Raw genomic sequence first — 72,089 nt, forward strand, 5'->3', positions numbered from 1 at the left:
TATTTTCCTTCCTTCCTAACCCCCATCTTTAAAGGAAAATATGAAAAACAAAACTGTTATAAAAATATGCACAGCTAAGCAAAAAAAAAATTCCTACATTGTCCATCTCCAAAAACATATGTCTCATTCTGCATCTTCAATCAATCACCTCTCTGGCAGAGGTAGGGAGCACAGATCACCATCAGTCTTCCAGAATCTTAGTTGATAATTGTCTTGATCTTCAGATCTTCCACAGGCATTTGTATTTATGATGTTGCTGTTACAGTATAAATTATTCCTGCTCATTTTATTCTGCATCAGTTCATAAAAGTCTTCCCAGGTTTCTCAGGACCTATCCCTCTTGTCATTTCTGACAGCACAATGGTATTCCATTACATTCAACTACCATAACTTATTCAGTAATTCCCCAATTGATGAGCACCACCTACAACCAGTTAATGCAACAGTGATAAAAGCCTTTATAACGGGGACTCCCCAACTGCAAGTACAAATCAAAATAATAATAACTTCTTATCTCTCATACTAGATGGCAAATTGCTTGAAAGCAGGGAGTTTGTCCTATTTACCTTTGTAGTCCTTCATCTCTCTAGAGCGTAACAGATTAACTTGCATATTGTCATTGTGGTTTGTCCTTCATTTTCCAAGAGGACCAATGACATCACGTCTTGAATTAGATTTAAGTAAGGCAGAGCTGCACAAAGTTGACAGCATCACTCTCTTCCAGAGTCCTCCTATGAATCTTCCATAGAGGGCAATATGCTGATCTGTCAACATTTCATGGGCAACTGTCACATTTGAGTTTTATCATTGACAAAAGATCAAGAGCTCTGAGAATCAAATGGGGGGGGGGGGTGTTCACCCTGCCCCTTACTATCTAGCTGCATAAAAATACCTAAAAATATTTCTGGAATGGATAAGTATCTCACTGTAGAGACATCCTAATAAATGTCTGCTTCTCTTGATTTTAGACCCAAAGAGAAAGCCAATTCACCTTGGTGACAAATTCACATGAAGCACATTCTCTGCTCTGTTGCTTTCTTTATTCAATTTCAATCCTCAAGCATATACTAAAAACCTGCTACGTACCATACACTTTGCTAGGATCTGGAGATACAGAATAAAAAGTTAAACAGTCCTGCCCTCACGGAGCTTACATATTACTGGGGAAAACAACACAAACCTGAATAAGTAATAATAATAATGTTATTATTATATAGCATTTTGGGGGTTTACAAAGCACTTTAGAGGTATCTCATTTGATTCTCACAACAACCCTGTAAGGTTGGTGCTATTATTTTCAACATTTTACAGCTGAAGAAACTGAGGTAGACAAAGGTTCAGTGATCTTCCCAGGGTCAAACAGCTAGTAAATGTCTGAGGCTGAATTCAAACAGTATGTGTACACACACACACACACACACACACATACACACATTATATATAATTTATATATGTATACATATACACATGTATTAAGATACATACATATATTTAAATGAAAGGAAGGGAGAGAGGAGGAAAGGAAGGAAAGAAGGGAAGAGGGAGAAAGGAAGAAAGGGAGAGAGTGAGGATGGAAGGAAGGAAGGAAGAAAAGAAGGAAGGAAGGAAGGAAGTTAGAATGGAAGGAAGATAGAGACTTTTTGGAGAAGAAGATGCAAGACCATTTGTAGAAGGTAGCACTCGAAATGAGTTGAAAGGAGGTAAGGGTTCCAAGAGCCAGAGACAAGAAGGGAGAGCACTCTAGGCATGGCAGAGTCTGTGCCAAGGCCCACAGACAGAAGATGGAACATCACAGAAAGAAAACAGTAAGTTAGCCAGTTTAGTTGTAGCAGAATTTGTAAGGGAAACTGATGTAAAGTCAGTTTGAAAACACCAGGTTGTAAAGAGATTATTAAGGACTCTAAATGCCAAAAGAAGAGTGTACTTAATTCTGCAAGCAACATGCAGCCAGTGAGGCTTCCTGAGCGGAGGATGGACATGGTCTGACCTGCGCTTTAGGAGTATCAATTTGTAAGCTGGATGGACAATGGACTGGAGAAAGGCTGTTGACAATGTCTAAATATTACAGTGAATAACCCTGCAGCGATGCCTAGGAGAAATGATCACATCATCATCTTTAAGTCCACCAACACTGGATTTACGTCATAAATTTCCCTCAACAAACTTAAGTTCACAAGCATTTCTTACCTTGCATTGTCAAGTAATTCAGCAAGGGCTCCAAAAAGGAAGCTGTGAGTTGTGCTGATGGAATACAAAGAAGGTAAATGATAAAACAGCCAGGACATGATGAGAAAGGGTCATAACCCTTGTGGACACACATGAAAAATAGCAAAGAAGCAATTCATCCAGGCCCACACAGCTAACCTATTAAAAAATTATTCTGGAGACAGGTTTTTCTGAGTTGTACTGGTTCTGAAGTAGACACCCTACATTAAGAGTCCCAGGATAAGAATAGATTAGCAAAATGATTCGGTCAGCTCTTTGTAAAACAGAGACATTGTGGGGGAAGGGACAGAGTGGCTATCATACATAGTCCTTAAAGTTTGCAAAATGCTTTATAAACACTCTATAATGTGTCTAGTGAGTTGTTTATTAAAATTTGATTTAAAACAGGCTAGTTTCTGAAGAAGACTAAGGATTAAAGGCCCACAAGCACATTTCTGTATAGCCAAGAGGTACCATCTGCTGCTACAGCAAATGAAAGGGGGTGCTCCTGTTTGCCCTGATAAGCTATACTTATCCTGGAATCCTTACAACTTCTGAGGCAGAAAAAAAGGGAAAAAAACCTGCTTTTAAAATATCTCCTTAAATCACTGTCTGGGGTCACTCTCTTGATGATGCCCACTACTGTAGAAGCTACATAGAGAAAATATTCCCAATTTTAGAATTTTAGAATCTTTAATCAGCTCTGTATAGGTGAACTCTGAGTACTGACAGTCCTGTATTTGCCTTTTTTCATTTACTGGTCCAGGCATTTCAATCAAGAGCCAGAAATCAGCGTTAAGGAAAGGTTTTCAATGTAATTTTCTCATGCCTATTAGGCAGAGGTGGTTAGAAGCTAGAGGGGCTCATTTAAATAATCATCGGCTCATTTGTACAGCTGAAAAGATTACCTACAACACCGCAGAGATTCCAAATTGTATCAGCTCATAGGAAATTATGCATGTAACTTAAAATTCACTTTAAAGCATATGCTTATACTAGCTTTTAAGTGTATCTCATAGATGGGGGTGGAAAGGCCCCTAAGGTAAAGGCAGCTTTAAGATCTTTGTTAAAAGTAACTACTAAAGTTAATAATAATAATTTTGGGCCAGACCTGTGATTTTATTGGCAAAGGGAACTATTGGATGTGGAAACTCCCTTCCCCAGTGCAGATCAGCATCTCTTTTGCAATTTACAGCCTTAAAGAGCTGGCTTCGGCACTGAGATGTTCAGTGATCTACTCATAATCACAAAGCCATCATACATATGAAGAGGAAAGTAAAGAGTTTCCTGACTTCAATACCACTCGTTTATCCATCATACCACACTGGCTTATAATTAGTAACAATAATAATAATAATAATACCACTTCACATTTATATAAGCACCTGCAAGTTTAATAGAGGTTTCTCACTTTTAGCAAACCTGATCTGTGAAAATCCAGATTTAAGCTAAAATAGGATCACTTGCTTTACAAAAATAGTAACAGCTAATATTTATCCATGGCTTTAAAGGTCAGAGGAGAACTTTACATATGGGGGAAGGGGGATGTAAACAGCACCGACAGCTCAGTTGACTTACTTGGGGTTGCTTCCTTTATCTCAAAGCTCAAGAGTCCTTCAGAGCTGAGGCTCAGCTGGCTGAATAACAGGGATAATAACAGCACCTATGTCCCAAGGTTGTTGTGAGGCTCGAATGAAATGATTATAAAGTGCTTAGCACAGTACCTGATACATAGTGTTATGTGAATGTTAGTTATCATTACTATTATTGTTGTTATTGTTGTTGCCAAGACATCTGGACACTTTCCCTGGCGGAACCAGCACTTAGAACAAGGCCTGGCACATATTAGGTGCTTAATAAATGTTGATTGATTGATTGGAATTCCAAGAGGGTTGCTTTCAAACCCGTATTTCAGCAGTGTGATGGGATTCTCAAATAAGAAGAAGTACCCAAATACTACTGCATAGGCTAGATGATATTATTATCCTCATTTTGCCAATAAGGAAATTGAGGTTCAGAGAAATCCTAAAGTGGGATCTGAACCTATACCATTCTGATTCCAGGACCAGCATTCTGTCCATTACACCATGACTTCTCCAAGCAATGAGCTCTTCCGGTAATTTAAAATAAAATTCAAATTTAATTCAAATTAAAAGATAAATGTTTCGGTAATATTAAAAGATAAAAGGTTTTGGCCAACATTTTGGAAGCCTATTGATTGTGTAAGCTGGGGTGTACTATTACTACGAATGAAATGATCATGGCAAAATAATGCTGGAGTTTCCCTACTGATATATGCCTCCATTAAAAATTTACTTTAGGTAGAAAAGAAGAAGTGAATTTACATCTGATTTTTTTCCTGAGGCTGTTGTCATTTTAATTTACTCAGTTATCAAACCATTGATTGAAAGCAGGGGGAAAAAGCAGAATAAAAGCATTAGCAGCCAGAATTAAGCAGAGAAAGACTATTATCTAGTCCCATTTTCTCTGCTTACTATCTCTATTAAAAAAATCCCCAACAAAAGCAATGTTACTATTCTCCAACTATGTAGTACATCACATACACTTGGGATTTTAAAAAAACCCAACATATATCTTCATCATCAGCTATCCCTAAGGCCAAGGGCCCTCAACCAATATAATGTCATTTAGGGCAGCTAGGTGGCACAGTGAGTAGAGTGCTGGGCCCAGAGTTAGGAAAACCTGAATTCAAATCCAATTTCAGATATTTACTAGCTGTGTGACCCTGGACAAGTCACTTTACTTCTGCCTCAGTTTCCTCATCTGTAAAATAAGGATAATGGCTCTGGACCCCAATTTCACCTCTAAAATGAGGGGGTCTCCAAGGTACCCCAAAATCTAGTAGAAAAAGGCCTCAGTCTGTGGGGGTTTATCAGCACCCTAAGGAGAGACGCAGGAAACCCCGGGGGAAACTGGGGTGGGGGGGATGGGGTGAGGGGTTCTGCACACGCCAGGTAACACCTGGCGTGGGGATGGGGGCTTGCTGACCTAAACTAGTCTTAAAAATAATTAAATGACTAGGAGAAGGGCGGTTACTTGAGGGAGGGCCCCCACTGGGCCGTTCCCAGCTCAGAAAACCAGGAGTTTTGGGGTGAGGATTGGGCGGTGGGGGTCAGGGGGTGAGAGGGTTATTCGCGTGAAAACCCCAGATTCTTCCAGGGAAGGCGGCCCCGCCCCTCCCCCAGCGCCCCTCCCCAGCGCCCCTCCCCCAGCGCCCCGACCGGCAGCTCACCTGTTGGTCTGGATGTAGTCCAGGTGGATCTGCCCCCGCTGCAGCGCCGCGTACCTCTCCCCCATGCTCGCGGAGCCTCGGCCCGGAGCGCGGGCTCGCAGTGGGGACTGGGCTGGGCTGGGCAGGGCCTAGGGGGCTGGGCGAGGTGGGGTGGGGTGAGGAGGAGGCCGGGGAAGCCCTCACTCTCACACCCCCTGGCGCCCGGGAGGGGGACTGCAGCACTCCCTCCCCCTCCACGCCTACTCACCCACCTACCCCTTGCCCACCTCTGTGTGAAAGCCTTCCTGCGGCCGGGGCCTTTTCCCGTGGGGCGGGACCTTGGCCTGGATGACTATTTGCCACCTTACTTGCTTGCTTAAAACAATCCCCATCCACTGCCCAAGCTTCTTCCCTCCATCCTGGGTTGCATCAAACGGTAGCGATCAAGAATGAAAAACATGGCGCGAGGAACGTGGTGGGGTGGGGTCGGGGGCTGGGGGGTAGAGAGTTTTATGTATTAGGATTGGGACCCAGATGTCCCTTTGTTGTGCAGTTTGCACCACAGCTGTTTGCTCAGTTTCCTCATCTGTAAAATAGGGATAATAATAGCACCTACCTCCCAGGGTTGTTGTGAGATTGAATGAGATAATAAAGCACTTAGGGCCAGGCATATAGGAATGAGATAATAAAGCACTTAGGGCCTGGCATATAGTAATGAGATAATAATTTTAAAGAGCTTATGTGGGATACAAGTAAATGCAACAGAAATGTTAGCTGTTATTGGCTCACAAAATGACTTGGAATGCAGGACCCAGAATTCTAAGCTTGGAATGTAGGGCTCATCTTCCTTCCTAGGAATCCTGTTGCTGCATTGTTTCAGTTTTGTACAACTCTTTGTGATCCCATTTGGGATTTTCTTGGCAAAGATAGTGGAATGGAAAAAAAAAGTGGAATGGTTTGAGGAAACTGAAGCAAACAGGTTAAGTGACTTGCCCAGGGTCACACAGCGGGTAAGTATCTGAGGCTGAATTTGAACTCAGATCCTCCCACTCTATCCACCATTCCACCAAGCTGCCCCCAACCCCAGGAATCCTAGGCATCATTTTTCTCTTTTGGAGAAGATGGGAAAAGGAAGGAAGGAGGAAGGGGAAAGGAAAGGGATTTGGCAGTGGGAAGGGAATCACAACAGAAAGGAGATGCCTTCTGGGCAGCCAGCCTCATGGTCCAGACTTTCATTAGGCACTTTCAGGTCTAGGACTAGTCAGCCTGGAAAAGGGATGGATTGCAACAGCAGTCACTCCACAAGCATTGATTCTGCACTTACTGATGTGCAAGGCATTGTGTTAAGCACTGGGGATAGAAAGAAAGGCAACACCACTTGCTATTTAGCTGAGATTTTAAATGCTGGTTATAAAAATCCAAATAGGGGCTCTCTTGAATAATGAATTTGTGTGATTCATTGGGATTACACCAGGACTATGGTCTCCTCCCGCTTAGAAATAAGGAATGAAATCAACAGAACAGTTGCCCTGCTGTGAAGGAAAGGTGTACAGATTATTATTATATTCATAAGGGCCAGTAGAGGAAGAAGGTGTTTGAATGGCAACCCAAAGGAGAATGATACTGTGTTTTTGTTTGAAAATGAAATAAACATAAAAATTAAAAAGTATTTTTTCTGATTACATTTTTGTTTAATTTTCTTTATGCAACTGGATCCATTTTCCTAATTTTCCCTTCCATAGTACCATATGGGATATGACTTTTTATAGTGAGAGAGAAAAAACCTGGAAGAGGCTATTCTGGGTTTATTTCCCCCCACCTCCCCTCCTCCAACTTCCAGCTGTTAGCTCAAAGCAATTCACCATTTAAAGTGCACATGATACTATTAGCTAAGCCAAACCAGTTATATGTCATTTCTACCCCAGAGAAATAAATGTCTGTTGTATAGAAACACCCATTCTGAGTACTCAGAATAGACAGGTTGCTGGCTTTGCCTTTGGGGAGAATCATGTGCTGAGGCTGGCCAGGAAGCAGCTTGTGGAAGAGGAGGAGGTTGGGAGTTATTGCTCAAAGAAGGAACTGAGTGAAGTAACATAAAAACAGAATATGGCATGTGTGACCCTGACTATGTAATTCAACTTTCTGGGTAAAATGGGAAGGTTAGACTTTGATGATATCTGCTTTCCCTTATAGCTAGAAATCTACTAGAATCCTTTCTTCTCCTTCCAATACGCACTCATGCAATGCATACACTCTATTGATCTACATTTGCCCTTTGTGACTTCTTTTCTATACCAAATTTCACTTATTGAAAAATGTAAAGGCAAGGAGAGATGAAGTGAGATTGCCTAGGTCCCATTCTCCTTAAGATTGGGCCTTATACTCTCCTAAGAGCTGATTCTGTCTCTTGAGTATGGTCTCATGAGCTGAAGATAGCAGTCAGGCTGTGTGTGCTCTGAACCTGTCAACTCAGGTAGCCTCATAAAGTATTCAAACTGGAAGGGACATTGAGTAGATAACCAGTGGTTGGAATCTCTAATAATACAGATGTCTTATCATTTAAATAATACTTGGGTAAGCCACACTTTCATTTCTTTTCCCAGTAAACACATTTTAACTGAAAACATTCTGGACAATGATTATAAACATGAAAAATTGTTATTTTCTACCCCAAGGCAATGCTATTTCACAGCAATCATAAATAAGAAATGACATCAGAGAAGTATAATAAATAGCAAAGGCAAATGCTGTGAAATGAATAATGCTGAAATGAGGCTAATGATCTTAAATTAATAGTGTAAGAAGTCTTAATCTCAAAGTCCCCACAACCTTCTAGTTCATTCCCCTGTCTTCAGAGTAGGATGAATGTGTTTATCCTAACTGGAAAGATCTCTTGGCAATCAGACAAATCAGTGTCAAACTGTTTCTGTGTTCAGCTACTCTAGAAGTTCTTCCTTGTATCTCACCTAAATTCACTTATTGCTTTCCTCATTTATTCCACATTTATTAAGACTCTTCTAGATGCTCGATATTGCAGTAAGCAGTGAAGAAAATGCAAAAGAAGTAGAGTAGTACAGTTGATAGAGCACTGGCCCTGGAGTCAGGAGGACCTGAGTTGAAATGTGGCCTCAGACACTTGACACATACTAGCTGTGTGACCCTGGGAAGGTCACTTAACCCCATTGCCTAGCCAAAACCAAGGAAAAAAAAGTAGAATAGTAAAGCATAAATAACAGGAATCAAACAGGAAATAAAAGCAATGAGGGATTCAAAGGATGAATCACCAGCAACAGAGTAACATAATTTGTCGAAATAATCTTCCATTTCATTATTCTGACCATGTCATTTACCTGTTCAAAAATCTTTATTAGTTACCAACTGGATAAGATACAAACATACTATGCCTTTGAATTTGAAGCTATGGATATAGCACTGTAAGGGAGGGAAGGAAGGAAGGAAGGAGGAGGGAGGGAGGGAGGGAGGGAGGGAAGGAAGGAAGGAAGGAAGGAAGGAAGGAAACAGGGAGAGAGGGAGGGAGGGAGGATGGAAGGAAGGAGAGAGTGAAAGGAGAAAAAAGGAAGGAAGGAAGGAATGAAAGGATTTATTAAGTACCTATAATGGACCAGGCACTGTGGTAAGCACTTTACAAATATTATCTCACTTGATCCACACAATCCTGTTACTATTAGATGTTATTGTTGTCCCCATTTTACTGTTGAGGAAACTGAGGTTAGATGATTTGTCCAGGGTCACAGAGTTAGTAAGTGTCTGAGGCCGAATTTTAACTCAGATTATTGATTGTGCCACCTAGCTGCCTCTAAAGGACATTAGAAACCATCTATTTTAATTCTCTCATTTTACAGATAAGGAAATAGCCCCAGAGAGAAGAAAGGACAATTAAGGTCTCATGGGTAGTAGTTGTCAGACCTACTATATGAACCCCAGTCCTCTGACTCCAGCTCTCCTTCCATGGTACCATGTTGACACCAGCTTACCTTTCTAGCCATATTACAAACTATTCTCTGTTATACACTCTACATTCCAACCAAACTGTACCATTGACTGTTCCCTAAAGTCATCATGGACTGCTGTTCTGATCTATGAAAGCTATCCCCCATGTCTTGAACAGATTTTCCCTTCATCTCCACCTATTGAAATCTTTCTCGTTGTTCAAAGCCCAACTCACGCTTTATCCCTTCCCTTTCTTTTTTCCCTCCTTAACTTCTTTCCCTTCCTTCTTTCTTTCCTTCTTTCCTTCATTCCTTAGTTCTTTCCGTCCTTCTTTTCTTCCTTCTCTAGTTCTCCTATCCTCCACTCCCTTAGATGAAGTGACTTCTCTATTCCCCAAATCTCTTTACAACTGTTTGTCTGGATCTTCACATTCTAGCTTATGTTTTTCTCATTTGTCTACATGTATCTCCACTTCTAAAAGCAGACATTTGTTTAAAATGTAGGTTTTATGTTTCCAGAGGAAGGGTCTATTATTTTTCATCTCCTTCTGCTTAAGGCAATTCCTTACACACAGTAGATATGTAATAAATAGTTACTGAACAAGGTAAGATAAGATAGAGTTAGGGGGAGAAGCCTCGTGGAGAACGTGAGTCTGCATCAGATCTTGAAAGAAATGATGAAAATGAGTTTGGCCAAGTGATGGCAAGGCATCAGATGACGAAAACAAGTGTAAAGGAAGGGGGGTAGGAAGGAGGAAGATGTCAAGGCAGAATGACCTAGAGGAGGAATGATGTTGTAGATGTATAGCTAAACGCAATAAACCTTAAATACTTGGCCAGGATATGTCATTTTTTTGGTGAACATGATGACCATCTTCCTGCTAAGCTGCTGTCTTCCACCCTCAGCCTCCTACTGGACACTCCAGACTCCACCTAGGCCACATGCTCCTGATTAGTGAGAGTTCACCTTGACTACTGGTGCCCAGACTAGTCACACTAAATTCCAGCCATCTACTCTGACTCATTCCACTTCTTATTCTAGGAACTATAATCAAATTAACACTACATTTCCTGAAAAAGTCCTCTAATTGCCCTATGATTCCATTTGCTATCCCTATGACTTCTCAGATCAAAACACCACTGGCCACCACTTCCTTTTTTCTCCTATTATAAAAATGTAGGCTCCTGGAGGACAGGTCTTGCTTCTTATATTTGTGTCCCTAGCGCTTACTACAGTGCCTGGCAAATAGTAGTGATTAATAAATGCTCTTTTCCCTTGTTCACTCATTACTAACTCCATTCATTCAGATTGAAACCCTTCTATAGCTCATAACTGTGTGGAAGTGACCCTGTGTTTTTAGACTATGTTAATGGAGCACATGGAGCAAAGCCTACCAAGCTGGAAAGCCTTCAGGTATGGGCTCAGTGGGAAGCTGTATGTTTGCTAACCAAGGGCTGGCTTAACAAAATTCAGAGAGATTAATCACTCATTTGGTGACAAGTGATGGATTTTTAAGTCACAGCGACTCTCAAGGAATGAAAGCTCCCATGTAGTGGATAGAGCACTGGGTCTAGAGTTAGGAAGACTTCAAATCCTATCTCAGACTTTTGCTCCCTGTGGGACCCTGGGCTTTCACTTGGACCCTCTAAGTGCCTACCTCAGGAGATTGTGAGAATCAAATGCTAACTACCAAGTAAATCTAAACCTCACCTTGGCATTCAGGTCCTCCCTAAATTGTCCTCCATAATAATAGGTAACATTTATTTAATTCTTTAAAGTCTTCAAGGCCTTTTACTTATTGTCTGATTTGATCCTTACAACAACAATAACATCGAAACAACGGGCCAGGCACTGTGCGAAGTGCTTTATAAACATTTTCTCATTTGAGACTCACAGTAACCATGGAAGATAGGTGCTATTATTATCCTCATTATACAATTGAGGAAACTGAGGCAAACAGAGGTTAAGTGACTTGTCCAGGGTTACATAGCTAGTAAGTGCCTGAGGTAGAATTTAAATTCAGGTCTTTCTGACTCCACGCACAACACTCTATATACTCCATCACCAACTGCCTTATAATAGCCCTGTTAGATAGTTGCTGTTATTATCCTTATTTTGCAGATGAGGAAGCTAAGGCTGAAAGATATGAAGTGACTTGCCCAGGATCACACAACTAGTAAGTGTCTGAGGCTGGATTTGAACTCAGGTTCTCCTAAGCCAGGGCCAGAGCTCTATCCACTGTGTATTCTAGCTGCCACTGAGCCTAGCTCTTTTATGCCCAAGTCCAGTGCTCAATCTACTATGCCACCAGCTAGTTAATATGCAGTCATTCTCGGTTTTTGAGCAAGGCAATGTTATGATGATGAGCAGATAGACTATATCGGAAAGAAAAGAGGCAGAAGTCCGGCTTGCAATAACTCAGGCACAGACCCAGTGGCAGTAAAGATGCAGAAAAAGTGGTAACTCTAAGAAATATTAAGTAGAAAAAATTGGGAGGCTGTGATGAGTGATTGAATACAGAGCAGCAAAAGAGAGAGGAGTCAAATATGATTCCATTGCTTCAGACAGAGTCTAGAACAAGGAATAATGCCAATGAAAATAAGAGGAAATGTGCTAGTTTGAGGAGGTGAGGGAAAAGCATGGGTTAATTTTTGGAGATGTTCAGTCTTAGCTGTCAGCAGGACAGCCAAGTGATGAATATTTGGCTTGTTGTAATTTAAACAAATTTCTGGTTTTCTTGACTTCTGTGGAGATAGATAACCACTGGTTATCACTGTTGGTAACATATACCTTCATGTATTGGAAGGCAGTAGTTAAGTCATTACATTCATAAAAGCACTCAGCCGTAAGCCCTTCTGAACTCAGGAGCTGAGAAGTTCTTTATGAGAAAGTGATATGGCAGGATAAGGGGAAATGATTGGAGGCTGAGTTGGCATTGGTAAGCGAGTAGAAAAGATCCAAATTTATGGACCCAGTATCATTTTTTTCAAGCCTATGTATTGATACCTATATATTGACAATTATATATTGAGGCTATTAATAGAGGCTCTTCATAGAGATACTAATTCACCATTTCTGGGTTGAGGGCAGCTGGTAGATAGAAATACAAAACAATTTGAAGTCTCCCCAAGAAAACAAAACTAAGTTTTTCTCCACTTAGATTGTGGGCTTCTCTAACAGAAGAAAAAGAGAAAATAAGTAAGGTGATTTGCATCCCCATCTCTATTCTGCTTCCTTCAAAAAAAAACCCTCAACTTAACTCTTCTTTCATGTAATTAAACCTTATCGACTTAAAATATTTTAAGCTGAAGAGAGACCAATTTGATGCATTATTGGCACACGATGTTAACTTATAACATGGAGATAAAAGTTGATCTTTGGATCAGTCTAATAAAAAGTGTAAGGTCAAAGGCTGAAAAAAGCCTGGCACACATAAGAAAGATGTACCCTGACCTTTGTGTCCAGCAATTTCAGACATGCAACAAATCACTGATAAATCAAACACAGATGAAAGAGCTAAGCTTATCTTTTTCCTGCCCTAGCTGGAAGGAGTGATTATAAATGTTTTCTAGCCAATTCAGGTTGAGGGCCTCTAAGATGAGGTAAATTATCCCATATGTCCTCTGATAGAGAAGATCTGGTTGTTTTAAAAATCTATTGTCCCCAAAGCCTCTGAGGCAGGCTCAAAGCATGCTGCAGTGATGATACTGGTAGCTGGAAAAAAATGGAGTGAAAACAATAATTCCAAAGGACTCATGGTGAAAAATGCTATCTGCCTCCAGAGAGAGAACTGATGAACTCTCAGTGTAGATTGAAATATCTTTTTTTCACTTTGTTTTTTTTTCACAATGTGGCTTATATGGAAATGTTTTGCATGATTTCACATGTATAATAGATATCAGATTGCTTGCTTTGTCAATGGGTACGGAAACCCAAAATAAATAATAAAAAAATAAGCCCCCCAAATGGAGTGAAAAGAGCAGCAAAAATCTTTGTTTTGGGGGTTTGGACCATTTTATTTAATTTGTCAAATTCCTATTATGTGCAAGGTACTGTATTAGCACCCTTGAGATGCAAGAACAAAAAATGGAACAGTCCTTGACTTAAAGGAACCTGCATTCTTTTGGGGGGAATGCAATTCACTGTGAGGAAAGGGAGATTACAGTATTAGACTATTAGAGTAAATCAAGGTTGGTAATACAGAAATGGTTCCTAAAAAAGGATAGTTTGCTGAGTTTGGATTAGTTACTACATGTTCTTCCTGCTATAATGACGATGTATTAGCATTGAAAGTTACCTCTTAAGCCACAAAAATAGGGCTAGGCAATCATATTTCAGGGGGAGCTAGGAAGGCTCTTGAAAGAATTACTAAGTGAGAGATGGCCTGGCATCCTATATATTTCCTCTCATATTCCATTTTATTTTTCTTGAGAGAACCAGGCATCTGGAGGCATGATGTAGACTTTATATTTAAACTCTCCTTGGAAATTGGTGCTAGTTCTTCTTTTGGGGATAGGGACTGGACCTGTGATTTCACTGGTACAGGAAACTCATGTTAAGGAAATTCCCTCTAACAATATAGGTTGGCACCTTCTTTGCAACTTATAGTCTTAGAGAGTTGTCTGTTACACCAGGGTCATATAGGCAGTATGTATCACAAGTGGGTCTTCCAGATTCAAAGGTTTTGTCACTTGGTACTTCAAAGGTTCTGTAATTTCATGAGTGTAGGTGCCTCATATCTTAATTCATGGTTTCATGAGTTACTCTAGTCAGAACACTTCTTTACTGTAGTCAGGCTTATTTCTAAACAAACAACTCCTGCGGTTTTAGGCACACAATTCATCCCTCAAAGACTTTTAGGCTTGCTAAGACCCACTAGAGTTGATCCCCGTCTGGTATAACCTTTGAGAATTCAGAGTCACGTTCATCACCTCCTCACCATGACGCAGCATTGGAAAAGGAATGCTTCACCTTCTTTGGGGCAAGGAGGGCGACGATACAAATGTGATTTTTATACTCGCTTGGCTGAGAAAAAAAAAAATCATGCTTCCTCTTTAGCCCTGAAAATATAGCATTACTGAGAGATCAGCTGGAGGATATAGCACGTAAAAAGGCAGCATTATAAATGAGCAGAGCAGCCTTTACTTCAAGTTTATCCTGGTCCGTCAGGTTTATCTGGTGAGATTAATAGCAGCAGCTCCAGATTGTCTCCTCATGTCACTAATGCAGGCTCCCATAGAGCAACTTGAAGGGAAAATATGGCTCAATACATTTTTTTTCATTGACTCTATGGAAATACTTGCTTTGCTTTTGGCCTAGTGAAGACTCGGAGAACGACAGACTGTGTTAAATAGTGAGCCACTTGGGCAAAGAAGCTTTAATTCTATGTTTTGTAAAGTAGCTAGCTCAATAAGTGTGGAATATTGTCAACTGCTAATTATTCAGGTTGATGAGGGACATGATTTGGCATGGGCTACCTTAAAATCTAGTAAATCATGAGCATGTGTGAGTTAGGCACCTTATCATAGTATGTCTTGGCATTTACATTTGAACTTAGATTTTTGATGTTTGGAAATACTTAAGGAATACAACTACAAATTACTACAAATGCTGTACCGTTTTAACCAGGGGAAGTCACTATGGTTTTTGTATACTATGGTTATAACTGAAAGTCATGCATTTGGAATGCCTTTAAATAAATCAGACAAGTAGTACCAAATCTCAGCACAATGTGGCAAATTCATGTAAGACTAAGAAGAAACTGTCCATAAAAGTGATGAATTTAGAATTTCACTTCTTTTTTCTTTCCCTGCCCTTTGGTGGGTGTGTAAGCTCAGAGGGAGGGAAGTCAGGGACTAGGAGAAGCAGCAATAATTTAGGATAATTCAATTTATATACTTTTGTCTCAAGATGACAGCACTCACAGTAGAGGTACCTCCATACATCCTTTCCTTCCACTCTCAGCACCTGCACCATATTGGACCAATTTCTAAAGATCCCAAACTACCCATATCTACTAACAGTCTGTGCCTCACATACACTATTATATTAGATTAGCTTGCCTACAAATCTTTCCACTTCTATATTTTCATTCTTTCTTCAGAATAACCTTCCTCATACACAGGTCCAATCACGACCCTCCTCTGCTCAAAAATCTTTAGTGGTTTTCTATTGCCTGTTATACAATTGAATGCTTATTCTCTGATATGTTATGGTGGAAAAACACTAGATTTGGAGTCAGAGAACCCGGGTTCAAATCCCAGCTCTACTATTTACCTATGTTTAAATAATACTACAATGATAAATATTATATTGTAAGTAGTACTGCTATTGCCCATGTGACCTTAGACAAATCATTTTTCCTCTGTAAACCTCAGTTTCCTTAGCCTCAATTTTCCCAGCTACAAAAGGGGATAATAATATCACCTAATAGCAGGATATGAGAATCAAATGAGATTACCAAGCGATTAATCAATAAGTTTGTGAAGTACTTATTATGTGCCAATCACTGTGCTAAACACTGACACTCTTCCTTAAAGTTCTATGTAAATACTAGCTATTATTATGATGGTGATTTTCCAAGGCCATGGGGCAGGTAGATGGCACAGTGGATAGAATGCCAGGCCTGGGGTCAGGAAGACTCATCTTCCTTGGTTCAAATCTGGCCTCAGACACTTACTAGCTGTGTGACCCTGGCAAGTCCCTTGACTCTGTTTGTCTCAGTTTCCTCATTTGTAAAATGAGGAAATGGAGAAGGAAATGGCAAACCACTCCAGTGTCTTTGCCAAGAAAATCCCAAATGGGGTCATGAAGAGTTAGATATGACTGAAATGACTAAAGACCAACAAAATCTAAGTCCTTTCATAGTCTGATCCTCCTTTGCCAGTTGTATCTTGTATTACTTTTCCATAAACTCATACTATTCACTGTCCCCTGAGTAGGACCTGTACTTACTCTGTGCCTCACAGCCCATTTGTTTCCCATGCTGAGACTGGCTCTCTTCACTTGTAGAATTCATATGGAGTTTCTGAAGTCCAACTCAAATGCCAGCTGCCCAGTAAGTCTTTTGTGATCTACCGTGTCACTAACAGCCTTGCCTCCTCTTAATAATAATTAGCACTTATGTAGTGCTTTAGCACTTTTCTTGATGACTAGGAGAGGGTCTGGGCTGTGATTTCATAGACATGGGGAATTCCTGGTGAGGAGACTCCCTCTACGAGTGCAGATCTGCTATAGTTTGGCAACTTGGTCAGTAAGAGGTTAAATGATTACATAATCAGTACAGGTCAGAGACTTGAACTTAGACCTTTCTGACTCTGAGATCAGTTCTTTATCCTACATGCAAAACTGTGTCATAGTTCACATTTAAAAAATTTCTCACTACATTCATCAATTACTATTCTATACTGCAATTATATGCATTTTGAAATGCTTTATAAATGATCTTTTAAAAAAATGTCCCTGCCCATCAACCTGCTTCCCCCACCCCCAGGTAGAAGTCTTCTCTTGTAACAAACATCTGTAGATAAGCCAAACAAACCAAGATATGGCCACATCTTAGAATTCCTGTCTGTTTCAGTACGGCTAGTTCATCACCTCTCTACTAGAAGGTGTAAAATACGTAACATGACCATGATAATGTGATGGGAAAACAACTCTGAAGGGCTTCAGAACTTTGAATAAATTGTCAACCAATCATTATTTCAAAGGACTGAGGATGAATTAACTCGTTTTGTGTTTTACCTCCCCACCAGACTGTAAGTTCCTTCAGATTTGAGACCATATGTTATCTAAGCTTTGTATCACTTTTGGCATTTAACAGTTCTCTGAACAAAGTTGGCATTTAATAAATATTTGTCAAATGAATGAGGAGAGAGAGAGACTGATCATGATTGTTTACAAAAGGAAAAAAAAGAACATCAATGAAAAAAATTAAATATGCAGAAGACAGTGGGAGGAAGTTTAGAAAAAGACACAATCAGGGCAATGTTGGTCCTGCCAGGTTAAATTTTATATATACATATATACATATATATATATATACACATACACACACACACACACACACACACACACACACACACACACATATATATATATATATATATATATATATACAGAGAGAGAGAGAGAGAGAGAGAGAAAAGGACACAATAAGGGCAATGTTGGTCCTGCCATGTTAAATTCTATATACATTCCCAGCTCTGCTACTTACTTTTGTAAATGTGCATAAGTCACTTACATTCTCTTGCCCTCAGTTTCCTCAAATGAAAATGAGAAGCTGTAACTAGATGACCTCTGAAGACATTTCTAGCTTTAAGTCTATTATCCTATTATAAGAGACCTGAGTTTATACACTGTGATCTCATGGTGGCAGTTAGCATCTGGAGGGTCTCCTTTACAATCCCCTCTACCCTCATGTACTATAGAATCAGTTTTATCTTCAAGAAAAATCTCAAACTTCCCAAATCGACTAAAATCCAATGCCTAACTCTCAGTGCTCTTTAATGAGGATGATTCCTACATGTTGAAGATTGTTATTGTTGTTTGTCCTTCTTTCTCAACGAGGACCAATGACATCAGGAGAATCATGTCTTGATTTGTGAATGATTTGGATTTGAGTGAGGCAGAGCTATGCAAAGTCATTGAAGTCCAGTGGGAAGATAAGGTCAAGAAGCCTGGCAAAGAGCTACCACTGGAGTAGGGCACTAAGGACTTCATCTTAAACTCTGAGGTGGGCTGTCAGTTAGTGTTCCTAATCCTGTTAATAACAATGACATCTCAATCAATGACTAATCAGTATAGCCATCTGGGGAAGGGAGGGGAGGGAGAAAACAAAAGAAATGCACATGATAAATTTATCTTATATGTAAAAGGAATAGCAAGTTATATATAATATAGATTTGCAATTTCATGTGTAATCATCTTTTCATTGTTCTACTATGTTATAGAAATTCTTGTTTTATTTCATAAATTAAAAAAAAAAGCATGGGGTCCAGAGTCAAAGGACATGGGTTCCAATCCTACCTGTGATGCTATTGTATTAGAGAGAAAGGCACTTTTTTCGAGGTTCAAGAAAAAGGAAACACGAGACAGGGGCATTGAAGAAAAAACAAAAGGTATGGGAAAGGCAGGGTGATGGATAGAGAACACAGCTCCTCAAGAATTGCAGCTTATGTAGGATTTTACATTTTAGATGATTATTCAGAATGTGAAAAAAAAAACAAGACAAAAATAAGACCCTAAGATTAGTTTCAAAGGCAAAAATCAAATAGTAACCCAATTTCAAAAGGAAGACTTTGCATTTCCCAAACCATTCTGAATCCACCATCTTACACTTCAATATGGATTACTAAACTAAATGTAGTGGGAAATCTTAAAGAAATCATAATTCATCCTTCAGAATGATGTTACTGTATTTTCCCCTGCATAAATACCACTCAACAACACTATGTAAAATTATAATATTCCTTCAGCCCCAAGCATGGTAGAATGAATCTGGAGCTCTAAGTGGTTGAACTTGATAATGATAGCCTGTCAAACCTCTTGGTATCTAAATTATAACACTACTGTCTGAGGGCACTCACTTTAAAGTTAACTTTTTCACTAGTTCTTTAACAGCCTATGTAGTCAAACTTTATTATCATTATAGTATCTTCTATTTTAGGATCTCAAACAGTTTTACAAAGGAACAATCTAGGTGGTGCAGTGGATAGAGAGCTGGGCTCAGGAAAACCTAAGTTCAAATCCATCCTCAGACACTTATTAGCTATGTGACTCTGTGTGACAAGTCACTTAACCCTGTTTGCCTCAGTGTCCTCATCTGATAAAATGAGCTAGAGAAGGAAACAGCAAACCACTCCAGTATTTTTGCCAAGAAAACTACAAAGCGGCTCATGAAGAGTCAGACATGACTGAACAACAAAGACATATTGACATGTTATTTTATTCGACTACATGTGGAATGTGGTGTTTGGAACAATGACTTCTCTTGTTAAAGTAGACTTTGGATGGCCTTCCATTTTATACTTATGTAGAGGAACCCTTCTTCCTACATTTGTGGGTACTGTTATGAGACATAAGAAGTTAACCCTTGGAATTGAAGGAAAAGAGATACTGTGTCTATACTGTCTACTGGCTGAGCTGGAAAGGAATGTGCATCCAAATTACCTCTATAAGCGATCTCGTGTACTGTATAGGCCTGTGCCACACAGAAACTCAAAAAGAGGGACAAAAACTCAAAGAAAGACTATGATATCTGAGGCAAGAAGGATAGGCTTTGATGAGGGAGAGAGGATAGGAGATTTGGAAGCTGGACAATAGAAAGCAGGAAGGTGGCCCTTGGCCTCACTAGAATAGAAAAAGGCCCACGTCATCTGCATAACCCCAAAGAGGAAGAAGGATTGGCACAGCAGAGAAGCACGTAAACTATGAAGTCCAGAACTCTATCACTTACAATTTCTGTATAACACCTCATACACAAAAAGGTATGTTGAATGAGAGGATATAAGTAACTACTGCCCACTCAACACTCCAGCAGCTCTTTCTTGCCTTTAGAATAAAATTAACTTTGGCTTTTAAAGCCCTTCACCATGTGGCTCCAGCCTACCTCTCTAAACTGATCCCATGTTACTTTCTTCAAGCACTCTATGCTTGACAAATTGGCCCATTTGCTGGTCCCCTAAACAACATTCTGTCTCCTAGTTATGCCCTTGTATAGGCTACTCCACCCATTCCAGGCTCCATGGCCAGCTCTTTAGCTACTATGATGTTCTGCCTCTCTTCCCTTAAAGTATAGTGAACAGAAACCCACTTTTATTCTGGACTATGCTTTTGGTTTCTGTGCTGGTGTTCAGTCTACTAATGTGATTTGGTGAAGGAAAGAAAGAGAGAGAGAGAGAGGGAGGAAGAGAGAGAGAGAGAGGAAGGGAAAGAGAAAGAGAGGAAGGAAGAAAAGAAAAGAGAAAAAGAAAGGGAAAAAAGGAAGGAAGGAAAAAAACAAAGAAAAAAGAAGGAAGGAAGGGAGAAGAAAGGAAGAGAAAGAAAGAACAAAAGAAAGAAAGAAAGATTCTATTATGTATTGGTTCTCTCTCAATTTACCAAGACCACCTCAATCTTTCTAATTTCTATCCATTGCTTTCCATAATATGTAGAACCTATACCAAACATTGAAGTCACTCACAGCCTATTCTTCATCTTAAACTCTCGTGAAAATAAAATTCCTGTGAAAATAAAATAATTAGAAAAAGACAGGTCACAACCAATTTATTTTAGGTCTTCTCCCTAATTTAGTTTGAGATATGTTTCATTGTTCTTGAGCACAATGTCCATACTTCCTGTGGCTACATTAGACCCTGCCATGTGGAAAAAGGATAGTCTTTAATGATAATATCATTGCTTTCATGAGATACAAATCCAGATTGAAGGATAATTGTGTGAAAGAAGCATAACAATGACAACAAAGTACCCTGCATCTTTTTAAACTTAGGTTCCAAGATCTTCTGGTTGGTTATTTAATTTAAGGTCAGGAAAAATATAAGGAGAAGAGGATTGTAAAGATCCCTTCTGGGTCCATGACAATAGTATTGAACTTATTTTTCTATACACTTTAAAGTATATTTCTTTCATCATTGGCACAGTTACAAATTACCAACTTCCCTGTCAATTTAAGAGGGAGGGTACCCATAGAATACAGCACTCACACATGGCTTCAGGTATCAGGATATTGTAGTACCATTTGAATGTTCAACTATTTTCCCAGGGCTCCCACCAGCCCATTTTGGGACCCACTCCCCAGCTAAGGACCCAACTATTCTTGCTCTATGGAGGTGGTTTCTTTACACCTTTGGCTCAATGGCAATAAGCAAGTTGTTTTATGCTTCTTGGTTATCTCCCCACTGTGTCACATATAGTGCTAGTCACAAAATGAGTACTTGTTGGCAGTTATGTGTTACTAGAAAAATGACTGATGGTATAAAAGAAAATCTAATTTGAAAAAGAAACAAAATAAGGACAGACTGTTAGAAGATAGGGATTCTAGTATGGACTTTTTTGTCTGCCAGCTGTGTGACTCTGGGGAAATCACTTCTTTTGGCCTAAGTTTCTCTCCTGTAATATGAGGGAATTAGATCAGATAACGTCTAAGGTCTTTTCAATCTCTGACATTCCATGAGGAAGTCTCCAATCATGTGATCTGGAAAAAAGGTTTAGTCATTTAATTTTTCTTAATGTTACTTTTGAAATACAACATTATTTTAAAAACAAGAATGCACTCATTTTTACTCCTTATCCTGTGGCTGGTAAAGGGGAAAATATGGAGTAAGACCGAAGGTCACAAATTTTTACATATAAGTTCTTGTGTACACAAAGTAGAAGGAAGGAAGGGAGGGAGAGAGAGAGACAGACAGACAGACAGACAGACCAACAGACAGACAGACAGATAGACACAGAGACAGAGAGAGGAGAGAGAGAGAGAAACAAAAAGAAAGAAAAAAAGAAAGAGCTACCTATAATAATAGTCAGCTGTCACAAGTCCATCTAAAAGTCCAAAGGGTATAAAAGAAACAGGTCTATAACACAGCCACCTGAACTGAGGCTCTCTCTTTAGCCTCTCGGCATACAGCATTTACAGGTATGCAGTTATGCAGTGAATGATTAATAAGACTGAAGACTATCTGGTATACTCTCTACTTGTCGTGCTCAATTCAGAGAAATGCATGTGTATATATGTATGTATATGTATATGTGTGTGTGTGTGTAGATGTATGCCTGTTTGTATATATGTATGCATACATATACATACATCTACACACATATAAATGTATATTTTTCTCTCCCTATACAGGATCATGGCACATAAAATGATTCAAGTGGCCCTGTGCACAACCCTGCTCATAGGTAAGATCTGATTTCCCTCTGATTTACCAGATATTTCAGCCTTCTACCAACTTCCTTTGTCTTTTTAAAGAAGTGATCATAATCAAGCCTTGCTTCTACACCTATCCCACAGTAAGATATTGGATTTAGAGGTGGAAGGAACCTCAATCACTAACTCGTTTGTTTTGTAAATGAGAAAACTGAGGCCTAGAAAGGTGGGGTGACTTACTTAAGTTTGCATAGTGATTGATAGAACCAGGAATTGAGCCTCTGACCCCAAATTCGGCTTACTTTTTTACTGCCTGTAGAGCAAGCCTGAAGCATAGTAGTATTTCAGGTTCTAGAATTTTTGCTTTTGGGTAGAGGCAGTGTAGTACAATGATAGGGGTTATTGGCTCTGGAATCAGAAGATCTGGGTTCAGATCCTAACTCTCATTCTTACTACCCTTGTGACTTAAAGAAAGCCACAACCTCCCTGGTCCTCAGTTTCTTCTTCTGTAGCATGAGTAGGTTGTATCAGATGAACCTCCAGCTCTAGATATAGATAGATATATATATATATATGTATATATATATATATATATATATATATATATTTAATTTTGGCCATGAGTTTCATGTTGTTGTTCAGTCATTTTCGATCGTGTCTGACTATTTGTGACCCTGTTTGGGGTTTTCTTGACAAAGATCCTGGAGTGGTTTGCCATTTCCTTTTCCAGATCATTTTATAGCTGAGGAAACTGAGGAAAGAGAATTAAGTGACTTGCCCAGGGTCACACAGCTAGTAAATGTGGCTTTCGTGGTTGTTTGGTAATATCAAGTTGGTCCTTGATATTATTAATTTTGTGTCATAGCTTTCCCCAAATATCATTGGGAAGGTGATAAAAAAAAATGGTCTCATTTCTAAGGAACTTCCATATCTGGATGCTAAAATACCTCTTGGAAATTGAACTTAGCTGATTTTAGTGTTACTATCTAAAGAACTCAGAATAGTTTAGCAGCATGAATTCATTAGCCTTTACCACACCTTGTGGTGCCTAGGACAGGTGTTTTACAGATGAACCAGGGAGATACAAAAAAGCCCAAGTGGTTTGCTGCCAGAACCTAAAAGGAAGTCACTTGCTCAGCTGGGGATTGAATGAATGGATATCTTTGAAACACAGACTGTTGTCCTAATCCTTAAACCACAAGGTCATTTGCTTTTATTTACAGCCAAATCTGAAAATATTTACAAAGGTGCTTGTTGTAGCTTTGCACCAGAGTTGAATTTCCACAATGCAGCTATGAATGTTTCCAAAGAAGACACTTAATACATAGTAAATAACTACTGTAAAGTTAGTTCAGGATGCATTAAAGAAAAATATCTACTTCCTGTAGTCTGACTTGATAAAATAGCTGCTTTAGCCCTGAGCAGGTGAATATTTATTTGTGTATAAAGAGTTTCCATCAGGGGTGAGAGCACATTTGATATTCTGAAATAAACCATAGAGAAAGTGTTGGCCAGGGTATACATATACACACACAGCACATATAATTTTTCTGCAGGGTTATCAGACACCACCTCTAGAAAATGAGGCTTATTCAATTAAAGCGAGTTTCTGAGGGCTGAAATCAAGGATTGCAAATCAAACTCGGGGACTGCATTGTAACTAAGAAATGCCATGTTTTGGCTTGGCCATTGAGCCATGCAGTTTGACTTTACTACTGGTGATAAAGAATGACTGCATTGCTACAACAGCACATCTTGTCTGCATTTATCAATGAGAGCTATGGAGTCAAGTATCTCTGAGAAAAAAGAAATGATTGGTTAAATACTTCACCAGACTTTCTTAACGATCTGGGCTAAATGAACTGGGCTACCTAACCATGGTATTTACTCACTCCAGGCTCAAGCTGGTTATAGGTTCAATCAGTTTCATTAAACAAATTAGACAGGGAGGCAGCTAGGTGGTGCAGTGGATAAAGCACCAGTGAGGTGCTGAATCAGGAAAACCTGAGGTCAAATCTGGTCTCAGACACTTGATGTATACTAGCTGTGTGACCCTGGGTAAGTCACTTAACCCCAATTGCCTCGCCAAAAACAAAACAAAACAAAACAAAACAAAAAAAAACCCTCTAAAAACCTAGACAACAATAACAAAAACAATCCCTGTACTTGAATTCAATTAAAGAACAAGGATATAGACAAGGACTGGGGCACTTTGCTAATTCCTCCAACTAAGGAGGAACTAAGGTACTAAGTACTAATCCTAAAGAATAGGAAAAGGATGTCTCTAAGAGATGCACAAGGCATGTAAAAGTTAAGTTACTTGCCCAAGGTCACACAGATATTGCGTGTCAAAGGCCGAATTTGAACCCAGGTGTTCTTGACAATCTTTACAGAATTCTATCTATTGTGCCACTTTGCATTTACAAGCCAAAAAAAAAAGAGGCCTCTGAATTGCTGGTATATCTGTGAGGTCATTGCAGGAATAGGAGAGAAGGATTTTCACCATGCCTCAGAACCAGATATGTGTTCTATAGATACTACATTCTAGAGGTACCATGTTGCAATGGAAGTTACTTGCTTTACAATCAAGTCTTGATTTAAAATTTCAGCTGTATCGATAACTCTCTGTATGATCTGAGTAACCTTTGTAGGTCTCAATTTTCTCTTCAGGAAAATAAGGGGCATTGGATTAATTGACTTTGAAGATCCCTCCTAACCTAATCCTTTGAACTGATTTGATTGATATTTTTAAAACTATATAACCTAAGAATAAGAGAAAATGAGTGGGAACAGGTATTTCCATTTTTCTAAGAATATTTTTGAACCTATTTATCCATTCTTTCTTGGTGTGTTTCTGCTTACTGTAAGTAGACAAGGTAAAGAGAAAAGTTTGGTATCAGTTACTATGAAGGAGTAAAAATAGTTATATCCCCCTGATGGTACTGTTTAACAAAGCACATTTCTCCAAGGAGATCAAATGCACTAAAAAAAATAGGAGCAAAATTATCTAGTCCTACCCTGTCATTTTATACAGAAGGAAATTGAAGCCTAGAAACTTTAAGTGGCTTGCCCAAGTTAATGCATGTAAGGAAATAGTAGAACTGGGATCCAAACCAAGGCCCTCTGATTCTAAATCTAGGTCCCTTTCCAATTTAGCATAATGAAATAAAGGGGGGAAAAACTTATTTCCTGTTTTTATTGATGAGAATATAGAAGAGAGGATGGTAAAGGGATTTTCTCCAAGTAATTAAATTAATGGGAATAAAACCCAAGCCATTCTTCTGCTGTGACCAGACGTGTAACCTATTTAATTTGATTTTTCTGGACTATAGGATCAAAGGGTTGCTAGGTGGTGTAGTGGATAGAATGCTGGGCCCAGAGTCAGGAAGACTCATATTCCTGAGTTCAAATACAGCCTCAGACACTTACTAGCTGTGTGACCCTGGGCAAGTCACTCAACCCTGTTTGCCTCAGTTTCCTCATTTGTAAAACGAGCTGGAGAAGGAAATGGCAAACCATTCCAGAATCTCTGCCAAGAAAACCCCAAATGTAGGGGTCATGAAGAGTGGGACATGATGAAAAATGACTGAACATCATTATCATCTTAGAATCAAAGATTCAAAAACCAGAGTTATCAGAAACCCATATGGGAACTCCTGAAAATTTATCAGAGAATTGGTTCTCCCAAAGCCAGAGAGGCAGGTAGCCAAATTCTTCCTTAGTTCAGCTTCCAAGGCTACAATATTGCTCCCTGAAGAACTAGACTAAGAACAGAGAAGGTAAATTTGATGCTAGATATATTCATGAAGTAAGAGACAAGTGATACTTAAGCTATCTCTTTAGTGATAATGCAGATAAGAAGAGATACTATAGCAGAGTGGAAAGAACCTAAAATTTGTATTAGAGGACCTGTGTTCAAATCCCAGTTCTGCAACCTGAGTGATTTTTTTTTTTTTGAGGCAATTAGGGTTAAGTGACTTGCCCAAAGTCACACAGCTAGTAAATGTCTCAGGTTGAATTTGAACTCTTGACTCCAGGGCCGGTGCTCTATCCACTGTACCATCTAGCTACCCCATCTGGTGTGATCTGAAGAAAATCACTTTTCTGTGATGAAACATAATAGGAAGGGCCTGAGCCAGGGAATCAGCAGGGTTGTCTAGACAATTGGTTGTTAAACTCAAATAGATTTGGATTTGACAACTAATCCTTACACAAGGGTCCCTGCAGACCACATATTTACTTAGTTTTAAAATGTAATGTTATCAATATTTTATTGTATTTTTATTTTGTTAAATATTTCCTCATTATATTTTAATCTGGTTCTGGCTGTACTTGAAAGTGTGTGGGCCATGTGTTTGAAGTCTTTGGTCTAAACCATGCAATAAAATAGCCTGTCTATGGCAGTGCTGACTTTTAAAGGATAACCTTGAACATAACACATTCCATCTTAGTAGGACACTTGTAAAATCAAACAAATCAATTTCATACTTTAATGGAAACCTATAGCCCAAGATCCTACGTCAACAAAACAGATTTGGTAAGTTGTGCCTACTTGAATAATTACTCCTAGATAAATCTACCCTAAAAATTTATTAGGATTTAAGATTCATTGAGAGGCAGTTGTGATATAATGGACCTAAGAATGCTGGTTCAACATCATGGTTCTGGCACATGCTAGAAGTCATTTAACCTACTTAGCTAAGTCATTGATAGGTTGCCATCTGCCCTGGGAGAAGAGGTTTCCACACTGAGAGCTTTCTATTCTGTTGAATTATAGATCCTTCAGGTATACACATACAATTTATTAGGCAATATGTAGGAGAGAATAACCCCCCCAATAAATCCCCAGTTCAATAGTCTATCTTGGCATATACGTGTTCCATGTTCTCAAAGGCTATGCCAGGGACGTACCAGCAATGGTTGGAGACATCACAATGAGGCATTTAGTGATGGCAATCTTGGATTCTTGAAGGCCATTCCACCCATGATGGTTTCTACAGGCTGGAAAGGCTACAGTTACAGTCACAGAAGTGGACTGCATAACTGTCATCCAATGGGGATCAGTTTAGCCAAGTATGGAGAGGCTTATCCCTGGGTTGGAAAAGGAGTGATAAGTGTTTCATTGTCTTTCAGAAACACAAAAAACGTCTACTATGGTAGAAAAGAATTGGGAGTTAGACCATTCAAAAGAAAGCCCAATAGTATGAAATAGTTTATGTAAAGTTCTTTGCTAACCTTAAAATGTTATATATTAGTTATTGTTATCATCAAAATCATGGATCCTTAAATTAATAAAGTCTATAGAAAATGGAATTTTCTTCCTTCTTTCCTGACCCTTTCTTCCTTCTTTTCTTCCTTCCTTCTTTCCTTCCTTCCTTCCCTCCCTCCCTCTTTTCTTCCTTTCTTCCTTCTTTCCTTTCTTCCTTCCTTCTTTTCTTTCTTTCTTCTTTCTTTTTTTCTTTCCTTCTTTCCTTCTTCCTCTCTTTCTTTCTTTCCTTCTTTTTCTTCCTTTCCTCCCTCTCTTTCCCTCAGGGTCTGTCTCTATCTGTCTACCTGTCTCTCTCTTTCTCTGCCCTCCTCTACCAATTTTGGGTGGAAAACTTCCTTCTACTAATATAAAGTGGAAAAAGCATTAACAATTTATAATCTTAGAGAGTTGCCTAGGGCACTGAGAGATTAACGGCCTTACACAGGGTCACATAGTCAATATAGGTTTGAGGCAACACTTGAACTCTGTTCTTCCTGACTCCAAGTCTGGTTCTACAGCCACACTATTTCATAATGCTTCTCTTTTCTTTTTTACCTCCCTCCCGTACTTCATGACTTTTCTGTCTTCTGCTTCTTGTTATTTTTCTCAATATCTTTTAAGTTTCTAGCTCTAATTGATCCTAAACATTTTTCCAGGCTAAATACTTGTAACCTCATGAACATTTTCAAAATATCAACCCTACCCACACCCCTAAACCCCACTTTGCTTTGACTTCTCTGTAGTAAGAGAGTTTTCCCTTTATTATGCAGGAATATTTATATAGGAATAGTCCTTGATCACTTTTTTTCATCTTCTGATGCATTGTAAATTTATTTCTACCTTTAATTCTAACAGTTCACTTTAGTTTCTGACTGGTGCTCTCAAGAATTACATACACATATGTACATACATGCATTCATGCATGCAAACATATATATACACAATGAATGAAATTATGTTGCACACAGTTTGATTGTGAACAACATTTAAAAGCATGTTAAGTAAGAATGAACCTTTTGGACTTTATAGAAGACTTTGCATTCTAATTGGCATTGTTAGTCATGATCTTGAAAATGTTCCATCTAGATAGTGAACCTGAAGGGATGACTATTGAATCATGGAAAATATTTCCCTTCCAGACCCAAGATAAAAAATTCTATCCACCTCCAGAGTAAGAGCTGAGGTACTCTGAGTACAGATTGAAGAACACTTGTTTTACTTTATTTTTCTTGTTTTTTGTGTATATGTATTTTCTTTTGTATTATGGCTAATATTGAAATATGTTTTGCATGGCTTCCTATGCATAATCAATATCATTTTGCTTGCCTTTTCATTGGGTGGAGGGGTGGGAGAGAACTTGGAACTCAAAAATTTTTTAAATGTAAAAAAAGAAAGAAAGAAAATATTCCCTCTCATATTCATTATATTTTCTGTTAGATTAAGGAACTGCAAAGAGTTCTGCCAGCTCTCTATACCTTGAAGTAATCCCAGAGAACAATGTAGATCTGTGTTGTGAGAGGTGTGTGTGTGGGGGGGGGGGGGAATGGAAGGAGGAGGTAGAAAAAGAATGATTAAAACAAGTAAAAGTAGAATTAAACAAACTTAAGTAATGCTAACTTCTGTTTACTTTTCAAAGTAACCAATATGCTAGTACATTTGTCAATAGAGTCAAAGTCCTAAAGTTAAAAGTTCACTTACAAACTAACAGACTATTTTGTATGAAAATATGTAGCCTGCCCTCTACTTCAATTCCCTTTTTTCTATTCTGTTTTTTCTCCTTTTGTCTCCTTTTGTCTTTCTAGAATTCTTTTCTTATTGCATTTCACTTCTTCCTTTCTCTTTTCACTTCTCCTTCTCACTATTTCCCATGTTTTCTGTCCTTCTCTTGTCTTCTTTTCACTTTGCTTCTCTTCTCTCCTTTCTTCTCTTCTCTTTTTTCTCTCTTTCCCTTTTCTTTTCTTTCTGTCACCCACCCTAAGTTTCTCTCACTGTCTACATATACACAGACACCCATTCTACCATTTTGACTAAATTTATTGCTCTATTGGGTTAAATTACTTGTGTGACTTGCTTTTCATCTAAATCCAGTCAAAATGGCCAAAACAGTTATATTTCAAACATTGGGCAAACTCTACCCTTCCTTCCATAATTTTTAAGGGCAGAATCCAAGAGTTAACAGTGATAAGAAAAAGAGAAATATTCTATTCTTTTGAAATTCCTGAAGAACACATGTTCATGTGACCCTTATATCGGAGGCTCTCTGGACATAAAAGATCCACATATAACAGGAATTTATCTCTGTTCTGGCTCACCTGTGATCAGTTCAGTGGAACAGTGGACAGACAGCTGGGTCTGAAGTCAGGAAAACCCAAGTTCAACCTGGGCCTCAGACACTTACTAGTTATATCACCATAGGCTAGTCACTTAACCTCTGTCTACCTCCCTTTCCTGAACTATAAAATGGGAATAATGATAATAGCACCTGTCTTTCAGGGTCATTATAAGGATCAAATGAGATAATGTTTGTGAAGTACTTAGCACAGTGCTTGGCACATACTAGGTGCTTAATAAATGCTTTTCCCCTTCCCTTCCCCAACACTGAGCTCAGCTAGATAAGCTCAGAACCTTATTAACACCACCCAGAATGTTGTTATAAGCTTCCCTTGCAAATATATGGTGTACACGATTCAAAGATTGAATACATTTGTTTACATGTCAGAAAGGAAAAAAATGGAGCTCATTCAGAGTTCAAGACAAATCATGACATTTGCTTATGTGTGACTTTCTCTTAATTAGAAGGAAGGAAGGAAGGAAGGAAAAAAGAAAGGAGATTTTATTAGTCTACTATATGCCAAACACTTTACAATTATTATTTCATTTGAACCTCACAATAGCCCTGGGAGGTAGGTGCTGTTATTATCCCCATTTTACAGTTGAGGAATCTCAGGCAAACTTTAAGTGACTTAGTCCAGGGTCACACAGAACTCTGCATAGCCTCAGTCACCCTTAGCCACACTCTGAGTAATTTCCTCTATTTTTGACTCCTTAACGCTTGACTCTTCCTTGCATTATTTAGCTCCAAGTCTCCTATGACTCTCTGTAAAATGTAGATCTCAGAAAATAAGGGGGACATGTTCCCTGTTGCTTCTTCCTGTGAAAATTCTTCAATTGTCCCGGCCACAGTTTTCAAATAGATACCAATGTCCTCTTCTTTTGCTCTTCTGAAAGAATGTCCCAGTCAGAAACCAGTTCATAGTTGCATAATTCAAGTGTTATAGAGACAGGATTTGAATCCAGGTCTTCTGATATTAGATCTAGTTCTTTCTACTGCAGTAACCGGATCTTCTGACTTTTACTATAACACTGCTCTTGGGACCATACATGGCTTATGGTATGAGCTTTTATTTTTAAATTTCATTTCCTCATGACTCAGAAAAAGTGGAGAACACAGATTTTCAGGCATCCCTTCCAAAATGATCATGTTTCATCATTAGATTAAATCTATCACTTAATCTGGGCAACTAGGTGGCACATTGAATAGAGTGTTGGAGCTGTAAATCAGGAATACATGAGTTCAACTCTGGCCTCAGACACCTACTAGCTATGTAAACCTGGCCAAGAAACTTAACCCTGTTGGCCTCTATTAAATGAACTGGAGAAGGAAATGGCAAACCATTCCAGTATCTTTGCCAAGAAAGTCCCAAATGGGGTCACAAAGAGTCTGACATGAGTGAAATGACTGAACAAAACAAGTCACATTAACTTCCCTCTAAATAATGGAAAGATAGAATAGGGACTGAAGCTGTGATCTCATTGATGTAGGGAACTACTCCCTGTGGGGGCCTTCCTCCACTAATTTAGGTTAGCAGCTTCTCTGCAATTTATAGTCCAGACAGCTTCTAGAACACTGAAATGTTACATCTAATTAAAAAAAGTTGGAAAACCAAGGACCCAGGGTCCAACATAATTTGTCCTCTGAAACTCAAAGTCCTGATCTATTCCCTACTAACTTTCAATGTTGACCAGGAAGAAACAAAAGGGAGGAGAAATTTCTCAAGCAGAGAGAATAATAGTGTGTTCTTATGTATTATTTGAGTTTAATTCCCCATACTGCCACTGACCTACTTACGCTGACCTTGGATAAGTCATTTCATATGTGTGTTAATTTTATCATTTGTAAAGTGAGATAATAAATATTACTTTCTGCCCATCTCCTGGGGGATATTTTCATCACCATCAATTAATATTTATTGAGAACCCATTATGGGGTACAGAATGCTGAGGTGGGTACTTCATTCTGAGAATTATATAGATCATATCAGTGAAACATTTTTATCTACTAAAAAGAAATTTTATGAAAAGGTAGAATTATTAGGCTCTAGAACAGAAATACTGCGTATTTAGAGTATAATCTAGGCTTTATATAATAGCCCTTTTGGGGGGGGGCAAATATATCACACAATTAGAAAAATGGCAGCACCTAGTTTTTTGCTTTGACTTCTTTCAGTTTCTGAGGAGCAAGATTATTAGCAATTATTGCATTTTATTTCCTTGAATTTAAGGTTAGAACCTGAACAAAATCCATTTAAGAAATGTACAATAGATCACAGATACAGATGATATATATACTTGCCTGAATTTCCACTTTTTTGGAAAAGCACACCAATATTGAAGAAGAATGTGTGTACACACACATCATTTTTCTGTTATTTGTTTAAATACACTATTATTGTATATATATACACATATACATTATTATTTATATATGTATAGATATACACACATATATACATACCAGGAACAACACATAACATGCATGTTGGTCCTTGAAAGCCCAGGACTTAATCATAGAAAAAGGACCAATAATAAGGTGTTAAACTAACTATAAATCTTTAGTCAGGCCAAGTAATCTTTTTATGAGGTACAAATAAGTTCCTTGAGTGAGGCAAATGGAAACATCATTGATGAAGAATGATTGGGTACTCCCCTAGATGGTGCCTAAAGAACATTCTAGAAATGCTAGCTATCATTATTATTTTGTTATTTGGACCTCACAACAACCCTGGGAGGTAGGTATCATTATTATCCCTGTGTTATAGTGGAGGAAACTGAGGCAGATAGAGATTGAGTGACTTTCCCAAGGTCATATAGCCGCTAAGCATTTGACACTCACATTTGACCATGTACTACAATTCTATCATCTCACTTTATGAGTGAGGAGGGGAGAAGGAGGAAAAAGTCAAGCTTTCAGGATTCCCCCTTTAGGAACTTTCCTCTCCAGTTACTTCCGATTTGAGACTCACTGTTTATTCCCGTAACCTGGACAGTTTCTTCCTGTTTTCCTTCTCTCCTGCAGCCACATCCAATATTTCTCTTTGATTTGGTCTTCTCCTTCTCCTCGGATAAGGATGTCAGGCAATCTTTTATGGCTTCTGGTGATTCCAGTATATCTAAAGTAAGATAAAAGGGCAAGAAAAGCTGGGCATGAAGCATAGTACTCTCATGTCCTCTGTTTCCATCCTGTAATTCTGAAGCATACTAATACTATTAATTTCTATACCTAATACTATTTTCATATACATAAGGATAAAGGAGAACTCTGAAAATGAAGGAAAGTAACTAATTTTGACAAAGTTCATATTAAACAAATCTTCATCAATGTATTATCATATGCTTTAGAAGTGAAAAGGACCTTAGGTAGTATTTAGACCAAGCTCTTCATTGACTAGATGAGGAAACAGACCCAAAGAGAGGAAATGACTTTTCTAAGATCACATAGGAAACCTGTTAATAGGTAATTAACAGAGCTGCAATTTAAACACAGTTCCTCTGACTCCATATCCTATGTATCCCACCACAGGATAATAATATTACTAATATGGTGCCCAATCTAACAGGATCCTGGTCCAATATAGCAGAATCGGGTTAGTCATATGGTCTTGGGACATCCAGAAATTCTATAAACCAGTGATTCTCAACGTGTCATTTGGAGACCCTGAGGGATCCCTGAGACTCATTCAGGGTGTCCCTGAGCTCAAAACTATTTTCAAAAAAACACTGAAATGTCTTAATTTCTAATACATTAAATATCAATAGATATAATCAACATAAACAAAAACTCTTTGGAGGGTTCTCAGCAATTTTTAAGAATATGAAGGGATTCTGAGATCATAAAGTTTAAGAACCACTGCTATAAACTACAGAGTGGGAAATATAGCAAACCAAAAATAAATAGTGAAAAAAAGTAATGACTTTTTCTCCTCAAAATACCTACAATCACTTAGGACACAGAGAAGCTGGTGCCACACTTGCATTCACACTGACTCATCAATTATAGATGAGTTGTAATACATAAAAAGATGTTAGAACCTCAAAGAGTTTTTTTAATATTAGAAATATACATAGACTGTTTCAATTGCAGGTGTGATGGGAGCTCCATTTTTGTCAGATGATTCGGCAAATCAATTTCTACGACTAAAAAGACAAATATATCCACAGGATTACTGGTACCCAAATCACAGTCAGAATGGATGGGGATATACTCTGGCTGAACAGGTAATTTGCTTTTGGCACACAATACAGGGGTATGCCAATAAATGTTTGATAACTGGGCTCTCTGGGGGAAAAATGCATGCATACATGTTTTTAAGTTTAATCTGCAATATTTATACTTTCTGAAATCTAGACAATTAATTAAATAATAAATCAATCCCTAATTTTTTTTTTTTTAGCAACTGTTCATTTCTGAGGAGTACTTGCACACCCTGACAATTTAACAATCTAACTGGGTTGAAGCTGGCTTCTGACCCTTGCTTCTGACATTTACTAGGTACATGACCATAGGCAAGTTTATTAAGTTCTCTGAGCCTCAGACAACTCTCTAGGACTTATCTACCAAGTTATAAACAGTTTGTAATGTGTGTTGATGGAAGGAATTCCCACACCCACACATGATCCTTGATATACATATATATATATATATATATATATTTTCATGCCCCACCAAATATAATAACAGTACTTGATAGCACAATTGTAAAAGGAGTTTGAAGCATGAAGGATAAACAGAGCATGGCAAATGAGAAGAGCAAAGATGATTTTAGGAGGCAGCATGATGCAGTGGGAAGAATCCTAAACTTGCAGTGTGAGAACCTGAGTTCAAATTCCAAGTCTGCCAGTAAATAATATTTGCTAGCATTTATATAGCTCTTTAAGGTTTGCAAAACACTTCCTATGGTACCTCACATAACCACATAAAGTAAGTGCTATTATTATTGTCATTTTTATAGATGGGAAAACTAAGTCCCAGAGAGGTTGATTCTTAGAACTTGTTAACACTTATTCAACCTTGGGCAAGCCTCAATTTTCTCCTCTGTAAAATTAAAAGTGTTGTACTAGATGACTTCTAAATTCTTTTCCACATCTAAATTTAAGCTCTATGATACTACAATGGCTTGGGGTTTTTCCTGGGATGAATCACTGGTTTAATCTTACATGGAAAATTGACGATTGCTTTTGTTCTTCTCTGTCATAGGCTAGTGAATTATGGACTGCTGTGAGAACAACAGCCCAGTATTACATGGACCTGGGGTCTTTTGCCTTTGATCCGTCAACTGCCCAGTAAGATTACTTTGTCTTACTACACTAAGAAAATGAAAATGATGGGAATTAAAATGAAATGCTGCAAAATATTTATCAATAAGGAAATGGGCTTTTAAATGGAGAAATGTGAATGCAACATTTCCAGGACAAGGAAATATTGCCTATGTTCTTTAGTACTTTATGTTTGTTTGGTTGTTCTGTTTTGTTTTTGAAAGGAGACAGTGCCTTCATTTTAACTGGGAGGGAAGATTTTATATTCAATTAAAATTCAATGAGCATTTAAGCACTTACTTTGTGCTAGGAGTGAGGGATACAAATACAAACAAAAAAAAAAGTCTCTCTGCCCCCAAGTTCCTTATTCTGGAGGGGCTGAGATGGGGGGGCGGTACAGCACAGGCATTTCAGGAAATGTAAATTATACATTTAACTCATCCTGGTCAAGCCCAGGGCTCTTCACAGCTAAGGGAATACTGGGAGGAAATAACTGTCCTGCAACAGACTAGCACCTGTCTCCCCTTGCTCTGTGGCCAAGACTTTGGAGTGGGAGTTCAAAGGTATGTTACATACACAAAATACATAGAAAGTAAATTGTGGGAGGGGAAGAGCACCAATAACTAGGAAAACAAAAAAAAAGTTGCCTGTAGAAGGTGACATCTAAACTGAGTTTGTCCCTAGCATATTACCTCTTTAATACTTTTTCTTTAACACTTCTAATATCTTTTCTAAATAGCTTTTCTAAACCAGTCATAGAGCTTCAAAAATCATTGAGATCCTCCTTTTCTCTTCACAAAGTATTACTCATAGATCATAGTATCATAGCCGGAAGAGACCTCAGAGCTAATCTAACCCAACCCTCTCATTTTATAGATGCCCAGAGAGACAAACTGAGTAACCTGAAGTCACACAGCTACTAAGTATGAGAATTTGTGGATTTTCAAAAGGGCTACAAAGAAATATTCCAAGATCTCCCTATTCTCGTGTTCCTTGATCAGATTTTCCCTGGCCTTGTTGAGTTTTATAACAGCATCTGCTTCTCCTTTCCTAGGGACCACATTAAGTCTTACACGGATATGTTGCAGCAATCTGGAACCCATCTTCAGTGGGAAGGGAACAAACACGACTGAGAATTTAGAAGAAGCACCAACCGTGAAGTCCACACGTCCCACGACTTTTCAGATATTGCACTGTCAGTTACCTACCATCTCTATACTTCATATTCCATCCCTTAGATGATTCTTGAATGCTGAATTTTGAGAAAGTGTATAATTTATTATGTTGTCTATTATTAGCCATCTGTGGCTGTAAAACACATGAGGAAAAGATCGTAGGATCATAGATTTGAGGTGGAAAGGACCTCGGAAGCCATCAAATCCAACCTGCCTCATTTAAAGGGAGGTACAGGGAAGTGAAATGACTTGCCCAGGGTCACACAACTAGGGAGTGGGTGAGACAAAATTTGAACCCAGGTCTTCCTGACTGCAGTTCCACCACTTTATCCACTATGCCCAATAATTTTCATAAGGGCTATGAGGAAGAGGGGCAGAAGAATTAGAGAAGGTTTCATCCAAGTGATGGCATCTGAGTTGGCCCTTGGAAGAATTCCAATAGGTGGACATGAGGGAGAAAGAGAGGGAAGTTCATTCCAGGCATAGGGAATAGGAGAATTAAAATTGATGTAAATACTATAAAGTTCTTTTTCTTCAAAGTCTGATAGAAATTTGGAAGAAACCAAATTTTAGAGTAGTGTAGGGTGTAGAATTGTGCTCCAGTAGGATATTCTTTTGTTCATTTGCTATGCTCTGTGTAGCAAAGGAAGAGTAGACAGTTTGTTAAAAGACACACTGTGAAATTGTAAGGCTGATTTTTGCTTGGTTTTACTCAAGCATCTTAGTAATCACACTGTGATTCAACAAATAATAAATTTCATCCCTATTGACAAAATGTTTATTATTCCCTGAAACATATTTTCATGAGGAAATAGTTTGGATCCTATAACATACCAAAAGCCACTAGACTTATGTGAGAAAATTTGTGCCTAAAACCAAACACTATCATCTAGGCAGCTAAGTAAGACATATAGGTGATCGATAAGCAACCCCCAGCAACATATGTTGTTCATTCATTCAGTCATGCCTGACTCTCTGTGATACCATGGACCATAGCATGCCAGGCTCTTCTATCCTCCACTGTCTCCTGAAGTCTATCCAAGCTTGTGTTTGTTGTTCCTATGACACTATCTTTCCATCTCATTTTCTGCTATACCTTTTTCCTTTTGCCTTCAATCTTTCCCAACATACCTATGGTATAGAAAAAATCACGTGCTAAGTTAAATGGTGCTAACTATTAGCTATATTGAAAATTTCTCTTCCTGGCTCTGCTTCTGACTCACTTCCGACTTACTACCATGACTTGACTGCCTTCTCATCCTAAGACTTCTCTCAACACCCCCAGGCTTCTCACCCTGAAATATCTCTCTAAACATACTGGCCTACTTCTCGTATTAGAGAGTTCCTTCCAAGGGCCTCCATTTTAGGGACAGGCCCAGACTGGCCATTGTTTATTTCCCTCCTGGTTGTGCGTCTGACTCTCTAAATGTTACCACTATGCTCCCGCAGGTATCTTTTCCCAACTTCCCTTGCTCCTTGTCAGGTCCTTTTTTATGTGTTGTTTTCTTTTCATTAGAATGTAAACTCCCTGAAGACAGGGACTATTTTTCTTTTTGCTTGTAGTTGTATTCCCAGCACTTAGCATCATGCACTTAGTACATGTTTTTTGCCTACCTTGCTTACCTTCCTGAAAACAACTATTATCAATCAGTTATTGAATTAAGAGTGATTGTCTTCAAAATAATTTAGTAGTTAAATTCAAACATCTTTCTCCAATACTAGCTTGTGTGTTTGTGTTACCAATACTGTATGAAAGTCTATTTGTCTGTAAGTAGTCTCAATAGCTCTAGATATCATCCTGAAAGAAAATAGATATCGAGGCAAAAAGAAAGGACCATAAATCACTGTCTTCTTATGCTGTTGTCCAGTCATTTTCAGTCGTGTCCAACTCCTTGTGAACCCTTTTTGGATTTTCTTGGCAAAGATGTTGGAATGGTATGCTATTTCCTTCTCTAGCTCATTTTATATACAAAGAAGTGAGACAAACAGGATTAAGTGATTTACCCAGGGTCACACAGCTGGTGTCTGAGGCCAGATTTGAACTCATGAAAATGAGTTTTCCTAATTCTAAGCCCAGTGCTCTATCCACACTGCACCACTTACATCAGTATGAAGAACTGCAGGATGTAAGATGCCTCTCTTTGATGTAGAAGGTTCTATATTCTATTGAAACATCAAGAAAATAATGGTGCCATACTTTAAAGAGCATTTGATTTGGAGTCAGAGAAACTGGCTTCAAATACCTGCTCATCACCAAAATGAAGGGATTAGATTGTATGGCTTTTAAATTCCAGATCTATGATTGTGATTTACTTTGAAGCAAAAGAATGCTAAGTACCTTGAGACAAATATGTGGCTCTCAGTTTTCCTCTTCTCATTTTCTTAGTTGAATTGATCCATAACTTAAATGAAAGTTATGGGGAATGACTTTTCATCTAAAATCAGACCCTCTGTGGACTATATTCCTTTTCTTCCCCCTCAGCTCACCAGATTCTTCAATTAAATATTAGTGATCTCCCATCATTTCCTGAAAGCATCATGCATGGGAATAAATAATTCCACATTAGCATTAAGAACAACAACAAGAACAAGGAGAAACATCATCATTCCTTATAGTTGTTTGATTTTTTAGAAGGCATTTTCTAGGAAACACTTATGTGAGGAGGGTTTATTATGTCCATTTTGTGGGTGAGGCAACTGAGGCTTAGAGAGGCTAAATAACTGGCACAAAGTCACAACTAATATCTGGCTGATCCAGCACTCAGTTCAGCTCTTCTTACCCAAGATGCAGTGCTCCTTCTATTATACTACATTACCTTTCTAGAGTTAGTATCCATTCTCAGTATCTAATCATTTATTAAGACCCTACTGTATGCCAGTCATTGCCCTTGACTTTGGGCCTTGAAATCATCTCTTCCAACTTCCTTATTTTCCAGAACATGGAATGTAGGCTGAGAGAAATAAAAAGATATGGCCAACCAAGGTCACAGCTACCAGGGGCATGGTGAAGTGAGATCTGGCACCAGCCAGGCAAATACCACTACCAAACCTTCTTAAGGTGCTATTCATAAGGTGCTATCTCCTCCAGAGAACACTTCAGAGACTCAAAACTGAATTCTTTGTCCAAATTCAGGTCCCTCCCCTTCAAGTTATTCTGAGTACAAAACTGCACAAAAGGAAATAATTACAGATCATCCCTTGCCAACTACATGGATGAGATGGTTGATAGGCAGTAAAGGAGGTAATGTTCAGATGGTCTTATTTTGTTATCTTTTCCATGTGGCTATTAGAATCAAACAAAAGGGGATGCAACTAGCCCAATGACTCTTATCCACTTTACCCCTTTCACAGAGTCAGCATTAGAGCCTAAAACAGAACTCAGAATATTCAGATTCCTAGTCTTCAACTTCTGCTTTCTTAAGGCCACATTTCCAAAGACACCCTTCAGAGCTGACTCATTATAATTTAAATTGAAATAACTACATGGATGGAAGCTACTGTACATATAGAATAAATTAAAATGCAAGGTGTTTATTTTCAAGTGTTTATTTTACTTATTCCATTTATTTTTCTTGGATTGGTCTAACGTATCTGGCAATTGAGGCAGACAGAGAATGTATATCTCAAACTATTATCTTCAACAACAATGACAGGCTGAATGAATTTTACTCAAAGCAATTTAACATTGACTGGTTAAATATACAAACCACCCATCTGAATAGGAGATATTGCCAGAATCACTCAAATTAGGGACAAAAAAATAAATGTTTGGAGATTCCATCACAAATTGGAACTGTCTTGGCAGGCAGTTCAAATGTAAAAATGTAATAAATTATCTAAATATGAAATATGTTACTCCATCAATCACAATGACAAAGGCAGCTGCATTATCTGTGTCTGATCAAAATCTTGGAAAACAAGCTAATTATTTTTCTACAGACTTTTGATGGGGCAGGGAGGGGTACTATGGTATTTCTCTATCTTTTGTCCCTATAAAAGCTCACTTAAAACACATGGGTGCTTTAATGATTTTTTTAGCCTGACATCTACCTTTAGGATAAGAAAATTCATAGACTTATACTTTAATTTAAAGTTTGATATTTTCACCTAGAACAACCATTTGAATATATTCCACTGGGTTCTAAGAGAAAGGTTTACATTTCCATCCATTTCTTTGCTTCATAAAACGTCATGGTGCTGCCATTTCCAAAATAAGAAAGATGGATGATGGTTCTTGGTAACTGAAGAACTCTCACATCTGACCCTGGTTAGTAATGTTGGCATAACAATACATAAAGAGAAAATTAGTCACTAGAGATGTCAGTAACTTCTGTTCATCCACAACTACTTTTTTAAATATAAGAAAAAAACATAACCCAAATTTTAGACACTAAAAGGGTCACTCAATTTAAAATACCCAGAAGTAATCCCATGGCATTCATTGGCACTGAGTATATAGTAAAACTGTGAAGCACATTTTATAGAATTATGGGATTTCAGAGCTGAAAGGGACTTTGTCTAAACCCCCTTATTTTGGAGATGAGAAAACAGAGGCATAGAGACAGGTTATGTGACTGCCCAAGATCATAGAGGCATAATTAGTGGAATCAGGGTTCATATCCAGGTCTTTCTGGATCCAAATCCATAGACCTTTTCATTAATCCATATGCTTGCCCTCCTCTAGATCACTGACTCCTAGAGAGTTGTTAGAATTTTCAAAGAATTTTCACATATGTTTTTACATCACACTGGCTCTAGTTGATGCTTGTAGTAACCCTGAAAAATGGACAATACTAGTATCCCTGTTTTGTAGGAAAAGTAATGAGAACTAAGAGCTTTCCAAGTCATTCCTTCAGTAACTGGCAAAACTGAAACTAGAATCCAGGTCCTCCAACTCCTAGTACTAATAGACATGGCTGTAGTAGGTACTGAATTATACCCATCACATCATAGATTCTGTGCATGTACACAGCTGCTGTCTTTGGGGGATTTTTCTTCCCTGTGGCTGCAGTCGGATTCATGGAGAGTGCCTGAAGGTTTTGTGGGGAACCTTCCCAGAATGAACCACTAGATGTCTCTATTTGGGTGCTTACTCTTAAGGAAGACAGAATTAAGGGGAGAAAAACTCCTACCAATTACTGGAAGCTCGATCAAACTCAGGCAAACTGGCATGATAACCTCTTTCTTTTGTTCCCTTACCCACATCCTTCCCAGCCTCACCAGGAGAGCTCCTTCTCCTGGGTCCTGCCTAGATACCAATACCCCTCTCCTCTCAACTTGTGCTTTTGTGGTATCTCTCTCTGCCTTCCCAGAGCCTGCACTGAATTATCATATCCTGGCCTGCCCACCTAGGTTGGTTCCCCAGCTAGTTTACCTGCTAGGATGATTCCTCTGCTGGCTGCTTAAGCAATGGCATATTTTTATTGGGCTTCCTTTACCCACTGATATTACCATTCCTATACACCATGCCCTTGGGGACTGGCTGCTGTATCTTCTAAAAGGATAATTAATTAATCAATCTAAACTAATGCTCTAATATGAGAAAGTTAAAGAAAATCCTTTAGAGTAGGCTCTCTTCTTTATCCCTTCCTAATTCTCTCCTCCCTCCTAGGTAGCATGTGTCCATTTTACCAACGGTCTTCTTGAGAGGACACCTCTAAACCCCCAACTAATGAAATGACAATAATGGTGAGCATTTACATAGCTGGTTAGGAGGACAGGATCAGGGAGAGCAAGCCAATAAAGGAGATATTTTAGGGGTAGGAGGGACTTTGTAATACATCTTGAATCACACTGTGTAGTTGTCTGGTACGACCTTTCCTGACTCTAATCCATCTGTCTTATTAAGTTTCCCTGGTGTCTTAATATCTATTACCAAGTTTCCATTTCTTCCTCACTCATCATACAGAGCATTTTAATAAAAGTTCCCTAAAGAGATGGAGTATGGTCTCATTGGTGATATGGAGAACTGCTAGGTTTTATTTCTTTTTTATTTTCAGTTTTGTCAATGGCATACTAGGTGACCTAAGGCAAGTTATTTTACCTCTCTATGTCTCATGTTCTCCAACTGTACAGCAGTTTGACAAAAAAAAAATATTCCCTGACAACTTCAGGAACATATTATATGACTAACTTGTTACCCTGAAGCCATTCTGCTCAGGGCTGCAGAATAAATTTAAATTCTTAATTCCCAAGGCAGATTTTGCAAAGGGGATCCCCTCCATGCAATTATTCTGGAAATGCTATCACCAAATAACCTGGGGATCTGTAAGCTTTTCAGGTTCACCAAGCACTATGGGGAATTGTTTGAAAAGTAGCTAAAATCACAGTAACAGCTTACATTATCGTAACTCTTTGAGGATCACAGAATCAGAGATTTAAAGATGGAAGGGATCTCAGAGGTCATCTGGTCATTTATTTTTAAAATTCAATTTTATTTTATTTTCAAGTCTGAATTCTCTGTCTCCCACTTCCTGATTCCCTTATCAAGAAAGCAAGAAAAACAAAATCTGTTACAAACACATACAGTCAATCAAAACAAATTGTCCATTTCTGCATTGTCCATTTCTACATGTAACATATTCTATATATTATATAGAATATATATCCTATATTCTATATAGCATATATAAAAATATACTATATTGTTGTTGTTTGTCCTTCATTTTGGAGGAAGACCAATGACATCATGGGTAACGTCTTGAATTGTTCGTGAATTGGACTTAAGTGAGGCAGTTACCCAAAGTTGTCAACCTCATTCTCTCTTCCTGAGTCATCAAAATCCAGCAGCAAGACAAAAGTCAAGACAACTGGCAATGACCCAAGATGCAATGGATGACCTTGACGTTTTCCATGTCTGACCAACAGTGCCAACTTCGGCCATCTTTAGGGCTGTTGGAACAAATTGTTCTTATCTGCCCATTGTGTCAGAGGAAGTCTTCACAAGCTTGGGGTGGTCATCCCCTTAACTCCCCAATGGGTTGGAGGCCTGTAGGTTACCCTCAACCTGTTTTAGACCATCTGCCAAGATGATTTACTGGTGTGTGGTCGCTGTACGTGCCACGACTTCTTGGAACCACAGGGGAGAGTTAGGGTACAGATGGAGACCATAGGTGAATGAGCAGCCCTGAAAAGGGTTCAGAAAGCCCTCATGCCAGAGGTGCCAGTCCTTCTTGAACACCCCATATACCTCATATAGTATATATAGATAGCATATGGGGTGTTTAATATATACTATACATGATATATGTACTATATTGATACTGTATGTGTATACTATATATACACATACCACATAAATACAAATATGTATATATATACATATATGTATGTGTATATATATGTATGTGTACATAACCTTGTATGTGTGTGTGTGTGTGTGTGTGTGTGTGTGTGTATTCTGAATCCATTACCTCTCCATCTGGAGGTGGATAGAATGCTTCATCATGAATCCTCTTGAAATTGTGGTTTCCCATTGTATTGCTCAGAGTTCCCAGGTTTTTCAAAGTTATCTTTGTCATATTATTGTTATTCTATAAATAGTTCCCCTGGTTCTGCTCCCTTCACTTTACTTCAGTTCACACAAGTTTTCCCATATTTCTCTGAAATTTGTTAACCTGAAATCATCACTTTCATCATCTCTTACAGCAAATGAAGAAAACGAGACTCAGAAAGGTTAAGCAAATGTCCAAAGTTCACATAGGTAGCAAGTATAATAGGTAGGTTTCAAACCACGGTCCTTTATTTTTCAAACCAGTATTCTTTACAATGAACTGCTATCTCCCTCATAGCATTTATATTGTGTTTTAACATTTGTAAAGCACTTTAAAAGGGTCATCTTACCTTGTGAGGGTAGGTGTTATTATTCTTCCCATTTTACTGATGAAGAAACTAAGGCTGAGAAAAGTTAAGTGATTTGCTCAGGGTCACACAGACAGTCTTAGGAAGGGCTGGAATTCAGGTCTTCCTTACTCCAACTCTAGCACTCTATCCACTATACCATCTACCTACCTAATATTTATAAAACATTTACCTTGCAAAGTGTTTTATTGGTAGAAGTAGATGATGCAAATATTACTTTTCTATTTCACAGGAGCAGAACTGAGGTTTAAATAGGTAAAGGGACACGTCTAGGGTCATAGAGCTGATATTAGAGGCTTAGAGGAGAGGAACTAGATCTGTGATTCTACTGATAGAGGCAAGTTCTCAGAGGGGAAACTCTCTCTACCAATGCAGGCTAGTAGTGTCTTCTTTGAAATTTAAGAGTTGAAAAGCAGAAGTGACAAAAATGGGGCCAGACACGGCCCGCAATACTCTCAAGTGCGGCCTGAACCAGGTTAAAATGTAACTGGGAAGTATTTAGCAAGATAAATAAAAATATAATTAAAAATGGCTAACATTACAATTTAAAACTAAGTCACTGTGAGGCCTCAGAGCTCCTTATGGACAGGTTAGTGACCCCATTTCTATTTGAGCTTTACACCGTGGTGATAGAGAGTTACCCAGAGCAGTGAGAGATTAAGCATGACCTGGGCCACACAGCCAGAACGTGTCAATGGGGGGGACCTGAATATAGGTCTTCCTAGCTCTCTATCCTAAGTATCAGAGAAAAGTACTACACTCAAGTTAGTCTATGCTTCTAATTCTCCTTGGGGAGAAAAAAAAAGAATATGAAATGAAGTGCCAGGTTCTTAAAAAGAGTGGGGAATAGCTCAGAAGCCATGAAGGAAAGAAATCGTGAGATTACCAAGAAAGAAAGAAGAGCAATAGATGAAACCAGAGGAATATTGGTTTTGTACAGATTATTATCAAAGTGTATGCACAGATTTTAATATGCAAATATATTTGTATTATTCATGAAAATGATATAAATTAATTATTTGAATTATAAATTAGTTTTTCTCATTGACTTCCATTATCATTTTGGAGAACACAAAGAAAATTCTATCATACTTAATAATTATGGTAGTCACTATATGGAGTATTCTGTCACTGGTTGTGCTTTATCTGTGTGCATTTAATTCTCCCATATAAAAAATACAGAAAAATACACTTAAATCTATATTATTTTTATTAACTCTTTAAAAGAACCTATATAATTAGGGAGGATAGGCCAAAAGTAGTAGCATTATGTAAGAGAAAAGTCAAGATGCAGCCTGGCAGTAAGCTGAAATATGCTCCTGCAAGATCTGGCATAATTTATGAAGTACATAAAAGCAAAGGTCAAATTGCATTATTCTACTAAAAATCAAAATGTTAATGACTTTTAAAATGTTTATTCTGTATAGTACTTAATAATAGCTAATATTTATGAAACTATTTAAGTTTTGCAATGCAATATATATATATATATATATATATATATACACATATGTGTGTGTGTGTGTGGAGAAAGAGAGAGAGAGAGAGAGAGAAAAGAGAGAGAGTGAGAGATGGCACAGTAGATAGAGTGTTGGGTCTAGTGTCAGGAAGATTTATCTTCCTTAGTTCAAATCTGGCTTCAGACACTAGCTGTGTGACCCTGGGCAAGTCACTCAACCCTGTTTGACTCAGTTTCTTCATCTATAAAATGAGTTGGAGAAGGAAATGGCAAACTACTTCCATATCTCTGCTAAGAAAACCCCAAATGGGGTCATGAAGAGTGGAACCCAACTGAAAAACGACTAAAGGACAAAATTATCCCAATTGATCCTCATAACAATTCTGTAAGGTAGGTATTATTATAATCATGCTCATTTTATAAATGAGAAAACTAAGACTAAGGGATTAAGTGACTTTCTTGAATTCACACAGCTATTAAGTATCTGTATCAGGATTCAAACTCAGGTTTTCCTTACTCCAAGTCTTCTGCTTTTAGAAATGAAAGATCATCTGGTTCACTTGGCTCATTATTTCCTAGTCCAAAGGAGAAGACAGACCTATAAAGTATTAAAATCCTCTTGGAAGATTGCTGCATCCTTCCCAGTCTGAACCTATAGTAGGCTCTGGACCACAGGTGTTACGACAGGGGCAAAGGAGAAGGGAAATAGAGGAGAAAGGAGCCAGTCACAGGGAGAAAGAGGAGAAGGAAAAGTTGATTATTTAAAATTTATAGGTTTTCAGAAATAAGAACTTCTGTTCGAATAAAAAGTTTTACTGACCAATAAACATTCACCATGGACAGACAGTTGGAAAACAATGCTGGAAACTAGCTAGTCTCATCATGGCAGCAGTGACACAGAATTAATTGCCTTTCTATCCTCAGACAATGGATTAGGGAGCTACAAATGATTGTGCCCACTGGAAATAATGGATTACAGATGTCATTATTGTCTGATTATCCAGTGACAGGACCAACATTAACTTGTGACAGTATTGTAATTTATATAAAGAGAAATCCCCCTAGGACAAACAAGATTTGCTTTCTTTATATTTCCTACTTTGTACCTTCTCGGTATCACTCATATAAAAGTAGACTCAGGTATAGATTTTTATTATTCTTTTCAGAATTATAGAGGTTAGACCTCTCCAAAGACCCCATTAAACAGATGGAGAAACTGAGGCACAGAAAAGTTCCAAGGTCATACGTGGAATTTGTGGTAGACTAAAGAGTAGGACCCAGTCTTTCTAGTTCTCAAGCGCCTTTCAAGTTCTCATCTTTTTATATGCTATGCTGTCTCATTTTAGCTGCTAAATAATATTAACATTATTTAAGATAAATATTGAATGGTAGAATAGTTCTATCCTAGAGGCAGTTAGGTGGTATAATGGATGGAGAACAAAGCCTGGAGTCAGGAAGACTTGAGTTCAAATCCATCCTCAGACATTTAATAGCTGTGTAACCCTGGACAAGACATTTAACTTCTGTCTGCCTCAGTTTCCTCAACTATAAAATAGGGATAATAGAACCTACCTTCTAGGGCTGTTATGAGGATCAAATGAGATAATATTTGTAAAGCACTGAGCAGAGTGCCTGGCACAGAATAGGTACTTGATAAATGCTTCCTTCCTTCTTTCTTTCCTTCTTTCCTCCCTTCCTTCCTTTCCTCTGACTATGGCAAGGACTAGCATTAAAAAATGGCCTCAGGGTTCCTCTTTACTCCACTGAATTTCTCATTCAACAATCTTGGCAAAAATACAAATGCTAAGACATTATTCACCTTCTCTCCATGGCAAATATGTAAAAGGAGACAAACTATATTAACTACTTTAAAAAGTTTTATCTGGATAGAACATAATATAGTAGGAAAAAAAAACCAGTGGACTCATCATCACAGAGAAGGAATAAACATTTACATAGCACCTATTGTCCCATGGACTGTGCTTAGTGCTTTATACAATTATTATCTCAATTGATCCTCACGACAATCCTATAAGGTAGGATTACAATTGAGGAAAGTTAGGCAAACAGAGACTAAGTGATTTGCTCAGGGTTATAAAATTAGTAAGTATCTGAGGTTGGATTTGAACTCAGGACTTCCTAATCCTGGGCAGCTAGATGGCACAGTGGATAGAGTGCCGAGCCTGGAGTCAGAAAGATCTGAGTTCAAATCCAACCTCAGACAGTTGTTGCTATTTGTCCTTTGTTTTAGGAGAGGGCTAATGTCATCACAGGATGATGTCTCGACTTGCACATGAATTGGATTTAAGTGAGACAGAGTTGCACAAAGTCATCAGCCTCTGTCTCTTTCTGAGTCATCAAGTCCAGTAGTAAGATGAAAATCAGGATGACTGTTGATGAAGCAGTGGATGACTGTAGTGTCTCTATGTCTCACCAAGCTCTAAGCTCTTCACGGCACCTGCTTCAGCCACCTTCAGGGCCAGTGGAACAAATTGTTCTCATATGCCCATTCTGTGGGAGGAAATCTTCACAAGCTTGGGGTAGACACCCCCTTAACTCATCAATAGGGTTGAGGCCTGTTGGTTACCTTCAACCTAGTTTAGTCCATCTGCTGAGACCATTGTACCAAGGTGTGGCTGCTGTGCATGCTATCACTTTCTTAAAGCCATGGGTGAGAACTACGGGAGAGGGGAACACCAAAGGTAGATGAGCAGCTATGAAAAGGGCCCAGCAAGTCCTTATATCAGAGGTCCTAGTCCTCCCTGAATACTCCATACCTGAAACAGAGTCAAAACACCTGGATCTTAATCTCATTCCAGTTACGATATAGATTCACCTTAGAAAAGTAACCTAGGATCTCAGTATTCCAGTTTCTTCATTCATAAAATGAGAATGCTACTTATTTTCCTCATAGAGTTATATGATTCAAATGAAAGAAGTCATGCAAAAACTTTGAACATTATGCAAACATTAGGTGGTATTATTGTTATGTTTATAAGGTAAATACTTTTTTGCCATTAAAAGTTAAATCCATTAGAAAAATTATATGCACATCCTGGGCAAGTCACTTCACCCTATTTGCCTCAGTTTCCTCATCTGTAAAATGAGCTGGAGAAGGAAATGGCAAACCATTCTAGTATCTTTAACAAGAAAACGCCCAAAGGGGTCATGAAGAGTCAGATATACCTGAAAAAAAATCATTAAAAAACAAAGCTATGTATTTGAAAATGCTCATTTTGTGTGTGTGAAATTCATAATAAAAAATTAAACAAAAAATAGAAAAAAAATTAGTTCAGCCCAACTAACCAGCACAATAACCAACACTCTAATATATGCAATATTCCACACCCATAACTCTTTGCAAAGAAGGGAGGGAGGTACATTTTCTCTTTTTATCTTTAGAACCAAAACTTCATTTTTATAATTATCTAGAGTAAGCTTCATTTGTTATTGTTACTGTTGTTGTTGTTGCTGCTGTTACTGTTTTTTCCATTTACTTTGTTGTAGTCATTATGAGTATTATTTTCCTGGTTCTTATTACTTCACTTTGTATCAGTCAATATAAGTCTTTCAAGGCTTTTCTGTATTTCTACATATTTATCATTTCTTAGAGTATAGCAATACTCCATTACATCCATGTGCACTTCTTGTTTAGCTTTTCTTCAGATCATGGGCATCTACTTTGTTTCCAGTTCTTTCCTAACATAGAAACTGATACTACAAATATTTTGTTGTATGTGAGATCTGTCTTTCTTCTTCTGACCTCTGTAAAGAATGTGCCTAACAGTGGCATCCTTGGATCAAAAGATGTGGATATTTTAGTTTTCTTAACATAATCCCATATTGCTTTCCAGAATGGCTGGACTAATTTGTAACTCCATCAACAATGTATTAGTATACTTGTCCTTCCTTTATCCTGCCAATATTGATTATTGCCATCTATTGTCATATTTGCTAATTTGCTGGTTGTAAAGTAAGACCTCAGAGTTGTTCAGATGTGTATTTCTTCTAGTTCCAAATATTGGTTGTTAATAGTATGCAATTGATCTTTTGAGAACTGTTTGCTCTTATCCTCTGACCACTTAGTGAATGACTTTGAAGGTGTCTTCCAGGTTAATGATCCTATAAAGCTCACAGTTCAACCATGTTCTGAATAATCTCATCATGAAACCACCTATATCTCAAGTGGTTATTTCTGTAATTCTCTTTGTCAGAAACCAAAAAGTTAGACCACAGCTGAGCCTTTTGATTTCGAAATAAAGACTCATGACAAAGACCTTTGAGGTGGAAATAGCTTAGAAGCTAATGGAAAGATCTGGCCAGAAACCCACAGAGTAGCATGTATTTGTAGAACCCAGCAGTGTTAAATCTGGCAATTCAAATTAGAGTTAGGTTGGCACATCCAGTCATCTCAAAATTTTAGCTATGTTACTCTTCTCTGCCCTTGCCCGTAGACTATTTCCTAGCTGCAAAGCTGCAATGACATAAAATTAACTGCCTTTCTAGACAAAGATCAGGCAATGGATAGGGGAGCTGCATATTATTGTGCCTACTGGAAATAATGGATTACAGATGCCATTATTGTCAGTGACAGGACAGACATTAACTTGAGATAGTATTGTAATTTGTAAAGAAAAGTCTCTCGGGAATTTTACAAACTAGACTTATTTTACACCTCTTCTACATCACTCATATTTGGTAAATTTCTTAGGTAAAGGCTTTCTATTATTCTTTCAGGAATGATTGGGACTGGAAATAATTTCCAAAGACCATCTAATCTTAACCTCCCTGACTCCAAACAGTAGTTACCTAAATCCTAAACTATTCTGCTGAAGAAATATATTATTGTTCCATTTTTAGTGATCATAGGATCACAGAAATAGAGATGAAAATGACCTTAGATATCATCTAGTACGGCTCTATTTTACAGATGAGGACACCGAGGCCAAAAGACTTGACCAATGGCACACAGATAGTAATTGGAAGAACTGGGATATGGTCCTCTCACTCCAAATGTAGTACTCTTTCCCATGGATGATGCGTCCTCTTCAGGGGCAAAGCTTCCACCACCTTCCAAAATTTATTTTCTCCTTTTCTGTATATATTCACCACAAAAGAAATAGGACCAGAAGGAAGTGAAAATGAGGAACAAAATTATACTTTTTAATGTTCCTGGGGAAAAAAAAGTCCTTAACAAATCTCCTCTCACAAGATGAAATGCACAAACCGGCTCTCCTCTCCTGGCTTCTCTATTTCTGTCTATGGTACCACTTTCTATCACTCAGGTTTAAAATTCTGGAGTTATAGTTGCATCCTCTTCCACTTCCTCAAATACCAGAGTCACCAAGTTCTACATCTTCTTCCTTCAAATGACCTTCCTTCTAACTGTTTTTCAAGTCATTATCACTTTATTCCTCTTAGTACTTATTATCTATTGCAATGGCCCTTAACAAGTCTGTAATTTCCAGTCTCTCTCTATCCTCCTCCTGCTTACCCCAATCCATCCTATACATTATTGTTAATCTTAGTCACTCCCCATATCAATAAGATTTAATACTTCCCCAGTGCCTACAGAATAAGGACATTCAAGGCACTTCACAGATTGAATCCAATTTACTTTTCCATCCTCTCTTCTTTTCTTCTACATTGGTTCTTCATCTTTTTAAAACTGTTTTACCTACTGATCTGATATAAAAGAAATATCTCCTTTTGGAGTTCATGTGGTAGATAATTGTTGCTGAAATAGATCACAGAAATTATAGAGGCAAAAACCCAAGTTTTATTTTGCTTAAGCATAGTTCAGGAGTCAAAGAAAAACAAATAAACCTGAACTCTGATTAGGAATTTAATGAGGCTTCTTATAGATAGAACTATGTCAATGAGACAAAGAACTATGTCTTTCAAATATTGTAATCTCATACATTCTCTTAGGCTCTAAAAGTTAAAAAAAACAACAGATTCATAAACCATACCTCAATGTCATAAAAACTGAACAAACTTAAACAGAATCATACTCTCATACATCCCCTAAGAGTTAAACAGACTCTTTAGGTAAACTAAGTCATTACAGTTTAAATTATATTTAAATTGAGTGATTCTTTTTTTTGGATGAGGCAATTGGGGTTAAGTGACTTGCCCAGAATCACACACCTAGTAAGTGTTATGTGTCCAAGGTCAGATTTGAACTCAGGTCCTCCTGACTTCAGGGCCAGTGCTCTATCCACTGTGCCACCTAGCTGCTCCCACAACTCATTGATTGAAGGGTAAGGGGTTGATACCTCCAAGAGAATCAAGGAATCTGGGACAGTTGGGATTCTTCTTGGGAAGTCAAATTTTATCTCAAGAATGTCAAATACTCTTCCCTTAACACTATTATTTCGTGAGTCAAGTTTTGGTGAGGTGAGGTTAATATGAACAGAAGACAGACTTTTAGTTAACCAAAAGTTGCAGAAGGAAAGGCCATGAGCCCAGAAAAATAAAACTTAATAACAGAAATAACAAATTTCCATCACAGTTTCCTGAATATATTATTCTTCTTCCTTCTTGGAGCACTCCCATGACTGGCATGCATTTCTTCTTCACCTCTAGCTCTTAGAATCACTAGCTTCTTTAAAGGCTCAGTTCGTGTCTTCTTATACCTTACGTAACCCCGTAAATTCAATAATACACTGACACTAGCCTCCTTTGTTGTTCTTGGCATAAGATCCTCCATCTCCCAATTCCAAGTGTTTTCATTGGCTGTCCCCCAGGCCTGGGACTTTGTCTCACCTCATCTCTACTTCCTAGTTTCCCTGGTTTTCTTCAAGTCTCATCTAAAGTCCCACTTTTTTTCCAAATGGAGAATTTATTTTAGAATAAAAACATTTGAAAGGCTAGTTTAAAAGCAGGACCCTCTCTGTTTAGCTGGATTATGTAGAGTGAATGAAAATAAGCCAAAAAAAAAAAAAGATCATAATTATGAGGGAAAAACAACCAGTTCTAGCTTTAAAAAAATCTATATTTTTTTCCTCACTCAAGTCAAAATCAAGGACATTGTTGGATGCTGTAATTGTAAGATTCTAGTAGAAAAGTGGTAACTTATATTTAATATTTTTTCCTATCCAGACCACTGATCTCCTCAGTACAGGGCACTCTCTTCACCAGTACAGGTGGGAGCACCTCATCTGAAACTTAAAGTATCAAGAGTTTCTGAGGCACTGAGGCATTAAGGGACTTGCCCATTTTGTTTTAACAAAGGGAATTGAGCCTTAGTCTTTCTAACTGGAGACCAGTTCGCTATCCACCCCACCACAGCTGTCTCTATATCTATAAGAAAGGAGAAAATAGTACATGTTTTTATAGTGCATTACTTGAAGGGTCTCATTTTGTCCACAAAACAACCCTATAAGGTTGAGAGTATATATAATATTATCTTGATTTTAGGGACCAAATGGAATTTTTCTGCTGAACTCTAGTCTATTAAGCTGACCAATAGCTGTGACTGTAAATAATAAAGCCACTCAAACATTGACTGATTTCAGTGTTTTACATATGACTAGGTTTTAAGAGAATTTTGGAAAATGTTTCTTTACATAATTTTACACTTCAATCAGAACTTTCTTAGAGTAATTATCTCCAGATATGACCCCTTCATTTTCAACTCACCCTGTGCCCTCTGTCTATCTATATCTATATATATGTACATATAATTTTTTCCCCTCCAACTACCCTAATACTGACAAAGATCTCATGAGTTACAAATATCATCTTTCCATGCAGGAATGTAAACAGGTCAACTTTAATAAGTCTCTTATGATTTTCTCTTTCCTGTTTACCTCTTTATGTTCCACTCGAGTCTTGCATTTGAAAATCAAATTTTATATTCAACTCTGGTCTTTTCATCAAGAATGCTGGAAAGTCCTCTGTTTCACTGAATGACTATTTTCTCCCCTGCAGGATTACACTCAGTTTTGCTGGGTAGGTGATTCTTGGTTGTAATCCTATCTCCTTTGCTCTCCAGAATATTATATTCCATGCCCTGAGATCCCTTAATGTAGAAGCAGCTAAATCTTGTGTTATTCTGATTGTGTTTCCACAATACTTGAATTGTTTCTTTCTGGCTGCTTGTAATATTGTCTCCTTGACCTGGGAACTCTGGAATTTGGCTACAATATTTCTAGGAGTTTTCCTTTGGGGATCTCTTTCAGGAGGAGATCAGTGGATTCTTTCCATTTCTATTTTGCCCTCTGGTTCTAAAATATCGGGGCAGTTTTCCTTGATAATTTCTTGAAAGATGATGTCTAGATTCTTTTTTTGACCATGGCTTTCAGATAGTCCAATAATTTTTAAATTCTCTCTCCTGGATCTATTTTCCAGGTCAGTTGTTTTTCCAATCAGATATTTCACATTGTTTTCTAATTTTTCATTCTTTTGGATTTGTTTTACAGTGTCTTGATTTCTCATAAAATCACTAGCTTCCAATTGCTCTATTCTAATTTTTAAGGAAGTATTTTCTTCAGTAATCTTTTGGACTTCCTTTTCCATTTGGCCAATTTTGCTTTTTAGGGCATTCTTCTCCTCATTGGCTTTTTGGACCTCTTTTGCCATTTGGGTTAGGCTATTTTTTAAGGTGTTATTTTCTTCAGTATTTTTTTGGGTCTCCTTTAGCAAGCTGTTGACTTGTTTTTCATGATTTTCTTGCATCACTCTCAGTTTTTCCTCTACTTCTCTTTCTTGCTTCTCAAAATCCCTTTTGAGCTCTTCTAAGGCCTGGGACTGATTCATATTTTTCTTGGAGGCTTTGGATGTAGGAGCTTTGGCTTTGTTTTCTTCTTCTGGTTGTATGTTTTGATCTTCTTTGTCACCAAAGTAAGATAATATAGTCTGACTCTTTGCGCTGCTTACTCATGATCCCGGCCAATTACTTGAGTTTTAAACTCTTTGTTAAGGTAAAAGTCTGCTTCCAAAGTGAAGAGTGTACTGTCCCAAGCTTCGGGAGTTTGTACAGCTGTTTTCAGAGCTACTTCTAGGGACCTGAAAATTTTCAGTTCTTCCAAGGTGGTATGATAAGGGGCGAGGTATTTTCTCTCCACCACCACAACATGCTCCACCATGCCAGCACTGCTCCTCCTTGCCCAGGACCACACCTCAGAACTGTGACCCAGATCCAAGCACTGGTAAAGCAAGAGATTCCTGCCTCAGCACTGGCAAAGAGATCCTTGCAACCCCTCTCTGATCAGCCACTTGATTCCCCCTCAGTCTGTGGGCCGGAAGCTCAGGAAAAAGCCGCAGCCCCAGGCCACACTCGAGACTTGTGGCTGAGACCTAGCTCCTTTTTCACCACAGTCACAGACTTTTCCCACTGACCTTCTAAGTTGTCTTTGGCGTTCAGGGGTTGAGAAGTCTGGAAACCGCCACAGCTGCCCACGATGATTCAGTTCTCTGAGGCCTGCTCCAGGGTCGCTGCGGCCTGCGCGCCCATGCCAAACTCCTCTCCCCGCCCGGCACAATATACCTTTCCGATCAACCATCCAGGCTGTCTTTGGCTGGAAATTTGTTTCACTCTGTCTTTTTGTGGGTTCTGCTGCTTTAGAATTTGTTTAGAGCCATTTTTTTAGGTATTTGGAGGGTTTTGGGAGAGAGCTCAAGACAGTCACTGCTTTCCCTCCACCATCTTGGCTCCGCCTCCCCTAAAGTCCCACTTTTTACAGGATGGCTATCCCAGTCCTTTTCATTCTTAGTGACTTCCCTCTGAGATCATCTCTAATTTATCCTGTATATATCTCATTATTAGTTGTTTGCATGTTATTTCCCCAATTTAGATTGTGAGCTCCTGAATGACAAAGACTGTCGTCCATATCTTATAGACCTCTCTCTTTCCTCTTAAAATCATCTTGCATTAATTATCCGTGTAAATGTTGTATCACAGAGTAGAAATAATCTTCTTAAGGGCAGAGGCTGTTTGTCATTCTGTTTTTTATCTGTTTAGCACAATACCTTGCATATAATAGGTACTTAATAAATGCTTACTTAGGTGGGAAAGAGAGAAAATAAATGCTCATTAATCAACAAAAACAAATAAATAAATGCATACTGCATTGGACTGAATTGATTCTACTTCGGAGGGGAGTGAGAAGGGGGAGGGGTCACAAATCCATTTAATCACCCCCCAGGGAACTAACCAACTCTGTCAGTTAAAGGGGAAATTAAAATTCTGTTTCCACTTCCAAAGGTAAGAAGGGAAGCTACTACTAATTCTCCATACCTCTTAGCTGAATCCTCTCCTCGCACTCCTAATCTAACTTTAATCGTTCACAGACAGGTTTATTTTCCATCTCATACCTGGTGTTCATCCTCAGGCTTTCACTGTTATCATCAAAAGCACTTGTTTAGTGCTGAATCACATAGGGTGCTGTACTAACCTCTTCTAGAGCTAATTCTTTGAGAAATCCACAATCCAAATTCCTAAAGATTTTATAACTGATACTCTGCGTTTTGGGGTTAGTATTCACCTTTGGGGGAGGGGGGGGTTGGGCTATAGGAACTAGAACTCAGAGATGATTTCTGCAGACCATAAACTGCTACAATGTCTAAGTAACAAATAAGGAAACAAGGTAAGGAATTAGATTTCATCTTCATTCATGCAAGGACTATTTATGGACTGCTTGCTAAATTCACATGAGCATGACAGGCACTGTGGAAGATACAAAACAGTCCCACAATATGCCATGATCCTTGACTTCAATTCAACTAAATAAGACAACTATCTGTCAGTCACTTTGCTAAGTTCTGGGAAAACAAAGACAAAAAAAGCAAACGGTGTTATGTTCTACTGATCAGATAGAGTGCATGCACAGGTAAGTCAATACAAAGTAATTTCAGAAGGGGAAGACACTGGCAACTGGATAGAAAAGGCAAGAAAACCTCACTCAAGTCCCACCCCCTGACACATACCGGCTTAGTTACCTTAGTCGAGTCTTTTAACCTCTCAAAGTTCTGTTCTTGTGGGAGTTGTTCAGTCCTGTCTGACTCTCCATGACCCTATTTGGGGTTTTCTTGGCAAAAACGCTTGAGTGGTTTGCCATTTCCTTATCCAGCTCATTTTACACATGAAGAACTAAGGCAAACAAGGTTAAGTGACTTACCCAAGATCATACAGTTAAAAAGTATCTGAGGCCAGATTTGAACTTAGGTCTTCCTGACTCCAGGTCCAGTGCTCTATCCGCTGCACCATCTGCCTGCACCTCTCTATTCTCTAAGATACTATAAATGACTAAAAATAAGAAACTATAAATAAAACTATAAATGGTATAAAAAGTACCTTGCTGCATGGGTGGAAGGGGTTTCCTACTCAGGAGTCAGTCTTTTATACCAGTGAAATCACAGGTACAATCCCTGTGCCTATACCCAGCATATGCCGAGTGCCAAAAAGGTTATAGGCAAGAGGGTATTGGGGGCCAAAATCAATTCTTATATTTTCAGTGTGAGCAGAAATTGGCAAATGTTGCAAATAAGAGCTTGATTTATTATTTTTGTTGATTATCTAGACTTAAGAAAGTGATGGGAAAATGTAAATAATGGAGATTAAATTTAAAAGTGGGGCAGCTAAGTGGCGCAGTGATTAGAGTGCTAGGCCTAGAGTCAGGAAGTCTCATCTTCCTGAGTTCAAAGCTGGCCTTAAACACTTACTAGCTGTGTGACCTGGGCAGGTCATTTAACCCTGTTTGCCTCGGTTTCCTCATCTGTAAAATAACCTGGAGAAGGAAATGGCAAACTACTCCAGTATCTTTGCCAAGAAAACCCAAATGAGGTTGTGAAGAGTTGACTATGACCGAAAAATGACTAAATGACAAAAAAAATCTTCATAAGTATGACATGTATATTTCCCCCAATCACCATCCTCCTCCCCCCAGACAGTTGTTTAACATTTACCAGCACAACTCTGGTTACAGGAATTCAGAAGAAGAGGTAAATTGTGGGCTGGAGTGACCAGTGAAGGCTCTGTAAGGTGAGTCTTCAAAGATAGTGTCAGGTCCCAGACCCACCAAAATATGAGCACTTCACATTTACAAGAGAGTTAGAGATGCTGTGCTGTCCTGGTAGATCATGAAGGGTCTATGCACATGGAAGGTCATTGGTGAACAATTGGCAGGAGCCATTTGAACACTATCTGCTTTAGTTACCTGACTTCCAGATGGCTTTTGGACATGGACCCCCAGCATCCATTACTACTCATATTAGTCCATCCTATTCAGTTTTCTTTGGGTCCATTAGATCATTCTGGTCCTCCACCTCACTTGCTGAGCAGACCTGATCATATTCCTCTCCACTTTTTGAATATAGAACCTTGGTCTTCCTTCTATGCCTAGCTTGGTATCCCTCTATCTGAGAGTGATCACAACGCTCAAGCCTATGATTATATTAATGGGCCTATTGCTGGGAATAGTTCCTGGGAATTATAAGCCCTGAAACATCCTTTTGTTATGACTTAACCCCCTGACTCCTGGCATCCTGACCCTGTGCAAAAGTTTCAATGCATCTGTGATCCCATCAGCTGAGTATTCTTTGGTACAGATTACAACCCATCCAGATGTTCTCTTCTGTGATTCTTGTTCGCCTTTTCACAAATCCTCCATAGAAGATAGCTCCAGTATATTGAAGGTTTTTTTTAATCTTTTACTATTTCATACATGTCAATAAAATGCTTGGGTTTCTTCACTGTCAGTACTAAAACACTTCCTGTTTGTAAGTTATCATTGGGAATATGTGACCGCCTACTTCCTAATAGCCACCGTTGACCCACCTGTCATTTTCTGTTGATTTTTCTGAGTTTCTATTGTCCTAAAATCTCCTATTAATGGATAGAATTTGGTTAAATAAGAGGAATCTTATTAGCAAAAGTGGGGAGATATACATATATATACATATACATATATATGAACATACATATATATGTATGTATGTATGTACTTATGTGTGAATAGTTTGACCATATCTGCTTAAGTGTAGTAGAAGATAAGGTAGGTTAGGGCCAGAACATAGCAGATTATGATTGTTACACTAAGGAATCTGGACATGACTCAGTAGGGAGTTATATTTGGAGAAAGTGACTGACATAATGAAAGCAATGTTTTGGGAAGAAGAATCAAACAGAATAAGTTGATGTGAATTTAGGCTGGACTCAAGAAGACCAATTAGAAGGCTATTACAGTAATTCAGGTGTAAAGTAACAAGAGTTTCTTCTAGGGTGATGATAATAAGAATGGAAGGAAAATGAGATTATGAAGAAAAGATTAATAGGCCTTGATGACAGATTGAATATTAGGGAGGAGGTAAGAATGAAAAAATAAAGCAATAAATCTAAGTGACTAGGTGAATGGATAACGATAGCATCAACAGAAAGAAAAATCACTTAAATTTTAGATGTATTGAATTAACAATGACAACGGGTTATTTAAGTAGAAATGCCTAGTAGATATGGGACTGTAGCGAGAGAGGAAGATCGGGTTTGGGGATATAATGTTAGGAGTTATCCATGAAGAAGTGATTGCTGAAACCATGAAGGTGACTTCTTTCAGAATAATAATAGCTAACATTTATATGGTGCTTGTTATGCTGAAGGCACTGTACATTTGACCCAAACAACAACTCTGGGAAGTAGGTACTGTTACCCCCATTTTACAGATGAGGAAACTGAGACAGAGATTAAGTGGTTTGTTCAGGGTCATACACCTAGTAAATGTCTGAGGTCACATTTGAACTCAGGTTTTCCTTGACTCTGGGCGCAGCCCGCTGTACCACCTAGAATGTAATGAGAAAAGATTGAAAGGCTGAGGACTGAACCTTGAGTAATGCCCACAATGGATAGAGAAATCAATGAAAAAGAAGAAAGTGAACAATCAGAGTGTGAGATAGAAACTAAGATATTGTACCACCAGGCAACCAAAGGAGGAAAGAGTTTCAAGAAGATCAAATTTCTTTGTCTGGCATTCAAAGACACTGGCAATCTGACACCATCTGCCTTTCCAGTTTTATCTCAGGGTGCTCCCCTCCATGTACTGTGTGCTTCAGACAAACTGGAAACCTACTCATTATCCCCCAGACATGTCCTTTGATTTCCCATTTCTGGGCCTTTGTTCATGGCATTCTTTACGGCTGGAATTCCTTGCTCTCATGCCTGTTAAAATCCTATTCTTTAAAATCCAATGCAATACATATCCTTGTAGAGACTTCCCCTCAAGTAATGACCTTCCCTTCTTGGATATCAGGAAGGACTTTGCTTTTACCTGTCACACACTTAACACATGTTAGTTTGTATTACAGGTGTAACAGAACTTCTACAAAGGAAATGTTTACTTCAGAAGGTATGATCACAACTATACAAACTTATTCTGCTAACATGTGGGAGGCACCTCAGTCTCCGGGGAGAAGAAGGGGATTAGGTTCATAGGTTAACATGGTTCCCAATTGCTGGGAATTATGAGCCCTGAAACATCCTTTTGTTATGGCTCAACCCCCTGACTCCTGGTGTCCTGACTCTGTGAAAAAGTTTCAATGCGTTTGTGATCTCATCACTGAGTACTCTTTGTACAGAATACAATATTATACTTTCAGCGGTCTCAGTTCCAAGTCCAAATTCCTGCTCTTCAGGTTTGAGTCCCAGGCACCCTGGCTTCTAAGGACTTCCCTTCTAGGCTGGCTGTCACACCACCCCACCTGCAATCTGGCTCCAAGGTCACCATGGCTCAAACATGGCTTGAACTTTTTCCCCCTGGGGGGTCACCCTAGGCACCTGAAGCTAGAGTAGGGGGAAACAGCATGGAACAAACACCCCTAGGCCCATTCCTCAGAATAGAAGTAAAAGAGAGGGGGTAGAGGAAGTATTTTCCTTCCTTTCTCACCTGTTCAGTTCATGGAACCCATGCTGAGTGGATCCATGAGCAAGATGGTGGAAAAGAGAAAGGTTAGCTCAATCTCACCAGATTTAAAGATGCAGGTAGTTAATCAAAGGAGGCTGTCCCCACCCACATGGTAGGGGACATGGCTGGTTCCATGTGAGAACTGGGCATTCCTGAGCCAGATTTATATAGGTATTTGTATATGTCATGTCCCACTCACTAGACTAAGATTTCTGAGGTGGGAACTACATCTTATTTAAATTTAATATCAATAAATAGTTGTTGAATTAAATTAAATTCAGTGAATCAAGGAGTGGTCTAGAATATCAAATGGTATAGAAGTTAAAAAGAAAAGAAAATCAAGAAAAAAGTCAGTTAGGAAACCCTTAGCGACCTTAATAGATAAAGTTTCATTAGAGGAGCGGAGATCTTAAATCTCTACATGCCAAACCTTTATATTGATTTTTGTTGTTGTTCAGTCATTTTCAGTCATGTCCAACTCTTTGTGACCCCATTTGGGTTTTCTTGTCAAAGATACTGGAGTGGTTTGCTTTTTCCTTTTCTAGCTCATTTTGCAGATGAGGAAACTGAGGCAAACCTCATCATTCAAGTTATACTGCTTTTTCCAGAGTGTTAGTGATCTCCCACTGGCCAAAGCTGATGGCCATTTTTTCAGGTCTCATATTCTTGAGGGTTTTTGGCCACCCTGTTATCCAGTATACTTTTCTTCTTTGGGTTTTCATGATATTACTATCTCCTAGTTCAATGCTCTTTTTAAGCCTCCGCTGCTGGCTTATCTTGTCTCTTATCTATGGATGTTTCCCAAGGCTCCAATCTTGTCCTTCTTCCCAGTCTCTCTTTATCTCTGTCTCTTTGTCTCTCTCTCCTTATCAGATCTTAATTATTATATCTATGGAGATGACTCACAGATCTATACAGTTATCCCTCCCACATCATGAATTTCCCTATCTAAGTTTTCACTATAATGTGGGTTGGCATAAGAAATTAAATGGGAATTTTGGGGGAGTTTTGCAGAAGCCAAAGACAACACATGCAAAAGTCAACAGAAGACATGGAGCCTATGACCAAATACTTAACCCAAATTTTACAATAAGGTACTGCAAACACCCCATAAAAGAAAAAGAAAAAGAAAAAATTCAGACATCTTTTCTGGTATGAAGGGAAGGCCAAACACTTTTATGGGGTTTTCTAGAGTGTAGGAGCACTGCTCCGGTAACTCCCTTGATGTAGAAGGGGTAACTGTACATCTAACCCTAGTCTCTTCTCTGAATTTTAGTCTTTTAACTAGAAATTTCAACTGTATGTCTTGAAAACATTTAAAATTTAACATATCCAAAACAAAAATCATCATCTTTCCACCCATACTTTCCAGTTTCTGCCAAAGGCACCACCATTCTGCTAGCCCCCCAGATTCATAACCTAATTGGCATTATCCTCAAATCCTCCCTCCTTCATCAAACATTTTCAATCAGTGATCAAATCTCACTAGTTCTAACTCTATAACATCTCTTTCACTGACCTCCTCTCTCTACTAGCATAGTCACTACCTTAGTTCAGGCCCTCATCACCTCTTACCTAGATTATGTCAATGACCCCCAGTTGGCTTTCCTGTCTCAAGTCCTCTCCACTTCAGCACATTCTCCATAGAGTTGATGGACAGATGGGAACGTGTCATTCCCCTATTCAACAAATGCCAACGGTGCCTTATTGCCTCCAGGCTAAAATATGAGCACTTTTAGTTAGCTTTTAAAACTCTTTATAATTTGGTCACAACCTTTGCTTCCAGCCTCAATGTACATGACTCTCCCTCTTCTCCCTCCTAGCTAGCCAAAGTGGCCTTCTCTCTTTTCTGGCATATGGCATTCAGGCTCCCATTTCTGTGCCTCTGCCCTGGCTATTCCCCAAGCCTGGAATGCACTCCCTCCTCACCTCTGCCTCACAGAATATTTAACTTCCTTCAAAATGCACATCCAACATGCCTTTTACATAAAGCCTATCTCAACCTAAGCATGGTTTCCTTCCTTAACTACTTTGTACCTATTTTAATTCTCTATATTTAGTTGTATTTGTGTACTCATACATGCTTGTTTAATATATGTGCTTGTTTCCCCAGACAGAATATAAGCTCCTTGAGAATAGTGATTGTTTTATTCTTTGTATTTGTAGTCTTAGTGTCTAACAAAGGACCTGGCACATAGTTGGAGCTTAATAAATGCCTGTTGATTGGTTGGTTGATTGATCAAACAAGATGATTCGTGATATCAGAGCAAAGGCATTTAATAAAAAAGTAACAAAAAATTGAATCAGATATTAAAAGTTTTTTTATCATCATTGGAATAATCTAGGCATTCATCTTAAATGTCATTTACCCTTAGGAATACTTGTCAATTCCCCAGTTAACTCCTCTTTCTATCTACCACAGTTGAAAAGGGACATCTCAGTTTGCTTATGGAAGAGTATTAAAGATGAACCTATGAAACAAGCTCTGCTTAGTTACTTTGCTTTCATCTTGGTATAGTAGCACTTGAGACACTGGATTCTCAGCACAGAAATTGAATCAATGTTCACCAGCCAAAGCTTTCACCATCATCATTAGGGCCTGGACAGGATGCTGGAGAACAGAATATGGCTGTTATTTTCCCCCCATATCTTTCTGTTACTCCTTTCACCTGCTCCTATGCCTTCCACCTATTGCACCCCTATGACTTGTCACTGCCATGAGACTTTCATAATCTTTATAAATGGGACATGCTAGAAGTATACCTACCCAATCAGAATCCAGTTAGGCATTATTGTCTTGTTGTGAAGCTTGTGCTGTCTTTTGGGAGGTTCATAATAATCTTCCCCAGTGAATAAGGTACTTGCTTGGCCCCAAGCATTATAGAAACATAGCATCCATCCATACATTTCCAACATCAAAATTTTAACTGATGGAAAAGCCATAGTACGTCAAAACCTATCACAAGATATTGAAGATACATGTTTTTTGAACTCTTTTCTGAATACTACTTAATAAATAATTTAATGCATATTAAGTGCAATACTCAAAAAGACAAAAGTGATTATAACATTCTGAGTTTCAACTTTTGCTACTTAATATACTAGTTACTTTAACTATCTCTCAAACTTTATATCACTTATTTTCAAAGTGTTTTTGAAAGTACAGTTTATATGCATACCATCAGCTGAAAATATTTGTTGACCATTTAGAAAAAAACAAAAATAAGTTAAATGTATGTAGGCCTTCAATGAGGTCTGTAAAGATGGAGAGGAAACTGACATAAGGCTGTGGATCTGCTTGAAAGGTTATAGTTGATGATAGAACTTGGAGAGAAGAGACATGTGATGTGAGAAAGATTTTATGGGAAAGGAGAAAGACTTGGGAAGCTACATACCTATGGGGAAGCCAGTTCCTCAATATGTCCCTTATTTCTAGCCTGCTATTTTAGAAACTTCAAGTAGTTTGTTTCTTCTTAGGTGAGAGTAGGGCCTCTCTCTTAGTTGAGCTGAGATCTCACTTTACTCTCACCTAAAGGATCTATTCATTCTTTGTGTTTTTCTGGTATATTCTAATTTTGTTGAATTGTTCCCATTTGTTTGTTGTTTTGCTTGGACAAATGGGTTTATTCATTATTTGCTTTAATCTAACCAGCATCTGATCAGAAAGAGTTAAGCTGGTGAAAGGGTAGCTAAAGAGCTACCCTTAATAGCAACCAGTGTAGCAGCTTTTGTTTTGTACCAGACTGGTACCTCTAGACCAGTAATATTCAATGAGGGCAGATAGACATAATTCATTCGTGTTCATTATCCCTCTCAGAGTCTGGAGAAAAAAAAAAGCATCCAGCTTCTGGGTACTCTTGGGACCTAACACCCCCACTCCCTAGTGGTACAGACCTTGCCTCATACTCTCTGCCTTATCCAGACCTCAAATCATAACTCCTTTTCCTCCATGAGCTGTCTATGTGTTTAGACAGGCCATGTGGATGTACATATCTTACACAGGCACACACATATTAAGTAGATCTCTTTAGAATGTAAACTTCTCAAGGGCTGAAAGATTGGTTTTTGCCTGTTCTGTTCCACTGCAGAGTAGCTACATAAAGGCATGATCAGGAACAATTCATTCTTTGTGACAAGCTCAGGGAGAGAGAGGAAGGGAAAAGAAAAATCATTTATACAGTAATTACTATGTACTATGCACTGTGCTAAGAATTTGGGGTTTTGTTTTTGTTTTTTTATTTTTTTTACAAACATTAGCTCATTTAACTCTCACAATAAACCTGAGAGGTAGATGCTACAAATTTTACCATTTTACAGTTGAGGAAACTGAGGTAAACAGAAATCAAGTGACTTGCCCAGAGTCACACAGTAAGTTGTTGCTGCTCAGTTACTTTTCAGTCGTGTCCTACTCTTTGTGAGCTCTTTTGGGGTTTTCTTGACAAAGACACTGAAATGGTTTGCCATTTTGTTCTCCAACTCCTTTTAGAGTTGAGGAAACTCAGGCAAACAGGATCAAATGACTTGCCCAGGGTGACATAGCTGGTGTCTGAAGAGTGTGGGGTGTGAAGAGGGGAAAGGAGGGGGAGACAATTCCCTCCAGTGAAAGGGAGAAGCCACAGCCAGGTGTGAATTCTAGAGCTGGAGTGAGGCTTCAGAATGAAGAGCTGGGACATGATAGAAGTCCTGGGTGCACCCTGGAAAAGAATGAGACAAGGCTGGCCTGGGTGTCCTCTCTAAATGGACATTCCAGGGCAATATATATATATACCAGTGAACGAGCAACAAGTACCCTAAGTTCATGGGAAGGAGAGATCCCAATGCTGGACAGTGATCTGGGAAAGCTTCCTGGAGGAGTTCTGAATGGAATTGCACCTTGAAGGATGGGAAGAAGCTGTTTGCAGCAAGCCATGTTATGAGAAGAATTCCCTCCCAAAGAAATTCATCAGAGCTTTTTTTTTTTTTAATGGCTGCAACAGGAGCATTTGTCTTTGCATTTTCAGTGGGAGGCTAAGAAGGGAAAATCTGAACAATTCAATCACACGGCAGGGGGTACTTTGGGCCTCCACTCACAAAGATAACAGAGCATACAAGGGCACCATGGGCCCAAAGAAAGATTAATGAGAAAAGCAAAACCTTCAGAGAAGATATATCTTCTCAAACCTCTCTTTTTTTAAAATCATGGAAAAGCTAAAGATACTCTCTAGAGATTGTATCTAGGCCCTTAATTCATCAACAAAAAATGGGGAGTAATGACAGACCCAGGAGCAACGCAGCTGGATAGACATTCAGGGGGTCCTAAGTCGGGCTGACAGAGTGCTTCTCCAGGAGCTCAAGCTTCTTTGCCCATTTCCCACCAACTCAGAGAGAAAAACCAGACTGACAGCTAGGTACATTGCTCTTCATAATATTTAACGGTCTTGGAGGCATTCCATGTGCCCGGACGAGCGTGGAGGAGTATGCATGTGGATGTTCACAACCACACGTGGTGCGGACAGACAGAACGCTAAACAGAGCAACCTGGGCTGTCTCGAGTCAGGAAATGCCTCCAGGGACAGATGCATTTGTCTTCCTTTAGCAAAGCCTATGGGAGGCACATGATCTTTACAAACAGTGCTTAATTGGCTGTGGGGCGTGTTGTGCATTGGACAGGTGCCTAAGGACTCCAGGCTGGAGATTTGAGAGAAGAGGAAAGAAGCAGCTTCTAAGAATCCTCCCAATCAGAGGAGGAGAACAGAACGGTCTTAGTCAGATGGAGTTTTGACTTTGACGTGCCAGGAAACAGCCTCAAGGCCGTCAGTACTAGTGAAAGCCAATTACTTGAATTGGCATTCCTGTATCTTCGGGGGTCTTTTTTTCCCTCTGAACTCCTTGAAGTTTACTCTCCAATAATTTAGGATTTGTATCCAACCATATGCCTGATATTGCCTTCCTTCCTCTATCACAGATTTTAGGAGGGAAGTTTAACTTCTTCCCCAGGTTCCCATCGTATCTATTTTAGTAATAAGTTCCTCTTTGTTGGTCACTATGAGGTCCAAAATAGTATTTCCCCTCATTGATTCACCTACCTTTTGAAGAACAAAATTATCATTAAAGCAAATTGAGAATTTATTTGGATGCTCTGCTTTTAGCAGAGTCCGAGCTGATGGCTGCATCGCTGCAGTCCCTGAATCACTGATATATCATTTCTCTGTGATAGGTTTTTGATCTGCAGGCGTCCAGCTGGGCCAGCAAATAAGAGTGTAGTCAGGAAAAGTTAAATTCTAATCCTGTCTCAGTCACTTACTACCTTTATGACCCTGGGCAAGTCACTTCATAATAGCTATAATAATAGCTAGCATTTATATAGAATATATTCTGTGATAGGCACTGTGCCAAGTACATTACAATTATCACCTCATTTGATCTTCACAACAACCCTGGGTGGCAGGTGCTATTGTTACCCCCATTTTACAGATGAGAAAACTGTGGCAAACAGAAGTTAACAATTGCTCAAGTAATACAGCTGGTAAGTGAGGTTGGATCTGAACTCACTTCTCTGGGCTCAACACTCAATCCACTGTGCCCTACCTGGCCCTCTTTTACCTGTCCTTTGTTCCCACATTCCAATGTCATTGGTCCTCTGTGAGAACTGGGAATAAACATCAACAACAGAAACAAGAAGGAGGGGATGATAATGATCAAACCTACCTCATGAGATTGGTCAGTCAGGTGGCACAGCGGATAGAGGACTGGGTCTGGAGTCAGGAAGACTCATCTTGATGAGTTCAAATCCAGCCTCAGACACTTACTAGCTGTGTGAGCCTGGACAAGTCAGGTCACTCTGTTTGCTTAACTTTCCTCATCTGTAAAATGAGCTGGAGAAGGAAATGGCAAACTACTCCAGTATCCTTAAACCTTAAAAGCACAATATGAATGCTGGCTATTATTATTATTATTTGCTTCTAGAACTCAGCATCTATTTCCTTCTGACTGTGTGGTCTATAATATAAGCCCTACCAAACTCTTCTGTTCCTCTCCATAGATCCTTACCCAAATGCTCTCCATCATGTTTGTCCCTTCTGGTTCACAGATTTCTCACGCCCCTGGAGGACATATTTTTGTTATTCAGGACTCTCTTATTTTTTTCTTTAATCCCACCTGTTCTTTCTTAATAAAGTGGTTGCTGATGCTACCATATTTCAATCACAAGTCACACCTGGGCAAGTCTCAATAAGACCTATGCAGTCACAACTAACTGCCTCTTTGTGTTCAGACTTTTTCCTCCTTTTGTAGATCTATTGTTCACCTCACTTTAAGGAACACAGTAAACTTCTTAGTTGTCTCAAAGTTACTACCTAAAACTGATTGCTAGACAATCTTGGTAGAAGGATGAATACTTTAAGTTACTTTTAATTTAATTTAAAAAACTTTAAAGTACTTTAAATTATATTGAGGTAGGAAAAAAGTGAATGGACTGGGGATTTTATGAAACTAAAATTGAGAGCAAATTTCAGTGTGATCTGGTAGGCTATTTTCTTCTTTCTAAGGATCAAGAAGATTATGCCATTAAAAATTAAAATAGAAGCAGATTATATACATTTCACAGTAATGAGTAGGAGATATAGACTTAACCAAACAAGGAATAGAAACAATTACAAAAGATAAAATAGATACGTTTGATTACATGAAATAAAAAACAACTAAAACAAACAAAATTAGTGCATCTGGAATAAGATGGGAAACATGAGAAAAAAAACTTTGTAGAAAATTTAGCAGATAAGAGTTAAGTATCCAATATATAGGCAACTAACATTTTGAGCAACAGATAAGTAATCTAAGGATATGAATCAAAAAGTTCTCACAAGAAAAATTATAAACTATTAATAACTATATGAAAGAATATTCCAAGTCACTAATAATAAAAGAATCTTAAAATTTCACCTTGCTCTCTGCAAATGGTCAAAAATGACAAAAAAAGTCTAGATATTCCTCTACTAAGAATATACCCCAAGGAGGTCATTGATAAGAAAGAAGTCCTATGTGTCCCAAAATACTTATAATAGCCCTTTTTTGTGGTAGCAAAGAACTAGAAACAAAGTAGACTTTCTTCCATTGTCATTCAGTCGTTTTGGTCATGCCTAACTCTTCCTGACCCCGTTTGGGGTTTTCTTGGTAAAGATACCATAGTGGTTTGCCATTTCCTTCTCCAGAGGTTCTTGTTGGAGACAGCACAACTTTGAGGACACTAGGAGATCAGTTCTTTGATGTTGATCTGTCATGCTTGACTCTTTGTGAACCCATTTGTTTGTTTGTTTGTTTGTTTGTTTTTTGCAAAGATACTGGAGTGCTTTAATGTTTCCTTCTCTAGCTCATTTTACAGATGTGGAAACTGAGGTGAAAGGGTTTAGTGACTTGTCCAGGGTCACATAGCTAGTAAGTGTCTGAGGCCAGATTTGAACTCATGAAGATAAGTCTCCCTGATTGCAAGCCCAGTGCTGTCTCCAGCTGCCCCAAATGGTCTTTCACTAGGGAATAACTAATCAAATTGTCATGCATCAATATAGATGGAATGATACTGCGCTGTAAGAAATGATAAATGCAAAAAGCATGGGAAGACTTATATTAACTGACACAGAGTGAAGTAAGCAGAGTCAAGAAAACAATATAGCCAATGATTACAAAAATGTAAATGGAAAGAACAATCAGAAGTGAATGTTGCAAAATTACCAAGAAAAGCATGAACAAACAAGCAAACGAACAAAAAAGATAGAGGATACCTCTGCCCTCATTCTTTTGCAGAGATGAGAGATCCATGGGCATGGAACATTGCATATATTTGCAGACTCTTTGAAAATGCATTGATTTTTTTCTCTCATTCTTTTCTTTAAAAACATTTGTTGTATGGGATGGCTCTCTGGGGGGTGGGGAGAGTGATACAGAGAGAAATGTTTGTGATTAAATAAGATCCATAAAAATGTATTAAAGGAAATGAACTAAGTTCAAGTACTACCTGACATAAATTGTCTGTGTGTGTGTGAGACACCGGACAACTCTCTAAGACTATAAACTCAAGTTAATTCAATAAACATTTATTAAGCACCTACTACATAGGGACAGCTAGGGGGCGCACTGGATAGAATGCTAGGCCTGGAGTCAGGAAGACTCACCTTGCTGAGTTCAAATGTGGCCTCTGACACTTACTAGCTGTGTGACCCTGGGCAAATCACTTACCCCTGTTTGTCTCATTTTCCTTATCTGTAAAATGAAGTGGAGTAGGAGGTGGCAAACCACATCTTTTCCAAGAAAACCTCAAATGGGATCATGAAGAGTTAGAAGCAACTGGAAAATGACTGAACAACTCAATGTATCAGGCACTGTGCTAAGTGCTGGAGACACAAATAAGAAAAAAGGACAGTGTCAGCCTTCCAGGAGCTTACAATCTACAGCACACAAAAGGAAGTTGAAAAGAGTGGAGGGGCAAGGGCAGAAGCCAGGAAGAGCTGCAGATAGAAAAAGGAGGCATATGGAAGCTTGTGAGTGCTCTATAAAGGAAGATTCTGGGAGAGGTCAGTCCTGCACCCTCCTCCAGCCCTCCAATCAGAGGGGAAAGGCAGCTAGCTGGAAGGGAAACAGAGGTGTGGAGGATCAAAGCCTCAAGTCCATCTGTGCAGTGATGAGATTTTAGCTGGTCAGCTTCTCCTGGAAAGGACTCCTTCTATGATAGTCCTTGGAATCAAAGCCAAGCAGAGTAGCTGATGGAAATGGAGAGTTACCTAGAAGCTGCAGAATACTTGACTCATTTGAACTGATGGAGAGAGTTTCCTGACTAGGGAACTCCCTATGCTAAAATAATCCCGATCTGGTCCAAACAAGCCAACAAAAAGACAAACAAACAAACAAAAACCCGATTTCTGGTATTTATACAGTGCTTGAAGTTTTCCAAAGCATTTTCAATACATTATCCCACTTGGTCCTCACAACAATCCTGTGAGCCAGTTGCTCACATTACCCATTTTGTAGATGGGTAAACTGAGGCTCACTGAGGTTACCCAGCCTGTAAATACCTGAGCCAAGACTTGAGCCCAGGTCTTTGTGACTCCAAGTTCATCGACTCTTGTGATGCAGCTCATGGTATAGCTGTATGGAACTCAGACTCTTCCTAGACACAGTTTATTGTGATTCAGGACTCAGCATCAAGATAGGGCAGGTCAGCCTCCACAATGACCTGGTCCCAAATCTATCTACTCCTCTTTCCCAACTTGTTGCTTCCTATTCGCTCTATACTGTCATAATTCATTCTATCTGACCCCTTAGAGGTTCATGAACTTCTTCATGCATTGACTCATAAATCTAAAGCCGTTCTCTACCAGCATTGCTATTGTTGTTTGTCCTTCGTTCTTGAAGAGGACCATGACATCAGGAAGGTGATGCTGTGACTTGCAAGTGAATTGGATTTAAGTGAGGCAGGGTTGTGCGAAGTCACCAGCCACACTTTCTCCTCCAGAGCCATCTGGGTCCAATGGCAATATATAGATTAGGATGACTGGAAATGGCTCCCCCTCTACCAGCATATCTTCTTGATCAAGGGGATGTCTTAACACTCTCATATATGCTTGAGAATTTCTTAACAACTAACAAGTGTCAGCACATTCTCTTAACCTTAAATACACTATAAAATGTGATATCTCTATACCCTCTACATGGCAGGAAAGATACATTCCCATGCTAACCAGTCATTAGAAAAGAAAATTGCACTAGCCCAACCACTACTTTTCCCCCAAATCCTGGACACCCCCAAGAAAAGTTCATGTGTTTCCCCTAAGTAGTAGTCACTTTTCTCAGCCCTTGCACTATCTTTCTTTATCTCTCCTTGTTCAGCTTTTTCCTAAGAGGAGGTGACAATTAATTACCTACCTGAAGCAGTTAGCAAATATTTTTTCTCCCTCAGTCCAATTGTTACGGAGAACTTTTCACGACACTGAAAGTGGTAAAGGAGTAAACCCTATGTATCACATAAACACTCAGACAGCTTGCAAACAGTCATGGAAAAATTTTGATAATATTTGAACTAGATGACCAGGAGTCAAAGACTGGAACTTTCTTCCCTTCATCAGCTGTGTGGGCAAATTCCTTTTAACTTAGCTGTCATTTTCAATGGGAGCTCCAATGCTAGCACTCATGGATCTATATGTTCTTGTGGAAAATGAAAGCAAGGCTTTCAGATGCCATCTCTTACAAAGAAACCTTTCTCCGGGAAGCCTAAAATACTATAGGAACGTTATGTCACCCACTCTCCAAAATGTCTTTGAGAGAGATAGATGGATGATAAATGGAAGCTGCTTTTAATAAGAGAAAAGACAGGCTCAAAGAAAGACCATGATTTAAGGAATGCGAGCTTAGGATCCTAGGATTTTATAACTGGAGGGACCTTAGAGATATTCTATTCTTGAAGTGCCAGTGAGCAAGAAGAAAGGTAACTGATCCCTAAAGGCTAAATTTTGCATCTCATTCATCGTCCATCACTGTTAAAAAAAATTGGCTTTGGGTTAATGAGTAGTCTTTTTTTTCTTTTCTTCAAGCTGAGGGTGAAGTGAGTTTATAGATTCAGTGAAAAATTCTCATCTT

General features: G+C 38.7%; 2 protein-coding genes across 2 annotated transcripts in view; one reads left to right on the plus strand and one right to left on the minus strand.

Moving 5' to 3' along the window:
• The window catches only part of MORC1 (MORC family CW-type zinc finger 1), a 201,072-nt gene extending 195,538 nt beyond the window's left edge, over positions 1 to 5,534 (minus strand). The window contains exons 1-2 of the mRNA XM_027867998.1: positions 5,459 to 5,534; positions 2,188 to 2,241 (exon numbers count right to left, since the gene is read on the minus strand). Coding sequence (XP_027723799.1) covers positions 2,188 to 2,241; positions 5,459 to 5,523 — 119 coding nt within the window. The 5' untranslated portion in view covers positions 5,524 to 5,534. The remainder of the gene's footprint in view (positions 1 to 2,187; positions 2,242 to 5,458) is intronic.
• A 16,500-nt stretch (positions 5,535 to 22,034) lies between these two features.
• Positions 22,035 to 37,891, plus strand: CUNH3orf85 (chromosome unknown C3orf85 homolog). Its single transcript, XM_027868259.1, has 5 exons — positions 22,035 to 22,116; positions 22,233 to 22,285; positions 33,923 to 34,056; positions 35,036 to 35,121; positions 36,149 to 37,891. Coding segments are annotated over exons 1-5 (354 nt in total). The 5' UTR covers positions 22,035 to 22,114; the 3' UTR covers positions 36,228 to 37,891.
• Positions 37,892 to 72,089: the final 34,198 nt, after the last annotated feature.

The sequence above is a fragment of the Vombatus ursinus genome, unplaced genomic scaffold, assembly GCF_900497805.2.
Source record: "Vombatus ursinus unplaced genomic scaffold, bare-nosed wombat genome assembly UNPS02001419.1, whole genome shotgun sequence".
Classification (NCBI taxonomy): Eukaryota; Metazoa; Chordata; class Mammalia; order Diprotodontia; family Vombatidae; genus Vombatus; species Vombatus ursinus.

Bases quoted from the DNA above. Each gene is read 5' to 3' on its own strand.
- CUNH3orf85 (XM_027868259.1), top strand. The intron at 22,286-33,922 runs GTAAGATCTGAT...TTTCAATTGCAG, and splicing joins GTGCACAACCCTGCTCATAG to GTGTGATGGGAGCTCCATTT. The intron at 34,057-35,035 runs GTAATTTGCTTT...TCTCTGTCATAG, and splicing joins GATATACTCTGGCTGAACAG to GCTAGTGAATTATGGACTGC.